Source organism: Papaver somniferum, unplaced genomic scaffold, assembly GCF_003573695.1.
Source record: "Papaver somniferum cultivar HN1 unplaced genomic scaffold, ASM357369v1 unplaced-scaffold_114, whole genome shotgun sequence".
Lineage (NCBI taxonomy): Eukaryota > Viridiplantae > Streptophyta > Magnoliopsida > Ranunculales > Papaveraceae > Papaver > Papaver somniferum.
The window spans coordinates 621,960-694,048 of record NW_020620381.1 but is presented as its reverse complement, the minus strand read 5'-3'; the positions used below and the strand labels follow the sequence as shown (position 1 = coordinate 694,048).

Genomic DNA, 72,089 nt, shown 5'->3' with positions numbered 1-72,089 from the left:
GTTTTAGTATTTAGTGTTATATTTAGCGTTTGATATATTTAGTATGAATTGATGTACAAGTATTAGTCTTGCATACCAAGTTATGGTGTCGCTATATATACCTTATGAGTTCTCAATGTAAATCATCTCACTCAATAATACAATTCTCTTTTATCATAATATCTAGTAGTTCTGTCTTGGTATCAGAAGGTTCGATCAGGACCTGTTGCCCACCTCGTTTTCTTTTCTAACCGGCGGCGGTAGCCTTCAATGCTATCGTCCGCTGGATCTTTCCTCCGCTGCAATATGATTAGTTTTTCTTATTAGGTTTTTATTTATTAGGTTTATCATCTACAAAACCTTTCTTTCATGTGTTCTCTCGAAGTTCTCCTCACCGACACCATCTTCATCCATTCTCCCTGTTCTCTTGAGCTGTCTATCTCTATCTGATCACGATAATTCCCTATAAACTCGAATTCCATGACTGCAGCTCCATTCTCGTTGACCATCATTACCGCCGTCTTAACTTCTTCTTGTTTCACTAATATATTTCCACCATCTTCTTGTCTTACTCCATCGCCTTCCATGTCTTCTCTAGCTTCTCAGCCAACTAAGTCAGATCGCAACAGCCATATTCTGGCTTTGCCAATCTCCATAATTCATCTTTATTGTCAATGACCGAGCAAAACCTTCCATGGACACTTCTCCGTCCGTGAGTTTTCAAACTCCCTGAACTTTCACTTTTCTCTTCATCATCTCACGTATACCAGGCCCTCCGTGAGAATTACTTTCTTCTTTTTCTCCTTTCCTAACTCAAACTCCATTACTGCCATCACAAGCCACGGCAAATACCGAGTTCAACTCCATCATTCTTCATTACTGATGAGCATAGGCATCATCAGTTCACCAACCATTACAGACTCGATCTCAATCTCAACAACCAAGCTCGAACTGTCCATCTCATATCCTGTTATTCCTCGTTCTCAGTTGATCATCTAGCTCAGTTCTCTATAGTTCCTCCCTTCTTGAAGTGGCATCATCTATCTTCTCTATAACTACAGCTAACCTCGACTCCGTATGCAGCAACCTGTTCTCTCCATTCTTGAGCTCGTCAGTCAATGGCAACAAACCATCACTATCTCATCACCGAGCATCATTGCCATCTTCCATCGCCAGCCAACAACAACTAACCATCATCGGGTCTTAAGCATCTTACCCACTCCACAGCCAACTTTCATCTCCACTGATCTTCCAATCACCGTCAAAAACCATTCCTCCTTTCTTTCCATCGACTACCAACAACACCCATTATTTCCTGTCGATTTCTAGTTCTCCATATCTCACTGCACTCCTTCATTCTCTGTTCTGAATAATCAGCATCACCACCAGCTCAAACATGGACTGTTCATCTTCCGCAGTTCCATGTTTTCTAGTTAACATATCTCCGTTTGCTCCACAGGCAGTAACCATCTCAATCCCTATCAATGGCAATCACCCAGAATCTTCACCATAGCCTCCTCCATCATTCTCGCCGGTATAGTTTGCAACATCTTCTCCCTCGTAATCGTCTATCAACCACAGTCGTTAAAAGCACATCTTTTCTTTCTTCATCTAATCTTTCCGACCACCACATTATACCGTCCACTCCATCTTAAACGTCAAAACCCCACTTTCCAAGCCCCCGAGCCCGACACCCACTTAGGCCTAACCAACACCCATCATATCCATTCTTTGTCAACTTTTCTTCTAGATTCTCTTATCGATGGTTCTTATATGCTCCATCAACGGTTATGTTATTTTCACTTGGCGGTTCTCCGAATCGGTATTCTTTTTAATGGTGACGCACTTCTTCTTATACTTCTCGGGCGTTTATTGGCACCGCACCTTATCAACAATTTTCATGACCAATCTCATGCGGTTTTTCCAATCCCCATGAGATTGAGGGAGGGTGTTAGAGTATACAAATATTATATGGAAAGTTTTAGTATTTAGAGTTATATTTAGCATTTGATATATTTAGTATGAATTGATTTACAAATATTAGTCTTGCATACCAAGTTATGGTGTCGCTATATATACCTTATGAGTTCTCAATGTAAATCATCTCACTCAATAATACAATTCTCTTTTATCTCACATGATTCTTTGTGCATGGCCCCTGCACATATAATTTTTGGTTTTTTTTGTTTGATATTGAGTATCATTCAAGACTAGGACCATGCATGTTTTGGGAAAGGGAAATAGACTAGTGAGCGAACACGCTCATGGCTAAGCTAGGATTAATGTGAATAATAATAATAAGGATACTCCCATCTTGCATGATTTATTAGCTAGGATTAGTTGGTGGAACTACTCCATTAAAGATTGTGGAGCCTTAGCCGGTTGTCAGCTGCTTTGATTTAGTTTGGAAATGCTGCAACAAATGTTTTGGAGCATTTTTTTTTTGGGGAAATTTACTGATTTGATTATTATTCTCTGGACTATACATTTCATTTTTTAGATGTAATCCAATTATTTCTAATTAAATGGGAATCAGTGCACTTGTAGAAATTTCACTTTAATATATAAATTTGCTTTTGTAAACTTTAATACTCCCTCCCTAATTAGATAACCTATACCATAAATAAGTGGAGTAATAGATTAGTATTATTGTAAGAACTTGATAGCCATATTTATATTCATTAGATAGTTGTTTTAAAATATTTTTCAATGATATAAATTTTATGAAAATCCGTTGTATAGTTTGAGAGATAAATCATTTCTAAATTTACTAGTAAATTATTTTTTGATCGACAATTTACTAGTAAATTTAACCAGATCATCTAATTAAGGATGGAGGTAGTATATAAACTTGCTTTTGTAGGAAAAAGCTAACCCCACCGCACATAATAACATTAATTCATGCACTCGAATACCATATTATAGATGACCAGTAGGAGTAACACAAACATTTTTTTTCTTTCTTTTCGATCCTTAAAGAATTTTGTGTTGGCGAGCTTCGGAGAAATATCATTGTATCCGAGTGACTTTACCACCGTGACAACTGCAAACTACAAACATGTTACAGGGCTTCCTTTATTAACAATATAAACAAAATTCTCTGTAAAAACAATTTTAAGGTCTGTTTTATTACAAAGCGTAACTGCATACAAACTAGATTAATAGAAGCAGATGAATCAAATCACTAAAAAAAAAAAAAATGAAGATAATCAACTCAATGTATCAGTCCGCCTGAAACGAAGGATAAACATGGCAGGATTATCTCTATATGAGCAAACCCCTGCCGTGCTTATTAAGAGTTAGAAAGCAAAAAGACAGATGACCAGAGATACAGAGACCGAGGTATACATGCAGAGGGTACCTTGTAGGCAACACTTGATTCTGCTTTTAGAGTTACAAGACATCCCCCATCACTTTTGCTGCAAAATAATGAAAGAGAAAACAGATAATTTGCACCAAGGAATATCAATTCAGTAAACACCAACGGAGAGTCCACACTTTGATGAAAACAAAAGCGTTTACAGGACATGAGGATTGTTTAACCATATACAAAGTAAGAATGGCGTTCATAGATGCTTCATCACTCATTCTTTTTTTTCTTCGCTCAATCATGGTAATTTTTATAAAGTGTTGAACAAGACTAGGATTATGTATCAGGTACCGGCAACTGTTGCTCACTAAACCGCTGGAGCGGACCAGATTACGCGGAAGCAACTAATTCGATCAGCGCCATGATTTTCTGGTATACTATAGGATTCTACGAGTGGAACAGAAACCTGCCAGATAATTTTGCATAATAAGCAGTTTCACATCTTGACTACTGAGAGATAATTTTGCCTCCGAAATATGGAAGACCCTGTATACCACCGAAAAGAGTTTCAGAAAGACAGCTGCGGCGACAAAGTCCATGCAAAACAGTTATGGTTAAATATACCAAGCATCCAATCGACATACCTCCATAGTAAGTCCACCATAAAATTAGCTTAGTTTACCTGCTTCAACTGTAAGAACATTTGTAATCATCCCTGCATTTTATTCTAATAGTAGTTTACCATGCAAAAAGTAAAAATTCAGCCCGAGTTCGCGTTTACACCTTTGAAGCCTGCTGCCATGACAGTAGCAAAAACACCACCATCATTAGTCTCATGCCGACAAACTCCAGTTACCCACCTTTGATTCCCAAGCGACGATGCACTACCTCGATGGATTAGTTGTCCTTAGAGATAGAAACACTTATTTTCCCGCACACACCAGAAAGAGAAGCGTCACCAACTTGGAAAGAGAAACTCAGAAATGAATGCGTTTAAAATTCCATAAACGAATTAGCCTAGCTAAATATTCTAATTATAGCATTCACCAATCTTTAAAATAGTATCATATATTCAACAACAGGAACAATGGTAACCTTTAAGGGCTAGGCTAGAGAAAATTCAGTATACCAGCTGTCTAATAGGAACTTCACTAATAAATTGGATTACTGGTGTGGTGAGATCTCAGATGACACTGGATTTTCGTATGCATTTTGCATTTAGTTGCTGAAAGGGTGAGGTTAAATCCAAGCCTCATTTATCAACAGCATTAAAATAGTTGCTTTCAAAAAAAAATTTAAAAGGGAGAACTGCATATAATGGAAGACATCTTATTCACTAATGGAAGAACAAAGAACGCTATCTAACATCGTGCAGGAAGTGGGATTTAATTTTCGCTAACATTTACAAAAAATAATATCACTTACTTATCTACCACACAAACAGAAACTCTATTTTGAAAGTCGGAATCTTACTAAGGGCAAGCCTTAGGTTTTAAGCTCTGCCTTATCAGCCTTGATGGCTGGTAAACTACTAAGTACGAACAAGATAAGGTACCTTCAATTTACATAGAAAACTCACCTTACTTTCATGCCAAAGTAGTCTTCACCCTTCCCTTGCTGAACTTTCTCATCAACCTGGTTCACATGTGTATCTATCTCTTACTCGCAACAATGTCCTGATTGTGTTTCTAAGGAAGTTTGGTTTGTGATGACACTAGCTTTATAGTTTCGATAATGATAATATATGTAAACAAAAAAGAATTATAATTCCATAGTTGTATTTAGGGAAAACAAAAAGAATTCCATAGTCTCTTTGAAGCATTTATACAAATAACTTAAACTCTTCCTGCATAACAAATATTTATGGAGAAAGAAACCTCTATCCATTTTAACATAAACCGTAATTTCACTCAAACAAATCAACTAGATTTAACTTGAGATTAAAGCATGTAACATAATTCCTCTCTTCGCAAATCAACTAGATTTAACTTGAGATTAAAGCATGTAACATAATTACTTTTTATATTCTCCAATTAATCATTTTTTTCTTTAGCTATCGATTTTACGGAGAGAATATTTAATGTTGATTTCTCTTTTAAAAAGTTTTAGTACTAAATTTTTGACATTTATCTCCTATAACGAGTTAGATAGGATATTTTTTATTTTGATAACATCATATCATAAATTTTGTTTTTGATGTGGAGAGAACAAAATAGTAATGTTTACATGCATGACCGGAAAATTAGTGATAATTATAATTCTTAATAATGCTAGGAAAGTTAATAGCGCTAGGTCTTTTATTAAAAAGATAAAAAGATTTTAGAAAGTAATGTCTAGATCTAATGATAATTATAATTCTTAATGGATCAAGGAAATTTTATCGTTTTGGATTTCCGGTTTAATAAAATACCACCCTTCTTTTTCAAAATATATAAAGTGCCATAACAGTTATAAATAGTGTTAAGGCCCACTGAATTAGTCAATTTCATTGGAAAGATTAAGATGAGATTCAATTACATCTTCTCCTACTAATGAGGAAACCGAAAAAGCATGTTTGTAACTCACAGTGAAATTGGGATTTAAATAGTGGAATTGATCGAATTTTGTTGTTGTTGGATTTTATGAATGAATTGCCTGATTGAAGTGTATTTAAACTCCTGATACAGTTAGAATAAATGGGTTATCTTTAAATTCGAATTTACAGGTGAGGAAAGTTATAGAACGTGTTGATTTCTGAATGCAACAACTGAAATGCACCTCTTGATCATCTCTTAATTTCTTGCACATCAGATGTTTGTGAAAACTCCGTAACCTATTTATTTTGCAGTATCAGGTCTCGGGCTTGTCATTTCGAAACACCATCTTCCATGTAAGTTCTCTAATATTGTTCATTTTCTTGTTACATCGTTGCTTGCTATTCTAGAAGCTAAGTTTCATTTTGTTTTATTGGTGCCTTGATACGTTATAGCCACATAAGAGCATTTAGCTGCATATAGAAATCCATGCACATTAAGAACCCATTAGGCATTAGCAGTGAAAGATTTGTAAAATGATGAATATGTTAGCATCAATTTCAGTATTTTTAGTCCATTACTCTAATGTATTAGTGTTTTGTTATTAGCATATTGCATGTAATGTTTTAGTTTCTTTATTAAGCATATATTAATATTAATTAGTAATATATTTTCATCCTCTCAACTCTATAAATAGAGTGTAATTGTAATTGTAATTCTATCCCAGAATGATCACACTCTGGGGATCGATATAATTTCACGCTCCGTGGACGTAGGCCGAATTGACCGAACCACGTATATCGTTTGTCTCCTATTTCATTTTGGTATGTAGATTAACTTATTTATTTATTTTATCATTGATTAATATATTTGTTGTTTGTCAAATCAATGATATTCGTGTTAGTTTTGATCTACATATCAAAATCTAACATGGTATCAGAGCAGAAATGCTCTCGATCCAATCTCTTCCGCAATTTAATTTATTTCATCATTCAAATTTCATTGAAATAATCGATCATTTGTTCCTATTTTTGTTTCGATATCAGTAAACTCAAATATCTCTCTTTATGGATCCTTATCTATAATTTTTTTCATCTTGCTCGTATATTTACGTGTGAATATATTTTTCAAAATGATCAGATTTTCGCGAACGTCCTTATCATCCATCAAGGATTTTTCATTTTACATCTATCTTTTGTTCTTGTTATCAAGAATAATCTCAATTACGAGAAAATACGGTGTTTTCAAATGCTCTATCAATTACGGTAGGCATCAATTTTTCGGCATCATTTTCTGAAAAAGGGAAGCATTTTCCATATCTCAGAAATCATATATTCGTCCCAAATATAAATTTTTTCACGAAAATGTGCTATTTTATTGCATGTGTCATTAATTTTGTCTTGATGAGAATCTACTGTCAATTACGGTAATCCAAATAGTCTATGGTTATTTTCTAAAAACCATCTATGACATATTTGTTTGTTTGCGAAATTTTCTCGCAACATTAAGTACTTTCTAGTCTATAGTTATTTTATTTCCGAAAATACCTACTGCCTTTGTTATTATATCTACAAGTGATAGACGCATTTATGTGTCTAATATAGCTCATTTGTATATATTGTTAGTACTCGATATCGTACTTATTTGGTTATTTTATTTATTTGTAGGTGTTTTTGGAAGAATAAGGCTTTGTGGTGAAATTGGCTAAAAATGCGGCATTTGGACCTCCGTTGCTAACGTGCCGGAAGCGCCCCAGAATTGTACCGGAAGTACCCCAGGAATACCCCGGAGGAACCACGAAAAAGTGCGGAAAACATCCCAGAAGAATTGCTAAAGGCACCCCTAAGTTGGATAAGGGACACCCACTTCAGGGCATGTACTAAAGGGACTCTCGAACTGGATAAGGGGGAGGTCATCTTCATTATTCAAATCTGAAAAAAAGGCTGGAAAACTTGGTTTCACGCTGTTGATTTTGGAAGCAAATTGTTTGAGCTGTTCAGGGAGATTCAATGCTGCAAATCGATTGGGATGAACTTCCCAGACAATAACAAGCCCAGTACAATCGATTGGACCCATCCAATTGGGCTGGAATGGCCGAGAGAGGGTTTCAAAGTCCCAACAGAGAGACGTGTTCTGTTTCGAGTTTAGAAGATTTTTGAGAGATTTCTGGAGGACTTTGACGCTGGATTAACATGTACATGGTCCTATTCAAGTCTAGGGAAGAGTTTGGTAGCTATTATATAGCTAACAGCACGTGGAAAAAAAGAAAACAGAACTGATTATCGTTTCAACCTCAGAGAAGAAAAAGAGGAGATTTCATCGGGATTTGATGACCCTGTTGAGTTATAAAAAGGTTGGGTCGAGTCATAAGAAGGGTTAGAAAAGTTTAGAGAGAAATATGTGAGAGTTCAGAGCCGAAACGAGGAAGATACCATTGATTGTTGCTGCTGCTGCTGTTCGAGGAGGAAGAAGAAGAGGAAGAACAGACCTGCTAAGGCAGTCGTTCTTCATCAGTCTTAAACCAGAAACGAGTGTCGTTGTTTTACAGCAACAGAAACGTATCGTTTAATTTTCAGTACTTACCCCTTTGTAACAGTGAAGCTGTAACACTTCTGCAGCGTTGCTAATTCCTGTTTCATCTTATATACATCAATAAAAACACCTATTTTAGCCATGAATTTATCTTGTGAGTGGGATGAGGAGCTAAACCCATTAGCCAAGGCGATGGAGGAAGCCATTGTTCCACATTAATTGGTATAATTCTAATTTTACTATTTATTTGCAATATTTTTATTTGATTATTTGCATGGAATTGAAATTGAAATATTAGTTTTTATTGAATAGTTGTGAATTAATTTGATGAAGCATGCTGGGTTTTAATAACTTTTGATGTTTTATACTTTTTGATTACAATTATTACTTCAAAAACATATTTGAGGCAAATATTTGAATTGATTTTAAAGATAGAATTGCATAAAAACTATTTAGAGTTTACTATTTATTTGGTCAATGGTGGAATCCAGAGTCTTGGTGTTTTTCTCTATAACTTTAAACAACTTTATTTAATTGTCTAGTTTAATTTAAATCTAAAAATTGCTTTCTTCACAAGTCTGAAAAGACCCCTTTTAATACTATCTCTACAACCATTTGAAAACCATCAAATTTTTGGCGCCGCCGACGCGGACCTGTGTTTAGTTAGCATTTTTTTTTTAGATTTATTTATTTTTATTTATTTGTTCTTCTTTACGTTTATGGTTTTTTGTCTTTTTCTTTCAGATTCTTGGAGTTGGAGCGAAAGAAATTTTTGCCAAAGTTTTTGGTGGACATTTAAAGACTTGGAGTAAAAGGCAAAGCAAAAGGAGCAAAAGAAGAAGAATTTTATTTATTTTTTTTGATAAAAAGAGAGAAAAAGAAAAAAAAGAGACATTTTTATTTTTGTAATTTTTTTTTAGACTTTCTTTTCTTTTGTATTTTTTTTTATGGACTTTGGACATTAATTTTGGGACATTAATTTTTTTTTTACCCTACGGAAGGGTACCCTTAAATATAAATTGTGTGCAGGGAAGGACGGTGATTACAATATCACCTCGGCCCCTCGTGTTCGCACACGACATAGGAGTCGTGGCCCGAGTCGACGACAACGGTTCATCGCCCGTCTGGTACGGGAGGTAAGTCCAATCGAAACACTCGTGAATTTCCTGCAAGCGGGTTACTGTATTCCTTAAGGTGATAATTGTTTGAGGACGAACCGGACTGTTTTTATATTCCTAGTAAAGGGAAAGGCCTGGCCTAAACAAGATAAGGGTTCAGATTTCATCACCGCTCTCTTCTTGCCCGCCTTAGGAAAACGAAATCTAAAGCGAACCTAAGCCTAAAATTTGTACTAGAAAGAGACCTATAGGGAATCGAGCTTAACAGGACAATCATTCGAAAAATATTGGTTACTCTTTTAAGCACACCTTGAAGTTCTTGACGGTTTCTGCGAGTTGAATGCGTGACCGCGCCGCATTGGATCGGTGAGGTTTTGGGTATCAAAGCTCCACTGAGCTTCCCTCGCCTCGATTCAACTTACTTTAACTCGGATTGATTCCAGAGGGGTTTGCTTAAATTGTAACGAATTCCCTTTCGAAGGATTAGAAGATGGTCTAGAAACAATCTAAGTGGAGCCATCATGCTTGTTGTTTGCTAGAAATATTTAGGTTTGTTGTGGTAAAGTCGAGTCAGCCTGCTGTGTGATTGCTAGAACCTTCCTGTTAGGATTTTTATTTCTTTTTGAATTCTTTTTAGTGTATGCCCGATTTTGTTAGGGCTTGGAAAAGAGATACGCTAGGTCGATTGATTAGCGAAAAACCTAGTAGTTCTTCTGAATTAAGCAGGGAGCTCGAAGATTCTTCTTTTGAGAGCCCTGTTTTTGGAAACTTCAGTTTTGAGAACATATCTCTTCGTGAGGAAAGTACCCCTAGTACTTCTGTTGTGTCAGCGATGGCAACTTTGAAAGATTACATGTTTCCAACTAGGTCCAACCGAGCTTCATGCATTAAATTGCCAGCCACTACGGCTAATTTTGAGATAAAACCTAGTATTCTTCAGATGATCCCTATATTCTTAAGAAAATATGATGAGAACCCTTATTTCCATATTAGGGACTTTGAGGAAATCTGTGGGACAATTAGGATAAAAGACCTTACTGATGAAGTCTTGAAACTTAAAATGTTTCCCTTTTCCTTGAGAGATAAAGCCAAGACCTGGCTGAACAACCTACCATCTGAATCCATTGAAACATGGCAGGAACTTATTGCTGCTTTCTATATGAAATTCTACCCTAAGCATAAAACTGCAGCTGTTAGACAGAAAATTAGTGCTAGTGTGCAACAAGACGGAGAGTCTCTTTATAGGTTTTTAGAGCGATTCAATGATCTCCTATCTCAGTGTCCTCACCATGGATTTGATAATATGAAACTTGTACAGATTATTTATGATAGTTTAGACTATTCTACCAAAGCCATGGTTGAGTCTATGTGCGCTGGTGAGTTCACTAGTAAAAATGATGATGATGCTTTTACCTTCTTAGGAGCTATCGCTGAAAAATCCCAACAGTGGGAATCTTGTGTTGAACCCCCTAAAAGACTCTTGGTCAATAGAAGTAGCACAAATGTGCTAGATACAAGTTTTGGTTCAGATGCTAAGTTTGCTGCTTTATCTAGAAGGTTAGAAGCTTTGGAATTGAATCAGCCTAATAATAGGTCCCTTGTTGAACCTAATAGAGCCGCCCAAGTCTCTAGTTGTGGAATAGAGCCCGATAACTCATTCTGGGAAGGTCAGGTTAGTGAAGAGCAAGCCCATGCTGTCTATAACAATGCTAGGTTTGAGAACCGTCAAAAGTTTGACCCATACTCAGAAACCTACAACCCTGGTTGGAGAAACCATCTTAATTTCTCTTGGTCTAAGGGCCAGAGTCAAGGCCAGTCTAGCAATTCTCAGCCTCCCCCAGGTTTTGGTTTTAAGAACTCTTCAGGTCAAACCCAGTTTCAGAAAAAGATCTCTATCTTAGAGGATACTCTCACTATGTTAGCAAATAACCATGAAATGCTAACAAAGAACCACATGAGCATTCAACAAGAAACTAGGCAAGAATTAAAGAATAATTCCCAGTGTCTTGCCAAATTAGAACTTCAAGTAGGACAAATAGCTAAGTTCATAAGTGAGAGAGAAGATGGAAGGTTCCCTAGTCGTACTGATCCCAACCCAAAAGGAGAGAAATCATACAATCATGTGAATGCTGTCACAACCCTTAGGAGTGGAAAGATAGTTGACAACAAGGTTGACATGCATGATAGTGAACATGCTGTAGTTCACCCTGCTGAGCCAGAAAATGAGGAGACTGATAGAGTCTCCAAAGAGACCAATGAGGGTCCTGTTGAGCCCGGCTTTGTTCCCAGAGCCCCATTCCCACAGCTGCTAGTTCCGACTAAGAGGGAGTCCAACTTTAATGATATATTGGAGGTTTTTAAGCAGGTTAATATCAACCTTCCATTATTAGATGCAATTAGGCAGATTCCCTCTTATGCCAAGTTCCTTAAGGACTTGTGTACGCGAAAGCGTAAGCTCACTGTCCAGAAGAAAGCCTTCATACCTAGTCATGTGAGTTCTATTATTCAGAATACCACTACTCCTAAGTATAAAGACCCAGGGTCCCCTACCATTGCTTGTACAATAGGTAAGTACCGTGTTGAGAAAGTTTTGCTTGACTTAGGAGCCAGTGTAAATTTACTTCCATATCATGTGTACCTTAAGCTAGGACTTGGTGAGATGAAACCTACCCATATGACACTTCAGCTAGCTGATAGGTCCGTTAAAATTCCTCGTGGTGTGATCGAGGATGTTCTCATAGAGGTTGACAAGTTTATTTATCCAGTGGATTTTATTATCCTAGATACCCAACCTATGCCTGACCCAGAGAACCAAATACCAGTGATTTTAGGTCGCCCATTTTTAGCCACGTCTAATGCGATCATAAACTGTCGAAATGGTATTATGAATCTATCTTTTGGTAATATGACTATTGAGTTGAATATTTTTAATGTCAATAAGCTGCATTCTGAGCTAGATGACACGTGCATTGAAGAGGTCAACATGATAGGAACCTTAGTTCCGAAGTCTGTACCAAACACCGAATCGGAAGATCCATTAGAGAGTTGTCTAGCCCGTTTTAGCATGGATTTTGACGATGATAGCAACATTGAACAAGTAAATGCTCTGTTGGATTCTATTCCTATGTTAGATACCGATAGATGGAAATATAGGTTTGAACCATTACTAGCTACCGAATCTACCTTAAGCCCTTATTTCGAAGAGCCTAAAGATCCTCCTAAGTTGGACCCCAATTATGCATTTGTAGGTGATGAGTGCCAAATATTGTATATATTTATCCCTTTTTGTTGGCATTTAACTCATCTTTTGTGCATTAATTCTACATTTTATCCCATATTCTGTATTTTCATTGTTTTCAAGAATAAATATTTTTCTTAATTAATTTTGCATTTTTAGGTACTAAATAAAGCATGGTTATCTCACGGAGCGAAAAGAGCAAAGGAACGGCAAAGACTCTCGCTAGGAGGAAGCAAAGAATGATGTTTGCAAGAGCCGGATCAACTAGGAGTGGGCTTGAAGAGGAAGAGTTGTTCTTAAAGAAGATATGGGCTTGGCATACCCAAGGCCCAAAACCCTTACCCAAATCCATTTCCATTATCCATACACATTTCCATGAGAGCCGTCAGATTGGATCCATCTTGTCATCCAACGGTCGCCTCATCATTGTGCATCAAAATCCGAAGCTCCTGTCAAACACCATAGTACCTAACTCCATCTGAAGCCGTCAATTTTGTTGTATCTCATAATCCAACGGTCGCTACATACCTCTCCATCGTAGCCGTTCGATTCAATCTATATGGGATCATCCAACGCTCTTTACTTGCTGTTCATCAAAGTTCGCTACACCCGCTCAACACCCTAGCAACCGAACCCTTATACCCCAAAACAAACAGCCCCTAACCCATTCTTCTCTCGAGCTCTTCTTCCCCTTCTTCCCAAAAATTTGCAGAGCTCTGCAACTCCATCACCTCCACCAGCTACACCTTCTTCTCGAACCACACCACCACCACAACCACCCGACAACACCTCAAACCCATCTCCCTAGCCTAGTTATTTTCCCCATCTCACAACCACTGAAACCCTAGGTTTTGGGGTGAGTAAAATAACTCGAACTAGGGAACAATTAGAGCAGCAGAGGCGTCAATTGAAGCATGAGAGAGGAGCAGGAAGGTCAGAAGAAGCATGGGTCGATTCTATTTGCATCATAGGGTGAGTTAATTTTAGTTATTCTCGAAACCCTAATCTTGCTGATTTGGGGATTTTCAAATTAGGGTTTATAGAAATTTAGGGTTTTGTTGTAAACTATAAATAGGAACTGATGTAGGATGTTAAAGGGTGTTCTTGGTTAGCCGAGATACCCCCAAATTTGGGTTAATCACTGTTTAATTTTAGTTTTAATTTTCTGTTCATGTTTGTTCATGTTTTGACACCCTTTAGGAAAAATTTCTGTTCATGTTTGTTCTTTGCTGATTTCACTGTTAATTTTCAAGGTTGTTCTTTTGCAATTTTCATTCACTGTTTAGTAGTTTAAATGATCATGTTTAGTTCCATTGTAGTGTTAATTATGTTCTGAGTTCACTGTTGAGGCTCAGATGAAACCTTAGTGCACTAATGAATGATGAATTGCTAGGAAGGCCTGTTTTGCTTGAGTAATGGGAAGTAGTTGGTGCTCTGATATGCCTGTGGGGGCAAATCAGTGAGCAAGCTGATTTTCTTCCCATTCTAGTTGGATGCTTAAGTTTTTAAATCTAGAATTGCATTGTTTAGCTAGGACACAAGGTGGATTCTAAGCCTTAGCTTAGCCACAGCTGCAAACTCCTCCCTGCCCTTGGCTAACAGCCTTGGTTTATTTGGTTTTGTTTCCTGTTAACTGCCACTGTTACCATTTGTTTCATTGCTCCTCCCTTGCCTTAGGCTAACTGCCTTTGTGCCTCATTGCCACTGATTTTTGCTTCTTTCCCATGATCATTGTTAGTTTGTTTCACTACCATCTTCATTGTCATTGTAAATGCCATCCTTGGCCCTGTGTGATTTTGTTTCCTGTCTGCCTAGAGCCTGCTTTACCTTGTCTGCCTGCACAGCTCCTGCTCTCCCTTTCCCTGCTGAGCATCTGCCTTTGCTTCTGCTGCCTTGTTCTCCCCCAGCTGCTACTACTTGCTACTGCTTTTGCTGTTGCTGTGCACTGCTTCTGCTGCTGCTGCTGCTGAAGCCACCACTGCTGCTGCTGCTTCCTCTCCAGTCCAGCCTTGTCTGCTGCTGCTCCAAACAGCTAGCTTAGAACCAAAGACTAAAAGCCCAGGTTCATAGCTAAAAAGTCTAGCTCCAGCTAAGGCCCAAATCATACCAAAAGCCCAGGTTAAGGCCTAAGGCTCAGTTCACTACACTAAGCCCAAGCCCAAATTCAAAACCAAAGCCTAGTGCACTACAAAACCAACTGAGCCCAAGCTCAGTTCATTTCATTAAGACAACACCCCAATTCATTCCAAGAGTATTCAAAGGCCCAAAGCACAATCATAACCCATTGGTTACCAAAATCCATTGGTACCCAAAGCCCAACAATAGCAATTTTAGAGCCCAAAATAGCTAGAAACTCCAAACACACCCAGTCTCTGTGGATCGACCCGTACTTGCACGAGCTACAACTGACGACCGTGCACTTGCGGTATTACTGTAGGCCCGTTTCATTTCACTTCAATTTTATACGCTTTCCCGGGCCCACCAGTAGGCCCATCTGAGATTTTGCCTATAACTTCCGATTTGGATAGTTATCATGAGATTAGGCCAGTAACTGTGATTCAACGCAATAAGGAAACTCTAGGGATGACCATAGAGGATATGAAACATATAAGTCCTATAGCTAGTATACCTCAAAAGAATTTAGAGGATGAACCACCTGATTATAACTCAGAGAAAGCAATTGACCTTTTTCAGGAACCGGATGGTCTAGAAATTAGGAATATTGTGACTAGTTTATCTAGAGACACCCAAAACTCTAAGTTTGGGGGTAGTGAACTAGAAGAAGCTCTAGAGTATTTTAAATACTCTCCGGATACGGAAATTCAAGCCATAGTTAAAGGTCTTACGGAGAATAGTGATTACCCTAAATTTGGGGGTAGAGATTGTCAATTATCCCCAGTAGAAGTCCCTAACTTGGGACTCAAGCCTAGTGCATCTGAGGTATCGCTTGAGTCTATTCAGACTCCACAACCTGATCCTCCTGATACTGTCCAGGAGAAAATCCATATGTTAGAGACCCGTTTTTCGGATGAATCTGTTTTCCGAGACACTCATATGAAGCCCAAGTGGGCACCTCAGATAAATCCAGTTGTCTTGCGAGAAACTTTAGATCAGGTTGTGCTCTATCTGCTCATTTTTATGATCTTGATCATTTGTCTCCTATTCGTGGCAGTTCTATTTGGTCTTATGGACCCACAATTGTTTCGACTATTGGTATACGAATTTGGAAGGTGACAATTCTTTTAGAGGTATTTGATGTCTAGCTAATGACTATAAATTTAGCATTTACTGGGAGGCTCCCGCGTTCATGTGATACGGTAATATCCTTCCTTATTTCTTTTCCCCCTAGTGGTAATAGTTTCTCCTTGTTCATGCTTTTAATTTCATCTTTAGAACATTGAGGACAATGTTAGATTTAAGTTTGGGGGTATGGGAGAAACTTTGTGTTGCACTTTTGAAACTTCTAGCGTCACATGGTATCCGGTTAGCTAAGTTTACATATTGTTTCTCACCGAAAAGATAGAAATTTGAATGCTACAGATAACAACTTATTGAAACATTAGAGAAAAAGACATTGAGATCCTTGAAATTCAGGAGAGAACTTGTTTTTTTAGAGGGTAATGATGGTTTTCAAATAGTGATTGTAGTTGTAGTGGTAAACAGGGTTCTTTAGGACTTGTGAAGAAAACAATTTTTCTAGATTTAAATTAAACATGCAAATAAATAAAATAGTTCAAACTTTTGGAGATAAATACCAAGACTAGGATTCCACCATTGATCCATTAATTGATAAACTCTAAATAAAAATCATGCAATTCTATCTTTAAAAATAATTCTAATATTTGCCTCAAATATATTCTTGAAGTAATAGTTGTAATCAACGAGTATAAAACATCAAAAGTATTTAAAACCCAGCATGCTTCATCAAATTAATTCACAACTATTCAATAAGAACTAATATTTCAATTCAATCCCATGCAAATAATCAAATAATAATAATATTGCAAATAAATAGTAAAATTAGAATTATACCAATTAATGTGGAACAATGGCTTCCTCCGTCGCCTTGGCTAATGGGGTTTAGCTCCTCATCCCAAAAACATGATCATAAGATGTATCCATGGCTTAATAATGTGTTTTTATTGATGAAAATGGTGTAAAAAGAAGTTTGCAACGCTGTATAAATGTTACAGCGTCACTGTTACAAAGTGAAAGGGTCTTAAAAACAACGATAGTAGCACTAACTGCTGTAAAACAACGACAGTTGCTATGACTATTGAAAAACGACGGTTCATAAGCGTCTGTTCTTCGTCTTCTTCAACTGTGCAGCAGCAGAAAATATTTTCTCTGAAAGTTTTTCTCACGCCTCTCCTGGTCTTTCTTTTGCTCCCCAATCTCTCCTGATGGTTTCTAACCCCTCTAAGACTCTAAGCAATGCTTTATATAGCCAACAGAACCAAAATTCTCGTGCAAATCCGAGAGTATTTCTCTTTTTTTCTTCTCGAGCAGTTGAGAGAATAATCTCTTTTCTGTTTCTTTGTACGCGTCCTCTGGCCATTTATTACGCTCCAAACTTCCCTTAATACTTGAACAAGACTAGGTGCATAGTTATCTAGCGTAAAAGTCTTCCACAAATCTCTCACAAATATTTGAAAGTGAACAGCACGGTACTGTCCTGTTTGGACTTTGATCCATTCTCCCGGTCATTCCAGCCCAATTGGTTGGGTCCAATCGATCGTAACAGACTTGTTTACTCAATTAAAGCCCATTAGTATCAAATACAGCAATTGAATCTCCAAAAATCACGTCCAAAATTCGATCACCAAATCTGCCAGTGCTGTAACAAGTCTTCCCGCCAAAAACCCATTTTTGAATTTTGAGAAGGAATGCCCCCTATCCTCTGATGGGGTGAGAATAGCAAGTGGGGTTGAAATAAAATTCTTGGGGTGGAAATAACTAAATCTTGGGTGCCTTTAGTAATTTTTCTTGGATGTTTTCCGGACTTTTCCGGGGTTCCTCTGGGGTATTTCTGGGATACTTCCGGTACACTTCTGAGGCGCTTCCGGTACGTTATCAACGGAGGTCCAAATGCCACATTTTTAGCCAAATTCGCCGCAAGTGATTATTTTCCAAAAACACCTACAAATACATAAAATAATCAAATAAGTACAATATCGAGTACTAACAATATATACAAATGAGCTATATTAGACACATAAATGCGTCTATCAAATGCCCCCAAACTTATTATTTGCTAGTCCCGAGCAAATCAAAACTACAAAATAAAATCCTAACTCACTGTCGCAGGCATCGTCGATTGCATTTAGCGTATGCAATAAGCCTTTAAACCCCTAGGTGGCCCTAGTGGCCGAGTTATAGTCTCGGGTGGGCTTACAAGAGGTATACCCACAAAACCTGTACTCCAGACCTTAGCTATCTACGCAGAACCTTGGAAGGCACTAAAGAATCTTCTTGGTTGGCATACTTATTGACTACAGGAAGAAGTACCCTGATGCGAAATTCCAATTGCTGTACACGAGTTTGCACTCAAGCATACTAAAATTCATATAAAGTGACAGAGCTCTACTCAGATAGTTGCACTATGGACATCATATTCGGAGTCAAAACTAATCACATGGATAGATCAAGAAGATGGATATAGAAAACATAGATGGTTTTGATGTTTACTAAGTGAACGACGTTTCCCATATCTGTCTGAAGGCCTCCGCCAAAATGAACCTATCCTAATGGATTGAGATACTAGTCTGACTAATATCAACACATGGCATATACAAGGGTACCAGTGGTCGATAACCTAACTCTAGGTCAACACAACTGGCATATACAAGGGTACCAGTGGTCGACTTTATTGAATTTATTCCTTTTGGTCAAATGGTCTGGTCTCAATTTCTTTTTCTTCTTTCTTTTTTTTTTTTTTTTTTTTAACTACCATTTTTTTTTTTCATCTTTTTTTCTTTTTCAACTTTTTTTTTTTTTTTTTTCATGGTATCTCAATCACTCTAATTCACCCTAGCATTGGTAACAACTTGAATCGTGGGCCCCACCTATCACTTAGAGAAACATAGTTTAAAAACAAAATAAAATAAAAATAGAAGTGAAAAGGACTCAACGAGATATGGTGAAACTATCATGTTATTTCTAACACCTGAGCTCTGTGCTTTTATGAATAGACTCTTTAGATGTTTCCATCTAATCAGATTGGTTCCTCAAACTCCTACAATCAAAATGCTTCCATCCACTTAGATTAGTTAGTGCAATCCTCAATAGGCATAAATTTCTAGGCTCTGGAGTTTATTTATTGCAAAAAGGTACACAAAAGTGTTTCTTCCCCACCCCCAAACTTAAATCTTACATTGTCCTCAATGTTCTAAGATGAAATAAAAGCATGAACAAGGAGAAACTATTACCACTGGAGGGAAAAGAAATAAGGAAGGATATTACCGTATCACATGAACGCGGGAGCCTCCCAGTAAATGCTAAATTTATAGTCATTAGCTAGACATCAAATACCTCAAAAAGAATTTTCACCTTCCAAAGTCGTATACCAATAGTCGAAAATTGTGGGTCCATAAGACCAAATAGAACTGCCACAATAGGAGACAAATGCTCAAGATCAGAAAAATGAGCAGATAGAGCACAACCTGATCTAAAGTTTCTCGCAAGACAACTGGATTTATCTGAGGTGCCCACTTGGGCTTCATATGAGTGTCTCGGCAAACAGATTCATCCGAAAAACGGGTCTCTAACATATGGATTTTCTCCTGGACATTATCAGGCGGATCAGGTTGTGGAGTCTGAATACACTCAAGCGATACCTCAGATGCACTAGGCTTGAGTCCCAAGTTAGGGACTTCTATTGGGGATAATTGACAATCTCTACCCCCAAACTTAGAATTTTGGGTGCCTCTACAATGACTAGTCACAATGTTCCTAATTTCTAGACCATCGGGTTCTTGAAAAAGGTCAATTGCTTTCTCTAAGTCATAATCAGGTGGTTCATCCTCAGCTTGCTTCATATCTTCTATGGTCCACTCTAAGGCTTCCTTATTTTCTTGAAGCACGGTCTCTGGACTACTTTCCTGATCACTATCCAAATCGGAGGCTATAATCACAGGGAAAGACTCGGGTGGGCCTAAAAATGTATAATTAGACTCCAACTCAGGAGGCTCTTTTAAATAAGGTATTAAGATAGACTCAGAAGCTAGTAATGGTTCGAACCTATCTTTCCATATATCAATATCTAACATAGGAACAGAATCCAACAGAGCATTTACTTGTTCAATGTTACTATCATCGTCGAAATCCAGGCTAAAATGGGATAAACAACTCTCCAATGTATTTTCCGGTACGATGTTTGGTAATGACTCCTGAACTAAGGTTCCTATCATGTTCACCTCTTCAATACATGTGCTATCTAGCTCAGAATGTAGCTTGTTTACATTAAAAATATTCAGCTCAATAGTCATATTACCAAAAGATAGATTCATAATACCATTTCGACAGTTTATGATCGCATTAGACGTAGCTAAGAATGGGCGACCTAAAATCACAGGTATTTGGTTCTCTGGGTCGGGGACAGGTTGGGTATCTAGGACCACGAAATCCACTGGATAAATAAACTTGTCGACCTCAATAAGAACATCCTCGATCACACCACGAGGGATTTTAACGGACCTATCAGCTAACTGGAGTGTTATCTGGGTAGGTTTCATCTCACCAAGTCCTAGCTTAAGGTACACATGGTATGGCAGTAAGTTCACACTGGCTCCTAAGTCAAGCAACGCTTTCTCAACACGGTACTTACCTATTGTACAAGAAATGGTAGGGGACCCTGGGTCTTTATACTTAGGAGTAGTGGTATTCTGAATAATAGAACTCACATGACTAGCTATGAAGGCTTTCTTCTGGACACTGAGCTTACGCTTTCGCGTACACAAGTCCTTAAGGAACTTGGCATAAGAGGGAATCTGCCTAATTGCATCTAATAATGGAAGGTTGATATTAACCTGCTTAAAAACCTCCAATATATCATTAAAGTTGGACTCCCTCTTAGTCGGAACTAGCAGCTGTGGGGAAACGGGGCTCTGGGAACAAAGCCGGGCTCAACAGGACCCTCATTGGTCTCTTTGGAGACTCTATCAGTCTCCTCATTTTCTGGCTCAGCAGGGTGAACTACAGCATGTTCACTATCAGGCATGGCGACCTTGTTGTCAACTTTCTTTCCACTCTAGGGTTGTGACAGCATTCACATGATTGTACGATTTCTCTCCTTTGGGTTGGATCAGTATGACTAGGGAACCTTCCATCTCTCTCTCACTTATGAACTTAGCTATTTGTCCTACTTGAAGTTCTAATTTGGCAAGACTCTGGGAATTATTCTTCAATTCTTGCCTAGTTTCTTGTTGAAAGCTCATGTGGTTCTTTGTTAGCATTTCATGGTTATTTGCTAACATAGTGAGAGTATCCTCTAAGGTAGAGATCTTTTTCTCGGAAGTGTTCTGAAACTGGGTTTGACCTGAAGAGTTCTTAAAACCAAAACCTGGGGGAGGCTGAGAATTGCTAGACTGGCCTTGACTCTGGCCCTTAGACCAAGAGAAATTAGGATGGTTTCTCCAACCAGGGTTGTAGGTTTCTGAGTATGGGTCAAACTTCTGACGGTTCTCAAACCTAGAGTTGTTATAGACAGCATGGGCTTGCTCTTCACTAACCTGACCTTCCCAAAATGAATTATCGGGCTATTCCACAACTAGAGACTTGAGAGGCTCTATAGGTCAACAAGGGACCTATTTTTAGACTGACCCATTTCTAAAGCTTCTAACCTTCTGGACAAAGCAGCAAACTTAGCATCTGACGCAAAACTCGTATCTACCATATTGGTGCTACTTCTATTGACCAAGAGTCTTTTAGGGGGTTCAACACAAGATTCCCACTGTTGGGATTTTTCAGCGATAGCTCCTAAGAAGGTAAAAGCATCATCAGCATTTTTACTAGTGAACTCACCAGCGCACATAGACTCAACCATGGCTTTGGTCGAATAGTCTAAACCATCATAAATAATCTGTACAAGTTTCATATTATCAAATCCATGGTGAGGACACTGAGATAGGAGATCATTGAATCGCTCTAAAAACCTATAAAGAGACTCTCCCTCTTGTTGCACACTAGCACTAATTTTCTGCCTAACAGCTGCAGTTTTATGCTTAGGGTAGAATTTCATATAGAAGGCAGCGATAAGTTCCTGCCATGTTTCTATGGATTCAGACGGTAGGTTGTTAAGCCAGGTCTTGGCTTTGTCTCTCAAGAAAAGGGAAACATCTTAAGTTTCAAGACTTCATCGTAAGGTCCTTTATCCTAATTGTCCCACAGATTTCCTCAAAGTCCCTAATATGAAAATAAGGGTTCTCATCATCTTTTCCTAAGAATATAGGGATCATCTGAAGAATACTAGGTTTTATCTCGAAATTAGCCGTAGTGGCTGGCAATTTAATGCATGAAGCTCGGTTGGTCCTAGTTGGGAACATGTAATCTTTCAAAGTTGCCATCGTTGGCACAACTGAGTACTAGGGGTACTTTTGTCACTCAGAGATAAATTCTCAAAACTGAAGTTTCCAAAAACAGGGCTCTCCAAAGAAGAGTCTTCGAGCTCCCTGCTTAAATCAGAAGAACTACTAGGTTTTTCGCTAATCAATCGACCTAGAGTATCTCTTTTCCAAGCCCTAACAAAATCGGGCATACACTAAAAAGAATTCAAAAAGAAATAAAAATCCTAACAGGAAGGTTCTAGCAATCACACAGCAGGCTGACTCGACTTTACCACAGCAAACCTAAAGATTTCTAGCAAACAACAAGCATGATGGCTCCACTTAGATTGTTTCTAGACCAGCTTCTAATCCTTCGAAAGGGAATTCGTTACAATTTGAGCAAACCCCTCTGGAATCAATCCGAGTTAAAGCAAGTTGAATCGAGGCGAGGGAAGCTCAGTGGAGCTTTGATACCCAAAACCTCACCGATCCAATGCGGCGCAGTCACGCATTCAACTCGCAGAAACCGTCAAGAACTTCGAGGTGTGCTTAAAAGAGTAACCAATATTTTTCGAATGATTGTCCTGTTAAGCTCGATACCCTATAGGTCTCTTTCTAGTCCAAATTTTAGGCTTAGGTTCGCTTTAGGTTTCGTTTTCCTAAGGCGGGCAAGAAGGGAGCGGTGATGAAATCCGAACCCTTATCTTATATGGTCCAGTCCTTGCCCTTTACTAGGAATTTAAAAACAGTCCATATTCAAGTCCTCAATATATTCACCTTAAGGAGTCCAGTAACCCGCTTGCAGGAGATTCGCGGGTGTTTAGAATTTTACCTCCCGTACCAGACGGGCGAAGAACCGCTGAAGTCGACTCGGGCCACGACTCCTATGCCGTGTGCGAACCCGAGGGGCCGAGACGATATCGTAATCGTCGTCCTTCCCTGCAAACAGTTTATATTTAAGGGTACCCTTCCGTAGGGTTTAAAAATAAAAATAAAAATGTCCCAAAATTAATGTCCAAAGTCCATAAAAAAAAATACAAAAATAAAAATGTCTCTCTTTTTTTTTCTCTCTTTTACAAAATAAAGAAAATCTTCTTCTTTCGCTCCTTTAGCTTTGCTTTTCGCTCCCAAACTTTAAGTAAATCACCACAAGCTTTGGCAAATTGTCTTCTCTCGCTCCAACTTCAAAAATCTGCAAGGAAACAAAAAAAAACCAAAAACGTAAAGAAGAACAAAAATAATAAAAAAAAATCTAAAAAAAATGCTAACTAAACACACCGCGTCGGCGGCGCCAAAAATTTGATGGTTTTCAAATAGTGATTGTAGTTGTAGTGGTAAAAACGGGTCTTTAGACTTGTGAAGAAAACAATTTTTAGATTTAAATTAAACATGCAAATAAATAAAATAGTTCAAACTTTTGGAGAAAATACCAAGACTAGGATTCCACCATTGATCCATTAATTGATAAACTCTAAATAAATCATGCAATTCTATCTTTAAAAATAATTCTAATATTTGCCTCAAATATTCTTGAAGTAATAGTTGTAATCAACGAGTATAAAACATCAAAAGTATTTAAAACCCAGCATGCTTCATCAAATTAATTCACAACTATTCAATAAGAACTAATATTTCAATTCAATCCCATGCAAATAATCAAATAATAATAATATTGCAAATAAATAGTAAAATTAGAATTATACCAATTAATGTGGAACAATGGCTTCCTCCGTCGCCTTGGCTAATGGGGTTTAGCTCCTCATCCCAAAAACATGATCATAAGATGTATCCATGGCTTAATAATGTGTTTTTATTGATGAAAATGGTGTAAAAAAGTTTGCAACGCTGTATAAATGTTACAGCGTCACTGTTACAAAGTGGAAGGGTCTTAAAAACAACGATAGTAGCACTAACTGCTGTAAAACAACGACAGTTGCTATGACTATTGAAAAACGACGGTTCAGAAGCGTCTGTTCTTCGTCTTCTTCAACTGTGCAGCAGCAGAAAATATTTTCTCTGAAAGTTTTTCTCACGCCTCTCCTGGTCTTTCTTTTGCTCCCCAATCTCTCCTGATGGTTTCTAACCCCTCTAAGACTCTAAGCAAGCTGCTTTATATAGCCAACAGAACCAAAATTCTCGTGCAAATCCGAGAGTATTTCTCTTTTTTTCTTCTCGAGCAGTTGAGAGAATAATCTCTTTTCTGTTTCTTTGTACGCGTCCTCTGGCCATTTATTACGCTCCAAACTTCCCTTAATACTTGAACAAGACTAGGTGCATAGTTATCTAGCGTAAAAGTCTTCCACAAATCTCTCACAAATATTTGAAAGTGAACAGCACGGTACTGTCCTGTTTGGACTTTGATCCATTCTCCCGGTCATTCCAGCCCAATTGGTTGGGTCCAATCGATCGTAACAGACTTGTTTACTCAATTAAAGCCCATTAGTATCAAATACAGCAATTGAATCTCCAAAAATCACGTCCAAAATTCGATCACCAAATCTGCCAGTGCTGTAACAAGTCTTCCCGCCAAAAACCCATTTTTGAATTTTGAGAAGGAATGCCCCCTATCCTCTGATGGGGTGCGAATAGCAAGTGGGGTTGAAATAAAATTCTTGGGGTGGAAATAACTAAATCTTGGGTGCCTTTAGTAATTTTTCTTGGATGTTTTCCGGACTTTTCCGGGGTTCCTCTGGGGTATTTCTGGGATACTTCCGGTACACTTCTGAGGCGCTTCCGGTACGTTATCAACGGAGGTCCAAATGCCACATTTTTAGCCAAATTCGCCGCAAGTGATTATTTTCCAAAAACACCTACAAATACATAAAATAATCAAATAAGTACAATATCGAGTACTAACAATATATACAAATGAGCTATATTAGACACATAAATGCGTCTATCAGGTAACCGTGATGGACCTAACCATACATGATGGAAAGGCAAGTAGGTCAGGAAATGCCAGAAAGACAAAGCAACCTCACAATGTAGTCTTAGTTACTGGATTGCGACTCTCTCTCAGTAGAAACTTATCATCATCAACAAGCGGAGTGACATCAAAATCTATGAAGAAAGTGAAGACGTTTTAGGTTTAGAAGCAACAATAGAAGAGAATAATTCAAAAATCAAAGTTGAAGTCATAAGAGAAAATGATATAAGTTGTTAGAATCCATGATACCAAGACATCACAAGTTGCGAAGATCCAAGTTTGAAAATCCTTCTCTCATGGCCATGTAAATTTTTGTCTTGTAATTTTTTCTATATTAAAAAAAAAATGAAAAAAGAAATAATAATGAAACATCATTACGTTCTTTTTGTTCAATAAGGCCATAGGAAAGAAGAAATTTATAAGTCAAGAAATAAATCTAAGAGAAGAGTTAATTGTCAAGTTTCTATGAGGTTCGAGATTTTATCATCAACAGTTGAATACCAAAGAAGGCGTTGTTTCTACTGGGCACTGTGAGAGAGTCGAAGAAAGATACATTTGGTTGCTTTGTTAGTCCGCTTTCAATCTGCCACAAGATCTTTCTAGCACTGGTTTAACTCATCACACGTAATTAGTCCAGCTGTGTAGCAGATGTCCCTCTCATTTTTATCTCTCTCCTAATCTTATCCAGCTGTAAAGCAGCAGACGCATCTTACAATGTTTATCTAGCTGCATAGCGGATATCTCTTTATCTAGCAGTCATGCAGATGTGTCTCCCCTTTTCTTCAGTCAGCTTTAGAGCTGACACCTTTAATTTCTCTGGCATTCTACTTACTTGGAGATAGGTTGAGAATATGTATGTCCTCATAGCTCTTTGGATACTTGTGACCAATTAGGAGTACAGGTTTTGTGGGTATATCTCTGGTAAGCCCTCCCGAGACTATAACTCGGCCACTAGGGCCACATAGGGGTTTAAAGGCTTATTGCATACGCTAAATGCAATCGACGATGCCTGCGACAGCGAGTTAGGATTTTATTTTGTAGTTTTGATTTGCTCGAGGACTAGCAAATAATAAGTTTGGGGGTATTTGATAGACGCATTTATGTTTCTAATATAGCTCATTTGTATATATTGTTAGTGCTCGATATCGTACTTATTTGGTTATTTTATTTAATTGTAGGTGTTTTTGGAAGAATAAGGCTTTGTGGCGAAATTGGCTAAAAATGCGGCATTTGGACCTCCGTTGATAACGTGCCGGAAGCGCCCCAGAATTGTACCGGAAGTACCCAAGGAATGCCCCGGAGGAACCCCGAAAAAGTGCGGAAAACATCCCAGAAGAATTGCTAAAGGCACCCCTAAGTTGGATAAGGGGCACCCACTTCAGGGCATGTACTAAAGGGACTCTCGAACTGGATAAGGGGGAGGTCATCTAAATAATTCAAATCTGAAAAAAAAAAAGGCTGGAAAACTTGGTTTCACGCTGTTGATTTTGGAAGCAAATTGTTTGAGCTGTTCAGGGAGATTCAATGCTGCAAATCGATTGGGATGAACTTCCCAGACAATAACAAGCCCAGTACAATCGATTGGACCCATCCAATTGGGCTGGAATGGCCGAGAGAGGGTTTCAAAGTCCCAACAGAGAGACGTGTTCTGTTTCGAGTTTAGAAGATTTTTGAGAGATTTCTGGAGGACTTTGACGCTGGATTAACATGTACATGGTCCTATTCAAGTCTAGGGAAGAGTTTGGCAGCTATTATATAGCTAACAGCACGTGGAAAAAAAGAAAACAGAACTGATTATCGTTTCAACCTCAGAGAAGAAAAAGAGGAGATTTCATCGGGATTTGATGACCATGTTGAGTTATAAAAAGGTTGGGTCGAGTCATAAGAAGGGTTAGAAAAGTTTAGAGAGAAATAGGAGAGAGTTCAGAGCCGAAACGAGGAAGATACCATTGATTGTTGCTGCTGCTGCTGTTCGAGGAGGAAGAACAGACCTGCTAAGGCAGTCGTTCTTCATCAGTCTTAAACCAGAAACGAGTGTCGTTGTTTTACAGCAACAGAAACGTATCGTTTAATTTTCAGCACTTACCCCTTTGTAACAGTGACGCTGTAACACTTCTGCAGCGTTGCTAATTCTTGTTTCATCTTATATACATCAATAAAAACACCTATTTTAGCCATGAATTTATCTTGTGAGTGTGTTTTTGGGATGAGGAGCTAAACCCATTAGCCAAGGCGACGCAGGAAGCCATTGTTCCACATTAATTGGTATAATTCTAATTTTACTATTTATTTGCAATATTTTTATTTGATTATTTGCATGGAATTGAAATTGAAATATTAGTTTTTATTGAATAGTTGTGAATTAATTTGATGAAGCATGCTGGGTTTTAATAACTTTTGATGTTTTATACTTTTTGATTACAATTATTACTTCAAAAACATATTTGAGGCAAATATTTGAATTGATTTTAAAGATAGAATTGCATAAAAACTATTTAGAGTTTATTATTTATTTGGTCAATGGTGGAATCCAGAGTCTTGGTGTTTTTCTCTATAACTTTCAACAACTATATTTAATTATCTAGTTTAATTTAAATCTAAAAATTGCTTTCTTCACAAGTCTGAAAAGACCCCTTTTAATACTATCTCTACAACCATTTGAAAACCATCAACAAGGGTCACTTGTTTCACATCAAGATGAGTTAGCTAGTCTAGCCAATTTTTTATTTTAATACCGCCAAAATCAATTGGCTCTGTTTACACCGTTGACTACGTTGTCATTTTTGAACCCCAATATATCCTCGGATCTGTGAAGGGGTGCATCAAATGTTAACAACTTGTGGGCATGAAGTCCATTTATTACGTTTGCTATTCTACATGGAAATCTTACCTCTAGAGCATCATTCAAACCGATTCCATCCATATATGTCATCTCTTTTTAATATACATGTTATCTTCGTATTCCATTCATGGATTTTATCTTTACGAAACAAATAATCATAAATAATTATCTCACTGTCAAATCCGGAAATATCACCTATTTCTTTAATGTTAAAATCATTTTCAAGATTTTTAATAATCATCAATTATTTTCCAACTTTATCTTGGATGATTATTTTTATATCAATTCAAGATATATTCAATCTTTATGGTATATTTTACTAATAAAACCCCATGGACACGTTTTATACATAATCCATTTTGTAATCAATTCTCATCCATATTCCAATTTTGGAATATTTTCCATTCAAGTAAAGAAAAGCAAAAGGTTAAGATTCAAGTCTTGCAGTGATTATTCTGTAAGTGAACCAAAGATATCCCATGTAAAAGAAAAAGCCGGATGAAGTTTAAACAAGTTCAAGCCAAAGCATACCTACGTACTACGAGTATACTTGAATTCTAAGTTTGTGGTAAATGGTGATTCATGGTACAAGGTTCTCTTAGTTCAAGTTGCACACTCAAATTTTCTCTGTGTCCAACTTGAGGGGGCTACTAGAATATAACACGGATGCTACAAGTCAAGGTGACCACGAAGAGAAACTCATCTAAATGTACGTGCAGTGTACGTGAAGAGAATAACAATTAAAGATTGCAGGATAAGAATATTGCATGAATTGTTTTAGTTTCCTTAATAAGCATATATTAGTATTAATTAGTAATATATTTTCATCCACTCAACTCTATAAATAGAGTGTAATTTTAATTCTATCCCAGAATGATCACACTCTGGAGATCAATCTAATCTCATCCTTAACATTTCACAGATTGAATAGGTAAAATGCAGAGCAATATTGCAAAAACCCACTACTTAATCAAATTGAATCCAAGAATCCAAGATTATCACAATCAATCTTTCTCGAAGACAGAAACATCTCATTCATCAAACCCACTACTTAAACTGTTCACTCCTTTGGGATTGAGTTTTCCAAATAAAAGCACCAGGAAATACAATAGGAGCGTTACCAGAAATTTGATGTGAATACGAAGTATGACGAAATTTGTGTTTAGTCTATGCGTCAATCCAATATATTATGTAAGTAGCTTCATGCCTCTTTAATCAAAATATAACATGTTTGTCTGAACTTTGCTAGAGGAAAGTGCAAGTTACTGATGACTGTCTCAGCATCCTATTAACTTATCAACTACGCATGTTCTTTTTTGGCCTAAAGTATTCTGCTCAGCACCAAGTGATTGCAAATTCTTCTACTTCCCCTAACATTTTGATTTGGGGATTCTTGAATTACTCGAACTGAACATGCATACAATCATGTTTAGAAGAAAAGGTCAATGTAACTTCAAATGACGCACTAGCGCACACCATGGAGGTGAGGATTAAAGCCAAAGATATTTAAGAAAAATATATTATCCTCGTGTCAAAGATATTTAAATTCATTGCTGAATCTATTTAAGAAAAATAAAATAAAAATAAAATATATTATATTATAAATTAGCTTGAAAATATTGAAGAAAAATAATATTAAAAGAATATACTCCATATGTTATAAATTAGCTTGAAATTGTTGAAAAAATAGACAAAAAAAGTAGTTGAATAATAATCCAGCAATAAGTTCGTTTGGAAGACATGTAGCTATCATTCAACTAATATATGGAGCCAGCAATTCATTGTCAAACACCAGAATGTAGATATTATTTAGATATGGCTAGCTACTGCCTGCTATTACCATATCTCTATTCCAACTAATCATTCAATATATTGGGTAGACTACATGAAATGTATCTTAGAGCATATCCTATGGGTAGTATTTGAAAGAGTGCACTACCAATTTGACCAAATTAGAAGCTTCTATGGGCAGTGTTTAGCCCCCTTTTCCCTCAAACCTGTTCATGCACTCGTTCATTTGAACGAGTGGCTGGGACTTGGAAGTGTAACACTAGATGGGGGACAGTCCGCCGTCAAAAATATTTGCAACTTTTTGAAGTAGACGGGGGGGACTACTATTTTTTTTTCTTTTTTGGACGGAGGACTATCCCGTCAAAGTAGTAATTTTTGCTCCTTTTTTTTTTCTGGACGAGGACTATCCCCGTCAAAGTAGTATTTCTAGTGTTTTATTTTGGACGGGGGACTATCCCCGTCTAAGTAGTTTTTTTTTGTTTTTTTTTCTTTGGACGGGGACTGTCCCCCGTCTATTTCGAAATCTTTTTATAAACGGGAGAAAGTCTTCCGTGTAATGTCTATTTCTTATTTGCCCATAGTGACTTCACTCGTTCATCTGGACGAGTAGTCTTTCATATCAGGCTTCAAAATGGTAACAGAGACAGTTTTTGACTATCCTGAATCCCTGATAATGAGTATAAACCCATAACCAGACAAAGGTTGCACTCATACAACATTCGTAGTTTTCCCCTAGTAACTGCCAACATAAAGTCAGCTCTTCAAAAAAAATAGGCAATCGAAAAATACATATAAGTCATATTTTAAGGATAATGCAGTATTATATATCTAGCAATACAATAGAAGCCAACGTGAATGCAAGTCATTATTAGTCTTGTACACTGCAATCCAAACCCAAACGATATCAGAAAAAGCATAACTTTGTGATCTCAGTTGAAACATTCAGTTACTGCCATGAATTCATTCAATAAGAGAAGTCTCTTACCAATTCAGTATTTTTATACTTGTCTGTTTTTGTTCTTTCTCTTTACTCAAATCCTACTAATCTCTCATGGATGTCTCGACAGTGAAAGAATTGCTTTGTTGAACTTCAAATCTTCTGTAACTGACTCTTCGGATCGTCTGTCAACATGGCAAGTAGGCCGTCACCAGAACTGCTGCGACTGGTATGGGATTCAATGTTCTATGGGCTCGTTACATGTCACTTCAGTTGATCTTCGAAATGTAGCGCTTGAAATTAGCCTACGGATTTCTGATTCTTTGACTCCAAATACTTCACTTTCAGGTACAATCTCTGCCACCCTCTTGTCTCTCACTCACCTTGAGTATCTTGATCTTGGTTTCAATGATCTCGACTACTCAAAAATCGAATTTCAGCTATCAAAATTCAAAAATCTCCTTCATCTTGATGTCTCCTACTCGTTTTCCGGTTCTATTACTACTCAGTTCGCTAATCTATCTTCTCTAAGATACCTGGATGTGTCTAGTCATGTGCAAGACAATGATCCTACCTCTTTAGGTTATAGCTCTTCCCCCCTTGCTTCCATAGAATCTCCATCCATAGACTGGGTTAGAGAGTTAGTCAATCTAAGGGTACTGAGATTAAGTGGTGTTGATCTGTCCGAGGCATCTCTGACGAAGAATTGGGCTAAACCAATATCATTTCTTACTGATCTCAGAGAACTTCATATATCTGCTTGTAGTATTTCTAGTCCGCTTTTTCCATTCCAGGAGTTCCATAATCTTTCGCGTCTATCAACTCTGAAAATGAATTTCAATGACAACCTCGATTCTTCAATACCAGCTCAGATTGTTAATCTTACTTCCCTTTCAGTTCTTGAACTAGCTGGTTGCTTTAATTTGCAAGGCTCGATTCCTTACCTTCCTCAGATTAAACGGCTGGATGTAAGAGCCAATGAATATCTCCAAGTAAATCTTTCAAAAATGTTTCAACGTCAATGGCCAAGACTTCAAGAACTTTGGATTTCTAGTACTAGTGTAGATGGACCGATTCCAATTTCCATATCAAATGCTCCGGTGTTGGCTAGTCTGGTTGCATCAGATTGCTCAGTTAATGGATCCTTACCTACAAAAATTTCTGCTCTTTCAGAATTGGAGTTTCTTGATCTCTCTGACAATGACATAACTGGTTATATTCCTTCTTTGGGATCCAATATGAAAAGGTTACAATACCTGTCATTGTCAGTAAACAGTTTGCAAGGATCCATACCCGAGTCAATCTGCATGGTTAGTTCTCTTCAACAACTCTATTTTGACCGTAACGGATTAACCGGACTGATTCCAAGTTGCATCACCATGCTTCCAAGTCTCGGAGTGTTTGATATTAGTGATAACGCGGTTGAGGGCATCATTTCTTTGAACTCGTGGATCAATAAGTTAAACCTGACTGAGCTAAACCTTAACAATAACAGCATAACTGTAGAAATTTCTCCGCAACCATTCCCATCTCAATACCATATGGAGAGTTTAAAGCTCCAGTCATGCAACATTACAGGAGACATCCCGGCTTTCTTCTGCGAATTCACTAATCTTGATACACTGGAATTGTCTGGTAACAATCTTACAGGAGCTATCCCATCTTGTCTGTTTAAACACAAATATCTTCGCAATTTAGATCTCTCGAGAAACAAGCTCCAAGGAACCTTACCACATGCATTTCATTTTGATGATACTCAATTCATGACCATTAAACTGGCTAGCAACTTTCTAGGAGGTTCACTTCCTGTTCCCTCTCAAATGAATATGGTTTTCGATCTGTCACAAAATCAATTCACTGGTGAAATCCCATTTGAAGTTGGAGAAAGGCTTTCCAATGCTCGCTATGCTTCATTATCTAGTAATCAACTATCAGGTCCAATTCCTCACTCATTTTGTTTGAACAAAGCCTTGGAGACGAGAATTAGCCTTCAAACTCTTGATCTCTCCAATAACACCTTGACTGGAAGTATACCTTCCAGCTTGGGAAATTGCAGCTCTCTGTCTTTTCTACACCTAGGCTTAAACAATCTCGCTGGATACGTTCCAAATGAGCTTGCACAGACACAAATGATGTATCTCCTTCTGCACCATAACCTTCTCAAAGGTACTTTCCCAAACTTCATTCAAAAACTTGAGAGACTGACATATCTTACTTTAGGAGATAACAAATTTGAAGGAAACATACCGACTTTCATTGGCTCATTTCAAGATCTTCAGATTCTCTCTTTAAGGTCAAACGCTTTCAATGGATCTATTCCCAAAAGTATTATCAATTTGAATCAACTACAGATCTTAGACTTATCATTTAACAATCTATCTGGTTCAATTGAAGGCAAGCTTGGAAATCTGACAAAGCTAACAAGTAGGCCTAATGACACAAATGCACTTTTTAGTGGCGGTTGGTCTGTTACAGATCTTCAACTGCTAATAGGGATCAAAGGGGTCTCACGATACATTCAACGGTTACATGGTTACAGTTCAGGAATCGATCTATCAAGCAACATTCTTGAAGCAAACATCCCAGAAGAAATAGGTCTACTTCAAGGGCTTTCAATGCTTAACTTATCAAATAATAATTTCCATGGGAAAATACCGGCGAGTGTTGGCAACATGACCGGTTTAGAGTCATTGGATCTCAGCTTCAATAAGCTGTCTGGACAAATCCCTAGGGAATTGGTATCATTAAGCTATCTTGGGTATTTAAACCTCTCTTACAATAATTTGAGTGGCAGAATACCTACAGATGTTCACTTCCAAACCTTGGGAGCGGACGGTTCAACTTTCATTGGAAACGAATATTTGTGTGGTGCCCCTACGAAGAAGCACTGCGACGGTGACCCTATTGCACCTACAGTAAGTAATACTGATGATGATAATATAAAGCTCAATGCAGAAGATGAAGATGGTACAACGGACAACCTGTTCTTGTTTGGTTCTGTCATTTTGGGATTTGCAGTAGGGTTTTGGGCTCTATTCTTGGTTTTACTTTGTAGAAAAGAAAAATGGTGGTGTGTGTACTGGAGAGTCGTCGATAATGTTGTTGATAAAATAACAAGCTGTACCTGGACAAAGAGATAATTGAATGTCTTATGGTCATTTGCACTATTCTGAGTTTGAAATGTCATTTATGCAGTAAGGACATTTTCTTCTATGCGCACGAAGACCATTACTGACCTAAGCTAACTCAAAGAGGCAATACCATGACTAGCTGTTTACAATATGAAGAGTCATTCAAAATGGAAAGGCCAACAAGTACGTAAGTCTACAACTACATAAAAAACATACAGTATTACAGAGCAAATGGTATGTAGCTTACACACTTGAAGCACAACAAGGCATGATTAACAATAATCACAAACAGAATCCATTTTCCTCGCAAATGGTATGTAGCTTACACCCTAACCAAAATATACACAAACATTTCCCACGCACTAATTATACAGTAAAGTAGCTAAGTTCCCAAACTAATGATAAAAATACCATGAAGGTATTCCGAGGAGCGGAATGAAGAGAAAATTAAAAAAGTAACACCGTTCATGCAATGAATGATAGAAACTTTCGCAAACTACATATAACTGTGACGACGTAAAGAGTAGTAGACCACCCACTTCAGGCGAGATGACTTAAAAATGAAACTTCCAGACATTTTTCTAATCCAAAGAAGATTTTTTTATCAATAATTCACTAAATGATCAATCCATAACACTTATGGACTTCTGTTCCATGTTCTAACATAACGGCATACACAGTAAAGTGGAACACTACAAGTAAGTAGTCACCATAGAGAGTAAGTATGTATGAAGTGATCTATTCATATAAAAGTATCCATAGTCACTGATGAAGATAGCTACCTTCTTAATTATTAAATGATACATAAATTTTGTGTATACACAGACTAATATTTATGTCCAATAATAACTATTCTGCAAATGAAACTAGTCATCCAAGAATGCATTTCCAAAACGACCACATGAACCAGAACTACAAGTGCAATTCAAAGCTTAGCATTACAAAGAGCTAGCATAACTAATTTCACAAATTTAAATCCTTTCCACACAGAACTTATTTATACAAGTACAAGCAAAGAATTCGAAATATGATTTACCTGTATATATTACCTCCACTCAATTGACTTTCTTTGCACCAATTTTATCACCTTTTCTGCGTCCATTTCTACTTTCGGAATTTCGACCGGATCATCTATTAAACTTTATTCTCTTTTTGAATCCCCACGACGAGGAAGAAGAGTTGTTCTTGTTAGGAAAAGAAAATGAACCAAATCTCAGTTCGTTCATACCAAAGAAGTTCTTCCTTTTTCTTTTCTTGTTTTATTCATTTTTCCACATGAAAAATAACAACCATCCTCAAACTGTTAAAAGGCACATAGCTTCCGCATTTAAGCAGCCAACAATTTAATAAATGCACCCTTCTAGTACCTATAAGTGCAACAAAGAGGTAATAACTTGCACCATGTTTGTTTGCATCTTACTCGCGATCTAGATCTAAATCAATCTCTGACTCGGCGCGAGTCCGTTTCTATTTAATCCTTGATTTACTGAATCCTCACGTATTTTTGAGTCAGTTGTGTCAGATCTGACTCAAAAAACAAACATATCGAAAATTGGAAGCGCATTTGTTGTCGAGGTGGGAACTTGCTAACATTTCCAAGTAAACCTTGAAGGAGAAAGATAAGATCGAGAACTCCTTAGTATCGCCTATTTATAGCAGCCTTGGAGGATCATCTCTCAAGAAATTAAACTCTTGAGCAAACGGTATTGATTTTTCCTACATAAAACTGCTTCGCACTTGATAGGATAGGAGTCTACATTTCTTATAATCTTAAGAAGAAGGCTATTATTGGGGTATCACACTTCATTAGAGGGGATTCACTTGGATTCTTAGTGCCCAAAAAAGAGGTTATAGGATATCCTAACACATAAATAAAATGTCTAGATTACCCTTGAACTAAAATAAAAGTTTAAAAACTTAATTTTTTCTATTCTAATTCACAAAAAAAAACTGCTCCTCTTCCTTCTCAGTAATTTCAATTCAATTCAACTTCAATTCACTTCATCGTTGCGATTACGTCTAGATTCGTCAACCGTAATTTCAGTTTTTGAAGAACTTACGTCCAGGTTTGGATGAATTCAAACCGTAGAATTAGCTTGCATGTTGGTTTACGTCCAGTTTTCTCTTCATTCCAACCGTAGAAATTAAAATCACGTCCAGATTCCTTTTAATTCCAACCGTAGAAAATGAATTTAAGTCCAGGTTTATCTTATAGTAACCTAGACGTAATTCTTCCTGGATGTTTTAGAAGAAGCTTCAAATTGGATTACGTCTATGTTCGTGATGTAATTTTTCCAGGCGTAATCTTCTACGTCTAGGTTAGCGAAGTAAACTTTCCAGACGTAATCTTCTACGTCTAGGTTCGTGAAATTTTTTTCCAGACGTATTCTCCCACGTCTGGGTTTTTGAAGTGTTTGGCATGACATATTACCAACCGTAATTCAATTTTGTCCTATTGGAAACCAGTTACGGTTTGGAGTTCTTCCAAAACCTAGACGTAAACCTAAATTACGGTTGGCAACGAAGCTAAACTCAACCGTAATTTTCCATGAAAGTCTAAAAATTTCAAATTTTTTGCGTACTTAAGCTAGTCTTGAGCGAAATTGAACCCATGGGGATAGTTTAGAGGTGTACCTGTTGATTTTCAACCATTGGTTCTTCACTTTGTTGATTTATTTCTTCAATTGGTTGAGATTCATCATCACTTTGTGTTAAACCCTCTCTACCATCTAACAAATCATCCATCTCTTGGTCTCCAGCATGAGGAATGTAAAACTTGTTTTTTCTATCATACAAAGATTCACCCACCTCGAATTGATTACTTGTTTCATCCATTTTTGTTGAGTGAATCAAAAAATCTAGGTTTTGAAAGAAATCTTCAATTTTTTTCTTTTTCCTCCTCTAGTTTTTTTTCCACAAAAACTTTGTCCCAGAATTCACAAATATATAACAAAATTCATCTTCTTAATTTAATTAGATAATAATTAAATTAAATTAAAATTAACCACATAAGGGTTGTTTGGGCATTACAACATTATTTGAGATAAGGGATTTTTGATATTACTTATGGGTGACCCGTTTTTGTCCTATTAGGTGACGCCCCTCTAATGAAGCGTGACGTCCCAATAATAGCCTTCCTTAAGAAATGGGAACTCCCAAAGTGCGGCCTAAAACTGTTAAGGCAAGACTCGGGCATTACCTTGATACTCGTGCCTTCAATGTCGAGGCACCTGAGAAGTTTCAGTTTCCCAATATCTCTAGGTAATGCTTCTAAGTTCTTGCAGAAATTGAACTTCAGCGTTGATAAATATTTGTAACTTGCAATACCGTCAGGTAACTCTTTGACCTTCGTACCTGAGACGTCAATGCACCTAATATATTCCCACGCTTCAATACCTCTAGGGAACGCTTGAAATTCAGTGCACTGAGAGAGGTCCAGAGTCTGCAAGTTACAGAGGCTAATGATAGAATCAGGTAATGCTGTTATCATCGTATAAGATATATTAAGATGCCTCATATTTTTCAAAGATCCAATATTTCTAGGAAGCTCTAGAAACTTACTACCACATAATACTAGTGTCTGTAAATTGTAAAGACTACTGAGATCATTTATGACATTACCTAGTTCGCAATGTGAGAGGTTTAGGTATCTTATATGTCTCAACTTGCTTATCGAAGAAGCTGGTAACTTCATGTTTCTGAAAGCACTCATGTCTAATACACGCAAGTTCTTACTAGCCGTAAAGAAACCACCAATATTGAAATCTTTACCTGGCGCATACATTGTAACAACTGTTCGCAATTTCTTTCCTTCGCTCAAAGTCTTTGAAAATATTTTTAATGTACTTTCATCAGAAGCATACGATAACCTGCAAACTTTCAGAACATCTATAGTCTCATTGGCCTTCACTGTTGAGCATTCATATTTCCCAGCAACAATTTGCGCAAGATCATGTATAAGACCGTGCATTTTGCATGTTTGAACTTCATTAAAACCATCCGTCTCTATGTCTTGGAAAAAGGAATTTGACAACAGAATGTTGAAATATTCATTTCCAATATCTTCGATTGATTTATCTGTTAGTTCATAAGGTGATTGCAGAAACCCCTCGGCCATCCATAATCTAATCAAAGCTTCTTTTTCAATCTTCCAGTCCTTCGGAAATATTGAGCAGTAAGAGAAACACTGCTTCAGATGAACAGGTAAATGATCATAACTCAATTTAAGTATCTGCAAGATTTTGTTTCTACTTTCTGGAATATCCCAAACCTCATTTTTACTGATAGATAACCAATCTTTTTCATCTTTTTTTGAGTGCATCAGAGTCCCAATAGATCTTGCCGCACGTGACAAACCGCAACACTTTCTAGCTATCTCTTTTCCTATTTCTGTCATTCCAGGAGTCTCTAAAGCCCCACCAGGGGCAAATGCTTCTTCTTTAATAATAGACCAGCATTCTTCGGTGGATATCTGCTGTAATATGTATGGAGGAATCGTCCCTTGAACAATCGATGCAACTTGGTTTATACGAGTAGTGACTAAAACTTTACTTCCCATAGCACCAACCGCCAACCATCTCTTCAGTGTAAACCATTCATCCACATTCTCATTCCATAAATCATCTAGTACTAGCAAATATTTTCTTCCAGTCAGTCTTTCTTGAACAAGGTTTACCAGCGTATCCAAAGTAATGGATGAATCACACTTGGTTCTAGTAATTGATTCCATTATGCCTCCTAATATCTCATTGAAATCAAAATGATTCGACACGCAGACCCAGATTCTTGTTTCGAAGTGTTTCACTATTGAAGCATCTTTGTAAACCAACTGAGCCAGTGAAGTCTTTCCAATGCCCCCCATACCCACTATAGGTACCACAGAAATTTTTTCATTTTCATTCTTATCGCCTAGTGCCATTGAGCTGATCAGCAACTCCACTATCTTTGACTTGTCATTTTCCCGTCCAACAATTTCTGAATCCTCCCCAAAAGCTACAGTTTCTCGGTTTTTATGCCCACTACTGCGAACAGAAGTACTACTACTAACCATCTGCAGCTGAAATCTATCCTTTTCTTTACAAATTTCATCAAAAATTTTATTGATATGTTTGACTTTACGAGCCATCTTTAACCGAAATGCAAGTGGGTTAGAAGATGAAACAAGATGGCATACCTTGAATTTCAATCTGCCCATTTCCCGCCGCCGCATAACTTCATATGAGAACTCATCCAACACATCATCAGCGTCATAAGCTGCATCCTTAAGCCGTTCCAGCCAAAGTCTCACTGAGCTATCGCTTAATTGCTTCTTCTCAGCGTCATCTGTTACCGCTGCAATCATCTGCAAGGTGCTTTGAAGCTTTTTAAGGTCATCCTCGACACCCCAAGCCAAACCAATCTCTTGGGCAATAACATAACCCAACTTCTTCAAGATTTCAGTTGCACCAGTAACAAGAATCATCTCAGCCGCCATGAGAACTCCTAACTGAAGGTAGCACCTCAGAAAGTCAAACAAACTTGGATGAACAGCTTAGCAAGAAACTGAGAAACCAAGAAATGTTTATTAGTTCAATAACAGTATGGTGCAATGGTGAATGATAAGAAGATAACAAGTCAACTTGGTTAGTATTAAAAGATTCTGTTCAAAGTCAATAATAGACAACCACCTACCCCAACTTGGTTTATAATGGCCATGTTTTGATGGGGGTAGATTTGCAGACAGTCTTGATTACTTGACTGCTTGCAGGGCTTATAATCATTCATGGTTCATATAATGATAGTAGGTTGAACCCTTTCTCCCATTTTACCTTAACAAAATGCGGGGCTTCATCGTTTTGAGGCACATAGAAAGGGCTCTTAAAAGCCGTTCCCTGAACATTAAGAGACCTTAATCAAAAGAATATAGAACACCTGCAGCAGACAAATGAGACTACAAACAAACTTTTGAGAGGATATATATTTACTGACCAAACTTGGAACACAATACAGCTCACATTCGATGTTTTACATTAGATACATGTAAATGGGAACAAACCCAGATCTGATTGAATTTTCAAGCTGCTATATTTGACTACATTTTTAACCCCCACAACACTGACCTACTTTTGATTCCAACAACAAATTAAAATTATAAAAAAGAAAACAAAAACGAAAATGATGAATTAAACATTGTACATTGCTTTCCGAGGAAATTTGACACTCACTGATTATGTTCTGTGTTACAGTTTACAAAGTGTAAATAATGAAACAACACGAGCAGGGGTGATGGCGTACTTGTTCTTGAATTCCCGCCTAACTCTAGGGTATGCCAAGTGGTAACTGTTCATTCTGCATTCCCTGTGTTCCTGAATTGAGACACAGATGAAAAACATTAGAGATCAATAATTTCACCCATATGTTGAATACGACGCGAGACTTAAACTAAAAAACTCACGTTGGACAACAAATTACAGAGGAAGCTTCTATGGCATAAAGCTGATAACACTTCTTAAGTAGGACCAAAATGTCGTAAAAGAAAATTTGGCTTTAAGTTATGGATGACAGAACTTGCTAAGCAAAACATTACACAAACAGTTTTAAATACTGCATATATCTCCTTCACAATTAACTTTTTTTTGGCAACTTTCGGGCAAAAGACTGAAGCAGAGGAAATTTAAAATCCATGCCTTGTCAACGCTGTAATGGTAAGCTTTCTAGTTGCCAGGATTTCAAATTATGGCTTTGCAGCAATCTGTAAATGGCAATGGTAGTGCTGTAATTTCTTAAGCAGATTATTCGAATAGCTAACGGAGTGATAGCCATAAAAATGATTATCACATAATCACAGAGTTTCAATAAGCATTACAGAGAATAGAATGGTTGCCTACCCATCAAGAAGAGCATTGACCTCCCAAAAAGAAGTTGGCACCAATGTCTAGCCTTCTAAAGCGTATGTTGGGACCTACAAAACAACACAAACAGATAAATTTACTAATCTGCAAAACTTGTAGTACCAAAGTACTTTATAAATCAATTTCTCTAGCTTCTCAATTTTTCGGTCAATATAGTTAGGCAGATTTTGTGATTGCAGCATTTTCGGGAAGTGAAAAATGGAAGGCAGAAATTTTTCAAGCGCAAGCAAAATGTCTGCATTTTCAAGAGTGAATTTGTGAGGTTATAAAAAACTACCAATTTTACATCCAGATTTAGATGGTACTAAAATCTACTCCTTAAATACTATAACAGTACCAGAATGTAACAAACAATTTCCACTCTACCTCAAGCATGTTCTCTTCGAGAAGAAAATTCGGTCTTGTAGAATTTGTACCCGAAGGACCATCATATTGAAGGATCCTAAGTTTCCCCTCCTGCATTGTACAACCACCATTTCACCAATTCAAACATCAGTTTATTAAAGTAAACCCAAATATAAATGATGCCTTGGATTTCCTAAAATCTTCACCTTTGTTCCGTAAACAAGACCTCCTCCCACCAAAGGATGAAAGCATGCTACATTAACTTCATCTTCTGCACTGGGAAGCACTCTAACAAGCTCCATATCCGATACTCTATATACCTATTTAATGAAAGATAATAGTGAGTAAGCCTAACAGTCTCTGAAAAGAGCGACCAATCAATGTAGTTTCAAAATTGAGAAAACTAAAAATGGTTTTCAAGAGTTATTTACCATCGCCTGCAGAACTATAAAGGCAATTTTTCCCAAGGGACTACAAAGTCTTCAAACCAGCAAAATATATAAAGTAAATAAAACAGGAGAATTAAGAATGTTCACCTCTAAAATTGTATAAATAGGCATCGTTGTCTCTGCATCAATGACAAGACTTCTAAGGAGTGAACTATGCCGTCTACCATATGCCAATAATATGTGTTCTGATGTCGGGGAGAACTGCAACCACAAATTGTTTAAGTGATAAGTGTGAAGTAGTATTATGTATGGAAGAGTCTCAGTCCACGACACTGAATAAGATACTTGAACATAATGTGAATAAATTGGTCAATTTTATCAATTACAGTACTATAGCAGCATACTAAACTTATGATAAACAGCGCAATGAGGATTTCTACTCACTGCTCAGGCCCTTGAGGGAAAAACCAATCAAACAACTAAGATTTTTGAGTGATGGACAAGGTTTTACTTCTAATTTGTTCAGCAAAAATCAATCGAACAACAGGTATATATTTCGGAACTTCCATGAAAAAACTTTTTAAGGTCTTTGTTTCCTCTTGCAAAAGTTACTGCTTTCAGACTGATGCAAAATTTGTTAGTCTTGCGAAGTATAGTTGATCAGGCAGAGCCCTCGTTTTGGATCTCCACAAGAGTTGCCTGATAGTATTCATCAGCCAAACAAGGATGGTTCTGTACCTCCTCCTTTCTGGTTGGGCTTTTTTGAACAAAATATTCCCACTTAGCAATACGTATAATAATCTTAACATAAAAACACCATTCTTTTTGTTTAGTTACTTCATTTTTCTGTGGACCCATACAAGACTGGCCAATATACTACTTTCTACTAAAGCTGGGCACATGGCAGCAAATATATTACTACATAAGACGAACGTGTAGATAGCTGATAACTATATAATTGCTTGTGTAGGTCTTTGGAAAGAACCAAACCTGTATAGAAGTCAAACAATGAGCTGCTCTTATTGCCCGTGATGCAAGCACAAGACCAAAGCTGTACACCGAAGAACAACAGCAAATGGTTAGGGAGACAAGGAGTGGTTTCTACAATTGACAACAAACTGTGAAGATCAATCGTAAGAGAGCATAGAAGAGGATTACGTTGCTTCCTCGAGGGAATATATGCGAAGCTCGTACATAACTTGATGAGCTGAAATTGGGTGACGCGTAGGGGACGTTGAGGCGCCGGTTTCATGGTTCACGTGCGATTGCAATCCAGGGTCAGCTTCCATGTGAGGAAGCGTACATGCAACACATGCTGCTAAGAACCTCCCACAAGGTGAAAAGTGGGCACCCATTTCACTGTCACCGTAGATACAAAGATGTCAACATGCAGCTAAATATAGACTGAGACCCTACCTAAACATAACAAAAAGGAAATAGAAACAGTACAGGCCTTCGGATTTGATAAGCAAACAAACACCAAATGTAAGTTTTCCAAACAAAATAGAAACTAGGTTTTTATTTCTTCCAAAAGTAAAAAGCTAAAAAAGAAAAGTAAATGGCGTAATTATGAAATCCGTGACTCATTTTTAATTAGGAGCTCAGTCCTAAGTGTCCTGTTTTAACTGGGCCCTGGTCGAGATGATCTAAAAGATCTATTAACCTAACCAGCAACTGTCCCAACTGGACTAACTAGCTTTGGAACTTACTTGACATAACCAGCAACTGCTCTGAGTGCTTAGAAACAGGGCATGGGCTTCCTGATTCTAACAAGTTCTGTGCCTGTATTCCTAGTTATAGCAGGGGATCTAGCAATATCTCTCCCTAACATTTCGATAATTCACAATAGGTTTATCTATGCCAGAAACTTAAGTTGATTCAAACTATTGATACTTGAATAATCAGTAGTCTCATGGAAATAAAATGACAAGTTCACACAATCACGGTTAAGAAAAAACCAGTAAAGAATACAACATACCTACAAAGGACAGCATGTGGGATACTTAAGCGACATTTCCCTGCATCAAGCAGCGCACAAGGATCTTTGATATCATGTGGCCAAATTCTAAGTTTTACAGTGCAAGGTAACTCGGCAGCAGCAGCGGCGGCAGCCAGTGATGTCGCAAGTTCAGTCTCAGTCCGACCAACCACTGGATGAGGTTCATTTCCGTTACTTCTAATATTAATAAAAGTGGTACCTTCTCCAGATGCAGATAACGCCGCAGCACGAGAACGCGACGAACGATGACGTAGACCCGATCGTCCACCAATTCGGGGATGACTCACACCAGTCAATACTGATGGATCCACGTTACGAGTAGCCAAATTAGGTGCAAAGTTGTCAGACGCAATAGTACGAAGAAATCCAGCTGAGTTTTCATGGAGGGCACCATTTAAAGAAAGCATTGGATGTAAACCAGCTTGGCTTTGGCCCAATAACCACCCTTGCAGAAAAGGTAACTCCCAAAACATGGGGTCACCAAACGGAAAGAACTGATGCATTTGACCAATTTCACCATTCCGTAAAAGCATCTGTAGGCCAGCATTACCAGATAGGTTTGAAAGATAGATTCCAGGTGTGACTTCGATGTTTTCCCTAGATTGTGTAGCCGATGTTTGGCCAATGTTTCTACCGTGTGACGAACCTATGACGGGAGAATTATTTTGATGATTGCCACCAATAGGCTGCCCTTCGGTTGTCTCCATAACGTCCATCGCAGAGTCAGGCACTGCATTTTCCATCTCGCTTGATATATTATTGCTTAACGAATCTTCCGGTGCATTATATGAGCTTGAAGGTATCATCGGAGATACATCCATCGGAGATACCAAATAGTCATCCTGAGTCTCTATATTTACATCTACTTGAGGCTGCAAAGAAGCAGAAGAGTCAACCATTTGCTGCAAATTAATAGAACCAACAGATCTATTCCCGTGCTGCAAAGATGTTCTTCCTTCCTCTGTAGCAATTGTGGGCCAGAACATGAACGGAATAGGTAAAGAAGATGTATTAGTTTCTGTGTGTGCACGGGCCCCAGAATGAACGTTTGCAACAAATACAGCAGGAGGAGGATAGTGCAAGTAACCCGGAGATGTTGCCAGTGTCATTGGAGAATCTGGAGAGTCGAGATCATTAACCTGCCAATTTTCCACCAACTTGCGTTAAAACACAGATAGCAACGTTAACTAGTTAATGAAACGCCAATTCAAGTTGGTTACCTCGGCAGTCAAAAGAAATGGAGCAGCATGTGGGTGAAAATGCACAGCCCGGAGCGACCGCCTTGTCTTCAATACAACAATTGGTTGCGATCCCTCCCGTCTTTTATTGTAGTGCCATATGTACAGCTTTAACAGAAATTCAAATGTCAAATGTACAGAAACACAGAGAATTGTAGAAGTTGAATTGAATATACTATAAAATGAGGTGCAGAAAATGACCAATCTATATAAACATCTTACCTTGTGACCAGAAGCAACAGCCAGAAGCTCCCCTTGAGCATGGAAAGCTACAGAAGCAATAGGACGCACTGCATGGGGTTAACAGTTAGATAAATCATACACACTAAGATTTTCGACATAAGATATTCCACGATATAATTTACATTATTCACAGAGAGGGATTGACGAAAATTACAAAAATCACGTGATCCTAAACATTCTGCCGTATTTGCGTCCCACAAGCGGACCTCGTGGTCTAAGCTTCCACTTGCAAGTATCTCTGGGTACACTGGATGGAACCTAACCTGAAAACATACATTACAACATGAGCTAAGAAAACAAAAGTTCAACAAGTTTAAAATGACCATGGAATGTTGCCCAATGTTATTCATCATAAGGTAATTTTAGACATGCAATTTGAGAATTTTGGTCTTATATAACTTGATGAGAATGGTACTTACCACCCATGGCGTTCTTCGATGACCACTCAACACCTTCAAACAGTTCCCAGTCTGACAATCAATTATCTTGACTGTGTGGTCACCACTGTGACAACAATAATAGCACAATGTTTAGCCAAGGAAGAAGACAATAGAGTCGTAAAAATACACCATCAGCTGAATACATAAAGTAGAATATAAAATTCTTAACTTACTGCGTAGAAGCAAGCGTTCTTCCATCAGGACTAAAAGCTGCTGCTATGGTCGACCTTGGAGGAGGTACCAAAGGACAATATTTGGCAGATATATGTTTCAAAGATTCTGCCTCTACCCTGAAACAACAATTCCCTACTCTTTAAGTTTAAATGATTTCCTAGACCGGATTTATTAACCAATATTTTGAATTTGTAATCCTTGAAAGCAGTTTTACAGGAATTGGCAGACTGACAACTCATTTGAGACTAAAATCATATTAACTGCTAACTGCCCTTACACGAATTCATTTCTACGACAGAAAAAAAAAAAAGATAAATGCTTTAATAAATTTGTTCTACTTCAAAAGAATTTCACAATTCAGTCCACAGGTTCACAATAAAATCCAAATTCAGAACATAATATGTTTATAACAACACAAAGCCATCAAATTTGATAAAGGAATATTGCAAAATTCATTTACCATAAAATTAAACCATGTTTAGCATCCATAACTTTGCAATTTAACCCATTTAGATCCCCATGAGCATCTCCCCACAGCCTTTTCGAAGTATGCTTCGATCGAGGACAAATCTCCCTTCTCGCTAACAATTCAAACACATTCTTACCACTACACAAACAAACAACATCACCAAATAAGCTGCCTTCCAAGGATCCAAAAAGTAAATTGCCCAAAAACACAAAATCCAATCAAAAGAGACAGAAATCACAAACCTTCGCCTCGAGGACGAACGAGGAATTTTCGCAGGAATTTCAACAGGTTCTTTTGAAGAGGTTGAAGGAACATTTTCATCATCTATTGATGAAGATCTCATCATTTCATTCCTCCCAAAAAATTCCATAATTTCACACCCTCTCTTCAAAAAGAACTTACGAATCCAAATTACAAATCAATCACCCTGAAATTCATAGAATCACATACAAACTCATAATTCAATCAATAATTCATTAAATCAGCACACACAAAAAATCAAAAAAAAAAATCCAGAAAAAATTACCTTTTAGATATTCATAGAGAGATCTGAAATCAATGAATCATGAAATTCAATTCATCATACATTTCCCATCATCATCTTCATCAGGAACCCTAATTTCTCCTTGGTGTGCCCTAATTTTTTTTAAAACTCTGTGGCTCCTGCTTTTCTCTTCTTCTTCTTCTTTTTTCTTCTCTCTCTTTTTTAGTTTTTTGAGGCGAAATTTCTTTTGTTTTCCACTAAATTATATTGTTATTACACCCTGACCGTTGGATTTTTGTGATTACCGCTAAACAGAACGTTAGTTTAGTTTAATTTTGATTTGATTAATCAGGTTTAGCTTAATTGGGGTTATGATCGACGGTGTTAAATGAATCTGTGTTTGTTTTGGGGTCCCTAAACTTTCTAGGGTTATGTTACTGTTCTACTGTGCCAAGGTTTTGTTTTTATTTGGTCCATACCCAATTTTTATTTTGGAAATAGTGCATCTAGTTGTCCCATAATGGAAATCCGCAGTGCTATTTTGCTCCCTAATCTCCACCTCCTTATTCTCTCCCTATAATCTAAACCACATATTAGGAGAATGGTGAACCCCACCTAAACCTGAATGCGGATCTCGATATCGATGTGAGGCTTAGATTATAAGGAAGTGAATAGGGAGGTGGAAAATAGGGAACCAAATAGCATTTCCGAATGGAAATGGTTCGTTAAATGTGTGCCTAACTTTGAAACATGTACTATGAACATTAGTCTCTAATAAAAGTGGGAGATGTACATGGCATGCCAGAAAGAGTCACAGAGTCTTTATCGAGTAGTAGAGTCTCGCTCGGTAGAAACTGCACCGAACTATCAAGTTTTTGTTACACCGAGCTATAGTAAAAACTCCATATGTTAATAGTCGTGAGACTTCACAAAATTATTAATATGTGGAGCTTTTTAATGTAGGGAGGTATATCAGAGAAAAATATTTTCTTTTTGCTAATTCAAAGTATATAAATGATAATGGACACGGATGTCTTTTTTAATCATCCAAATGAGCAACAAGTTGTATGTGCTTCAATCGAAGAACCATGAAATAAGACATGAAGAGGAGAGGAGATATTGATAATGGATCGTATAAAGATAGCAAATGTTTCATGCCAAGAAGCTTTAAACATGCTCGACAAGTCATAAATATTTTGGCTTTAATAAAAGGCTTGATTTTCAAAGGGATGATGGTGTCCCAATACATTACAGAATACGTTCATTTTCGGTTAGAATACAAAACTTTATAAGAAGAATATATCATCAAACAATTAGTTTCAAATTCATCTCTGTTTGGATTTTATAAGAAAAATGACGTCGAAATGTCATGATAATGTCATTCTAACTATACCATTAAATCTTTTCCCCTTTATAATACTTAAAATCTTATAAATGCTTCATCACACACAAATAATAAAAATTTTATTTATAAGGAAAACACAACTAAATATGTTGGTTTATTTGGATTTGCCAATTTTATCACCGAGGAAAAACACATTCAAATTGAAAATTTTACCTTTTAAAGTATGAATCGGCGTTAGTCCGGATGATGTTTAAAAATTATTCTGAAATTAGAAGCAGAAACCAATCTCAAAAGTATTAAACAAATGCAATTTAGCATGGACCCAATTTAGTACGTATAATGGAATTAGTGGGTTGAAATTAGTATCCGCTCAAATGACATTTTGAGCAATGTTTTCAAATAGCATTCCCCAAGGGATAAGAAAGTGTAAGGTGTTACCGGATAGAAGACGGAAAAATTGGAAAAGAAGTTGAAGAGCATTTTTTATTGCCGCAAACATTTACTTTGAGAATGGCGTATCACCATTAAAGAACCAAATAAGATTAAGAGATTAAAACCCCCACAGTACACTTAAGATAAACGAACTGCGTCATCGTGATGAAATTTCACTAATTTACTAGTTTTTCGAATGAATTGATTTTCAGTTCAACGGACAACAGTGACTGAAGAAATGGTTTTCAGTCTCATTTGTATTCTTATGCAACGTGTGAAACTTAGGCTCGCCACATCATCAAGCTTTCGAATTTTAGTTTATTCGGATATCCGCATGGGAAAATTAGGCGCATGCCAAAAAATATAATATTCTCATTGTCATGCCCACAATTAATTTTAGATACCGTGACACCCATAATTATTTCCGTGACACCCATAATTATATTAAATTATTAAAAATGTCTGCATGACGAATTATGCATCCGCATGACGGATTATGCATCAGGGGTATAATTGGCAACGCAGCTTAAATATAACATATCTAAAAATCCGCGCCTTGGAATTTTACAAATTTTATATCGTTGGAAATCTTTTTAAGAGAGCTACGCAACGAGTACAAACAAGAATATCAAATTTTTGTTTTTCATGAAAAAATCGGAGGTGATCATCATTTTAGGCAAAATTTTCGAAAACTTGATACATAACTATTATGCAGCCACCAAAAAAGATGCATAGCACATTCTGCAGACGCATAACGAATTATGCAACCATTTTCTCCACTGCATAACAAATTATGCATTTGGATAATAAAGTTATGCATCTATAATAAGTTATGTAACCATTGTTTTGGTTGATTTTAGTGCGTACATAAAAAAAAATTGATGCATAATGCACTACGCATCCATATTTACAGATGCATATCATGTTATGCATCTATTTTCTCGATGCATAAAAGGTTGTGCAACAATTTTCTCGATGCATAATGCATTACGCAGTCATATTGTCGGATGCATAACAGGTTATGCATCCATTTTCACGACTGCATAACATGTTATGTAGATATTATTGTAGGTGCATGACAAGTTATGCAACCTTTTTTTTTGTTGGTTTCAATACTAACAAAAAAGTAGCTGCATAAGGTGTTATGCAACCATTCTCTGAACTACATAACAAGTTCTGCACCTATTACTTTAGGTGCATGACAAGTTATGCAGCCTTTTTTTTTGTTAGTTTCAATACCAACAAAAATGTTGGTGCATAACAAGTTATGCAACAAATTTTGTAGATACATAACAGGTTATGCAACTGTTTTCATAGCTGCATAACAGATTATTCAACCATTATGAACAACACCAACACCAATACATCTGCATAGCAGATTATGCAGCAACTAAAAAAAAACTTACAAAAATTCTTCAATTACAAAGAATGATAGGTCTTACAATTACAATATGAAGAGTATATTACTCAGTCGTACAATATGAAGAGTATAATTAATTTGTCGTCGACAGCATAACGGTAAAATCAAATGAAATAAAAGAAGGAAAAAACATATTTGCTATTCCTAGACAGCTTATTACAGATGGTTTTTGTACAACTATTGAACCCCAAAAGATGAAGAATAAGCTCTCACAGTAATGGTGACTCTTATACATAAAACAGACAAGAGTATATTGACCAACTTAACCCATGAATCTGAAATGAACCGAGATATTTGAATGTGTGCTGCTAAAACTCTTAAATTTAATGATGATCGCATGTCCAATACCTCAATTAACATTTCCATGGCACACAAGAATTAGGTGTTTACTGCCTTTTCTACTTTCTTAACTTGTCTACAGGGGAACCCTTCAAACATCATTAAATGTAGAAAAACTAATAACAAACTGAACATAAGAAAAACCCTAAATGTATTCCATCCATACACGGAAGAAGTCTACAATAATATAAAACAGGATCAAGTTGTGCGTAAACAAATGCAAGACTCCTTTGTATCCCTGGTGTTATTAACAATGGTGAACTGAGACATTGCCTAGTTTTCTTAGTACTTAGTTTGATATTCTCTCTCTCTCTTTTTTTTAACTTTAAGATGGATGTGCTTAATTACCAGTAGCAAAATTATATGAATAATAACAAGTACAGCAGCTTAAACTCAAAATAGCTTTAACTTGTTTTATGTACCTGATTTAAACGATTAAGGTAGATGTGTGGATATTAATTGTCATCCGCATGGGTGAAATCCATAATACTTGCACCACAATTGCTTTGAATTAAAACCCTGAAATACTCTGTGCCCATTACTAATCAGCACATGAATACTAATATACTCCATCGACTGCAAGATGTATAAAAAAGGTAGAAGTAAGTACCTATCGTCGTAGCAACAAGAGACTGATTAACAACATTATGATCGACCACAAGCACAGATTCCCCTTCATGAGAAAGAATTTTATGATATCCCAACAATTTATAGCACGAACCCACAATTCTCTTATAGGGTAATGACCATCAATCTCAAGATAAGGTGCATCCTTTTTCCATTGCCTGATTTCTACACCATATTTTTCTATCCCTTCATTTTTCAAAAGTCCCTAAATGTTCCATGATTTTAAAGCATATTCACTTAGACCAAGTCTCAAACACTTAAATTACAGTGCTAACCTGGAAAAAATAAAGATTGATTTCCCGTAAATCAAATTCGGGAATCATTGCCCCTTTACTAGCATCCCACATAAGATTTGACATCCTCTTCGATCGATGCACAAATTAAGAATTTATATGTTTAAGAAACCGTGGATCTTTAAATCATACACAAATTAAGATACCAAAACCATATTCTAAGACAAACCTAAAATTCTATCCAATATTTGTGAATTAACATACTCGAATAACCCAAAGAATAGAAGTTCACAAAATCGTACCTTCCAATCTTAACTTCAATTGCTTTAAAGCAAACCCAACCTCCATAATACCACATGGACTTTGAAATCAGTTTGAATTTTGTTCAAAATTCTTCTCAATTGACGGCAACAACATGATCATCCTCGACTTATTTTTCCTTGTTCTCTGGGAAAGAAGAAGAAAAACATAAAAAATGAAAGAAAAAAAAAGAGAAGACGAAGTCGGAAGAAACGAAAAGCTAATTTAAAAAAATATGGGTTTCCGAGAAATTTTTACGCAGAAAATGGGTGGCCCCATGAAGTTTTTCGTCTGCGGGTTTTACAGTGAAAAAACTGAAAAAGCGGTTTGACAGTAGTTTTCACTATCCGCATATACCCATTCAACTCAAAAGGGATATTTTGATTATTTTAATCAAAGACTGACATCAAGATTATTTTACTGTAAACAGTATGAATACTGTGATAAAATATATGGGCTACACTACACTTAAAGAATGTAAAGTACCGCGTTGTGCCAAGTCCACATGACACATTACAACAGTAAAATAATTTAATATAGTAGGATCTGTCATTTTTGAGGAGTTCTTTTTTGTTAACAAATTCCTTTTTTTGATAGGTAAAACGACGAGGTTCAAAATCAAAACACTGACATCATCACTTAATAACTTTACCACTATGTTACAGTGGCATAGATGTCATTTTTGAAAGATATAAATTATGATTTGATTCATTTGAATCAAACATACTAATTAATCAATATAAAAACTTTATCATCTAGCTTTGATAGGACTTTCTTTCGGAAAGATACTTGGATATTTGGCCAACCACTTTGTTTGAGTTTTCCACTTCTTTTTTACTTAGGCTGCACTTGGCACCGCTGGAAATAAATATTCTAGGTAGTTCCAAGTATCTAGAATTTTAATTTCAGGTGGTTTCTGCTATCTCGCGATCGTTTCTTGAGACATTTCCAAAGTCGCCCTCTCATTATTTCTGATATCCCTTATTACTTCCTTGATAGAAGCTTTTTATGCTTTTGTCGTCTCTTTCGTGAGCCTTTTCAATTCATGTAGTCGTCGAACATGGGCGTCTAACTCCTTATGTATGCCTTATAGGGTCAGTCTAGAAAGAGGTGCATACAACGCCTTGGATTCGTTCTTTCAGTAACTTAGTATTCTTAAATCAGGAGAAATCCCAGGTCGCCCGAGATAGTCTTACTAATTACGCTCCTTTGTTTTCTGCTTCGCCAGGAAGGTGGTTGCCACTTCTTTATTCTAGCAGTTGTCGGGAAGAGAGGGACCGAGAATTCTAGATTCTTTGTAGTGTCTATTGTAGTAAACCACTTAAGTTCCATGAGCTATATAGTTTCCATAAATTGCATAATGGTTTCCATCTTCTGTAATATCTAATGATTCCACTACGGAGCCACAAATTTGCAAGCTGATCCTAAGTAATCGCTCTTGCTCTTTTGATTCCACACCAAAACCCTGACAATGATAGGAAGATGTGCATATACCAACCAAGCTAAAGAAGATTCCCCAAGGCATACTTTCTTCTGAAGAGAAGCGTTTCTAGCTCTATTTTTGGATGAGCTTATCCCAATTATGTACAGTAATAGAATAGAACGGCTTGCTTGTTCCACCCGTTTTATCCTGCCTTTATTATTATATCTTATTCCTAAAGTATGAAGTGACTCATGTTTTTTACATGTGAGATAGAGAAGAAAACACTTTTAGTATCCTTTATCGGTTGTACATATTTGTTAGCAGAAACGTCTAGAATGCAATTTTTAACTTAATAAAACGCGAGACCACCGGATGTCGAGGAACTAGTTAACCCATGAACATCAATAGGATCCCATTTTGACGTAGTCTCGCTAACTAACTCTGTTATGTCAAGACCAGCATCTTATGCTCAATCCCAGAACCCTCTCTCTTTAAACCAAGACCATTTGCGCCCAGAGATGGTGGTCCAAGACATTCCCTAAGCTATGTAAAATTCGTAGCTTATCTTTCTTTGAAGAAAAAATTGCGATTAGCTGTACCTGTACCTGTACCACCAACACTAGCAAAAGTGTCGTGAGTGAATATCTTAGCACTTAGCAAGGCCTCTACTAAAAGGTATTAGATAAAGATGTATTTTTTTCCACAAGGAATCGTTATGTGTTTCTATGGGATCGCGAGTCTGTTCATTAGCTCCTATTTATGATGCACAATTTCGTGGAATGTAGGTAGTGGTTATGACCGATTCGATCGAAAAGAAGGAATTGTGTGTATTTTGCGTTGGGGATTTCCTGGAATAAATCGTCGTATCTTCCTTCGATTCCTTATGTCTAGTCGATTATAATCGAAATTAATGAGGGACTTTTTCCGCTCCTCTATAATATCTCCTGCTTGAATTACCTCTAAAAGATCCCATGTAAGTATTTGCCATAAAAGCTTTGACATCCATTTCATTATTAGTAGTTTTGAGTCTATCACTAACAATTGCTTCTTCACTCAGTAGATTATTAGTAATTCAATATCGGTGATTAGAGGATTTCTATGCCTCATATAAGTAGCAAATGGTGTGTACTCAGAATTAAGAACTTTAAGAGTGATAACAATAATTTCTCCATCTTACACAATTTCACCTGCAACTGCTAATTGATCTGATAATAGTTTTATTTCATTGATAAGAGTAGGAATTGATTTATCAGCTTGAGCTAGAGAGAGAATCTTCGTACGTAGTTGAATTGAATGTATTGATGAAGCATTGGCAAATCTGTCCTCAATGCTCTTCCATAAATGATGAGAATAAGTAGATCTAGAAAAGTATGATATAACAGTGTAAGAGATTGTAGAATCTATCCACATAATGATGGTTGATTCTTCATCGAGCCAATTTGAGCAATTAGGATTTTCAATGCCATTAGCTTCGTTTCTTAGAGAAGTATATTGTGGAGGTCATGGATAAGAACCATCCAAGAAACGCCTAAGTTTATATTTTTGAATCATAGGACTCATGAGATTTCTCCATGTGAAATAGTTATCTTCTTTGAGTTTCAAATGCACAAAATTTGTTATCTGATTGAGAGGAACATTAGAAAACGAAGTAACTGTTGGATTTTTCATTGATGAAGTAGAATGAAAATCTTGAATCATAAAACAGATCTAAGATTCAAGAATTGAAATTGAAAACCCCAAAAATTGTGCAAAGAACAGTGAAGAGAATCACAACAACAAAGAATTGAAAAGATATTGTTGAACAACAAACAGATCAAACCAGGTTTGAATGAGAGATTCTTCAAATAAGCAATCAAGAAATGAGTAATCTTTCGAATAAAATCACCAAGAACACATCGATAAATCTTCAATTTTACTGAAGAACATAGAACACAACATATTGCAATAGTTTCACTCGAGCTTAACAAGATCGAAAAAGACTAGATGAACAAACCCTAACCTATCTGATACCATAAAAACATATTGTTAATGATGATTTATCATCAATCTTGATTAAAGGAAGAAACCATTTTCATTATAGAATAAAGTTGTAAGAAGAGATATTAATACATGACTCAACCAACACTAACAAACAAAAATAAATGATCTCACACGTGACAATAACCCGTGACAGAAACAGAAATATGACAGCTCGTGATAGCCTGTTATCCTACACTGTAGAATAGCTTTATCCTGCACTCCTACATTCTTCACCAATGACTCTATATTTAGATCACAAGCCAATTTTTCAAAACAAAGTTCTGTCCATCGGCCCTCAAGTTTCAAAGGTTCTAGGTTCATGGGTTAGCTTGAAAGATTACTTTTCTTTCTTTCTTTGAGTTCAATTAGACACCGATAAAAGATCATCCATGAATCTAACAAATTAAAATTGGAACTTGAGACAAAAAAGAAGCTTCACATCGTTAAGATAACTATCGTTAACGATGAGTTAGGTGACGTCACATCTATGGTATTCGATGGTGGCGAATCTGCTAGTTCAAAAACGTTGTAGCCCTGCCAGAGCAAAATATTTTCCATAATTAAGTAAAAGCTTATGAACTTTTGAGAAGAAAACCAGGGACGAACCCGGAAATCATCCTAAATGTTCCGGGTAGCTCTTAAACATTAATTGTTCTCTTTGAACTGTCAGTCTCCAAACCCCCGCCACACGCGATACACTGTACACAAGACTCTTTTTAAAAGGTGTTTCAAATAAGGACAGCGTAGAGTTGACAACTTGACGGCCACCTAATTATTCTCTGTCTAATCTGGATTCCTAATTCAACGGACTTGGTATAATTTCTTTTAATTCGATCCAAATTTTTAATGCTCCGTGCAAGGAGTAAATCAAGTATGAATCAATTATCAACAACCATCAACAATTTTGTATTCATTCAATCGAATCAAATGTCGCTTCCTCCTCACAATTCATCAATCAATGGCGACTAATAATTGAATTATTAGAGAATTAACCAATGGGTCATCAAAAATTAGACCATTAAAAAATTTAAGGAAGAAAAATCATGGAACAAAATTGAACAGGTCAAATAATCATAAAATCAAGAAGAAGAAATATTCAGATTTTCTATAATTATAACCAGTAAGAAACAGTAACGATGATATGGGCAGCATCAATCAAAAATTAGAAATGATAAACAGGGGATGGACTATTTTTTTTTGTTTCCTTTTTTTGTTTTGATTTATGTACAAGGGGTTAGTCCTCGAGTGATTTATGAGGAGTTGAGTGTATTTTAAATCTCAGAAATTTTGAGAGAGTTTGAGAAAGTGTAGGGAGTTTGAGAAAGTTTGGTGTTTTTGAGTTCAGGGAGTTTGGGGAAGTGTAGGGAGTTTGAGAGAGTTTATTAGAGGGAGTTTGAGAGAGTTCACTCTTAACTCATTCTCTTTTAAGAAACAATAAACCCTCATTTGCAAATAACATTGATCTTTAATCAAAAGACAAAAAATAAATGAAAATGATCATATCTCTGTATCAATAGTATGTTATCTTGTGCAACGAGATAATTTTTTTCCCCTTCAATTTAACGGTCTCCATACAATTCTAACTCCCTTTATTTATTTCTGAAATTAGGGTTCTTATTTGGGGTGGTTAAGGGAGTAGTGGTTGGTTATAGGTGGTGATGGTAGTTGTGAGAAAATAGTTTTGATGGTGGTTGCAGAAGTGGTAATGTAATTCAACTCAGGAAAGCGCTAATTGTGAAGACTTCTACATTTTTTTTTGCTGGTGCATCTTACGGGATATGTAGATCTAAACAAATCTATATATCCACACGTTTTCATGGACTCTAGATCACTATCCTAATATTTTCATAGAAATGTTTCACCGTATCATAATGGCCATCATCTGATAATCATTTCATCATGTTGGAAACAACATTTTTGTTGCTGAGATTTGAGAAATCCGTTCGATTTGAAAAGAAAGATTTTAAACCAAATTTGGTTGTGAGACCAAAATACACTAAAATCTCTACTCTTTTGAGAGATTTGTTGTGAGACCAAAATACACTAAAAATTCCTTCAAACTCCCCAAAGAAACCAACTCCCTAATATTGTAGGGTTTTATGACTAACAGGGAGTTCAAGAGCTTTTTTTAAACTCCCCAGCGACTAACAGGTGTTTTCTAGGGAGTTTAGGAGACTCCTCTAAACTCCCCCACGACTAACGGGGATTTGGAGAGACTCCCTCAAACTCCCTCAGGACTAACAGGAGAAAACCCAAATATATTAAAATCTCTCGAACTCTCCCACGACTAACCCCTGGTAGAGTATGTTGTTCTGGTTGTTGTTTAGACAGCAGAATGAAGGATGATAAATTCAGTAGTATCAACACCACCACCAAACGCTTTGACTCCACAACCACTGCTGTTAGAACTACTAGTAGCTCCTGCCATGGTAGATGATGATGATGATGTTTCAGCTATGGCTTCTTTCTGGTGGTGCTGTTGTAGATCAACATGATGATTAGGAGGATGATAATACATCCTGGCAGTATGAGGACAGTGAGAATGGAATCTCGCTGCAATTCTTACTCCTAAATCTAACCTCTCAACATACTTCCCCATCTCTGAAATCTATCAGTCTGTCTCTTCAACAATAATAATAATCTCAAAATCTCTCAAAAAGATAAAGTAAAACCCAAAGAGATTAAGAGACCAAAATTGGAGAAGATTAAGAAACCAAGAAATCTTTTTTAAAGGAATGAATTGAATTTGTTAGAATACATCCCAGAGATGCGAGCCCATGTAAATGGTATGAATGAATGAATGAATGAATATGGAAGTCCCAATTTGCTGTTGTATTTACTTCCGTGTGAGTGAAAAGAGAAAGAATATGCCAGGAATTGAAGGTTTTCTTATGCCAAATGTACGATGTTAGATTATGACAGTTGGTGAAAGATCTTTTAGAATTTTCTGGGCACGTCTCATGGATCGTCTGTCTGGTTGGTTGGTGTCCAGAATCTTTATTTTGATGGGGATAATTCAATTGGCGTATGTCAAATGTGATTTTAATGGCATAGATTAGATTTTATGTTTTGTTTCTGTGCATCCACCAAAGTTTTCTTTGCTTGTTCCTTGTGTGTAGATCCATGCTACGTGTGTATTTGGTGACAGATCCAGCAGAGGCGGAACTAGAAAGTGAATGTTAGTTAACACCAATAACAGATCCAGTGCACAAAATGGCAGCTTCCCAAAAGTTTAAAGCACGGACTTAAGCAGCTAACTGCAAATATGAAAGTCGAATTCAAAAACATATATCCATGCATTATCCCGAAAGCCCAACACGGTGAAATGAATTTAAGGTAACCAACGTAGATCTCAAAGTGTTTATTTCTTAGGTTTTTTCTATCCGTAAAGAATTTAGTGTCGACAAGTTTGAACTCTGTTTGCCTACAATATTACAACGACTAGTTTTTCACCCGTACGATGCACGGGTCTGTTTCTCGCATATGAAATGTTGGATGTATATTTTAATCTTCATTTCATTAAGAATAATATTGTTAAAAAACTAATAGGATCCAATAAGATGGTTACCCTAAATATTGTTGGAGAATTTGTGACTACTATTTATAAAAAGTAAGCTTTTATTGACTTGAAACCTTTGAAAAATAGATATGGTTGTGATATGTTTCTTTCAAGCTTCAATTCTGCAACAATGATTTCTACTTGAGCCAATGTAATGATCCCGTTTTATATTCATCCCTGTCTGGTTTATAGATATCATAACGTCGTATAACTCTTTGGACACTGAATGTCATATTATTATAACTGTCTTGGCCTAAACGTGTGCTTATTCTAACCCGTGGTTATTAACTTATTATCTAAAGCCCATATCAACTGGCCATAAACTCCCATTATAGCGGGTTGTCCTTCACTTAAACATCCACTTTAGAACCTGAAATAAAATTAAAGAGGGAAGGTTAAAATGAGACAGTTAACACAAATACATCTGGAAAACAATGCGAGAAACAAAAATCAACCTCCCAATCTCTCATCTCATTCTAGGAATTTGGTTCATGGGGATTTTAGTGAATGTTTTATCCTCGCATGATGACAAACTTAAGTAATTATTAAGTCACATTCAACGCTCCCTAATTCATATTTTATGCATGTGATCTTTAATTATTTTTGTGACCATTTTTTAATAAAGTCTTACCTTTTGCTTCATATAATATAAAATAATCAGTGAAAATTCAGAACTCGGCTTATAGATGTTTATCTTTTTTTAGTAAGAGCCTCTGCGACCATAAAAGTGAAAAAAGATGAAAATTCTATGTTAAATATTGTTTTTAGGTTTAGCTTTTTGGCGAAACCCATAATGGGAATTGGGAAAGGTCCATAACTACACTCGAGCCGTGCGGAGTTATAATCTTTGCCCGGAGTATATATTGGCGTATTGCTTGTTCATTTTAGTGGTACAGTTACTTAATGCTGCGTTCCTATGGGTTTGTAGTATGTATTTATTTTTCATTAAAAAAACTTTTGTTAGCAAGCAGAACTTTAACATTTTAGTTTTACAATTAATTCTCCCCGGAGTAAGTGTTCTTAAAGCCAAAAATGTACCAATAAAAAGTTTTTTTACGTAGGTTCACACGCATTTATTTATTTTTTGAAGCAGGTTCACAAATATGTATATATTTTCTAGCAATGATTATACATGGTTAGTTTTATATATGGTTTATTGATTGGTAGCTAAAGAAGAAAACCAAAACCAAGAAATTTAAACTCATAGATTCCTATGAATGTATTGTGTATGCGTATTATTGAATTTCTATGTACCTCAAAGAGTTCTGTAATTCAGAAAACAAATAAATTAGGATTCAAATTAAGCAACTGTAAAGTGTATGTATATGTGTGCATCTGGGAACGAACCATGAGATTCAATCCTAAATGAAAGGAAGAGCCTTTGAATCATATACGTACTAAGAGAATGAAAGGGTTCCGGTAAAATTGTTTTCGTGCCCTTCTTGACTATAAAATTAGTCAACTGGTAAAATGATCCGAAATGATTTACCCCGATAGAAAATTAAACTTGAGTTCTCATGGAAATTTAAATTGGCTATAACCACAGAATCTGGTTTTTAGAGCCAATGAGAAGGAAATGAAAAAAAGCAGAATTGTCCAATTTGCGAAGAAATGCTTAATACCTCTAATTTAACGCTAGTTCCCCCGTCTGCTGTTCCATTATTCGTTATTGTCTAAGAAAAGACTAATCAATGAGAAAGAAATAAAAACACTCAGCAATATTTAATTTGCAAGTAAATGCTTAAGAAATGGAGAAAGATTCAATGATGAATGCAAATCTTTGATTAGTGGAGGACATACAAATGGGATTAAGTTTTAATGATTTTGAAAAAGTTCTAGCTAGCTGATCTACTAAAGGCTACCAACAAAGTGACAATATAACTCAAAAACTTAGTAATCGATCATCATCATTGCTCACGATCACTTGATATGAAGATAAGGAGTGGATGGGATTACGGGCCGGTGGTACTTAAAAATAACAAAACTGATTTAGATTCATGTCGTTTGAACTGATAAGATTCTAATTAAGTGTACCTATACAACATTGATATTCTTCCCCATAAGATTCAAGCGTATCATAGGAAATAGGATGCCCAAACCACTACACTCAATTGCATTGTACGGGGAACTGGAGCCAGACTAAAGACGGTACCATTTTACATGCAAGTAAATTTAATCCCTACATCAACAACAAACAAAGTCCTCTAGATAAACCATGCATAGATAACAAAGAGGCATGTGATCGACGTACTTGGTGCAGTCATGCTCAGACCACTCTTGACCATCAGTTGCTTGCAATTGCTTGAAAAGCACATCCACGAGTATCGCTAGGATTAACTATGGCAATATATCACCTCACTCCCAAGTCCCAAGCATGCGATCTTAACATTTGTTATAAGATCACCCGTTTTACTGAGGAGAGACTTGCTCAAGATAAGTTGAGAGCCTCTTAACATTTATTAAAGTTCTAGCTAGCTGATCTTGGCAATTACCATGCCTCATAAATTTGCATCTTCAGATGTCTAAGGTACCATCTTTGTTTCATTAAGAGATAAGATGAAAAAGAAAATATATTACATCGAACTTTTATCGTTTGGTTGCAGTTAGGGTTTTATGCTGTAATTTTATTAGTAAAACTTCATTCACAGATTTTTTTTCCAAGACACTGAATATCTAGACAACATCTTTTTTTTTGATCGGTAAATATCTAGACAACTTCTTAACAACATTATTTAAAAAAGAAAGTTCAAAAAATACAATATATTGTAGAGCCACCAAAATGTAATGTCGTTGCACTTTATGTTCGTCATCCACATGATCTTGTTGTATGAAGTAAGAAATCCATCTCACCCAAGATTGTAACCATATGAGAAGTTCTTTGTGTCAATACCTACAATACGAAGGAACAAAAAAATACAGTAGATTACCATCTTTGCCTAGAGAAACAAGAGTTGTGATATTGGTACTGATAAGGACTTGAACCAAGATGAATAGCTCTCGGAACTGAACTTGTTTACAACAACACCTTGTGTGTTGACCTGCTAGAAAATGAAGAAACACATCCTGTTATATGAGCGCATGGAATCTTGAGCATAAAAAGCAATACCAATAAGTGAGAAAACCATAGTTCTACATATAAAAATAGCCAGGAATTGCAAGAAAAGAACAGCTCTCAAATACTTGAAAAAATTTCAAGCAGGACACGGCAATTGAATCTACTCCACCGTATGAGGATACCTACAAAACAAACGATAAAAAAAAAAAAAAAAAAAAAAAAAAAAAAAACACTACCGATCAACTAAATGTACCTGCAGAACAAACTACAAACACATTTTGGGTTAAGTGGCAAAATGCCCCAAAATAGATCCCAAGGTTGTGAAAATGCCCCGGACGTTAGGTAAAAGATGAAAATGTCCCAAAATGTTATCAAAATGCCCCAATCTGTTAGTTTAGCCGTTAAAGAGAGTTAAATGGTCAAATTCGCCACACATGTAACTCTCACGTGTGAAACATTTACATTTCTAACCTTTAGAATTGGGTTGAACCAGTGCACGCCACGTGGTATTTGATCCAACGGTTATCCAATGAAATTTGAGTCAAATGACTCTCACGTGAGAGTGTATTTTATTGACTCTAGCAGTCTTTTTCGGAAATTCCCATCGTGTCCTAAATGGTTAGATTGAGACGCGTGGCATGTGATTAAAAATGGACGGCCACATATCCAAGCCATTTACATTCCATTTTTCAATGGACATAATGCTAGCAATTTAGAAATTTTAAATGAATTTAGAACGAGATAACAAACCACTGCATTCTTACCCAAAAAAACAAAAGAAAAAAACACTGCATAATTTAAATTGCTAAACTGTTTGCACTTACATAAGCAATGATAGTTAAAAACACCATCAGTACTGCAAACATATAGTGATTAAGATGTCCGCCATTACGAACAAAAGCATAAAAAAGAAGAACCCATTGTTAACTGTCATTAAGTGAAAGCATTTAAATCTACTGATATTTTGAATTAGCTTTCTAACCCTTTTAGATGATGGTTCAGTAATATTGATGGTTTGGCTAGAGATATTCATTGTGCCATTGTATTTCCGGTTAAAACAAGCAGTAGAAGGCGCAGAAGAAGTAGATGGATGTGTCACCTTCTTTTTAGCACCAACATCAGCTGCAGTAGAGGAGGATGGTGTAGTTGTCTTACCCTTTTTCTGGGAACCAGCTGAAGAAGAAGATGGCATAGTAGCAGCTGCTTTGCCCTTTGACAATGGTGGTATATCACCAAATTTCTTTGATGCAGATGTTGTTGCAGTAGTTGGTGCAGACAAGACCTTCACTGGTACCAGCTTTACAACCAATACAATACGAGTCCCTAAACCGGCCACCTATGTCAGTTATCCAGAAATTCGTATCCTCACTACCTATTCTGAAACATTTAACAAAAAAGAAACAAATCAATAAAAAATGTAACAAGTCCATATACAAAGTTCATATACATTATGTGATAAGTATTATTTTCATGATAAATTCATATACATTATTTGTATATACAAAGTCATATATATACAAATAATGGCTTCATCACATCACGAGTAGCCGAGCACGAGCTGATGGGATTGAAAATTAGAAGCATAAAAAATCCAATAAAGAAAAGAAGAGAAAAAAAGTTCAGAGTTCAATTTGCAAGGTATATACATACATCAAGCCATCATGGATTCTTTCAGGGTGTACATATGTATATGGCTAAGCCAATATCACATGCAAACTGTATTTTATAGATTAGTGAAGGCCCATCAACATTTATACATTTAAGTTAAGTCACAGCCACAACCACTAGACAACACTGATCAGCATCACTACCACTCAACTCAACAATACGGGGATCATATAAGAAGACTGGAGAAAGAAAAGAGCTATACAAGCAGATGTGAATACTTGAACTACAACTAATAGTTTGAAGATTGCAGTACTTGGCCATATAATTTCACTAAGATATGGCTTCAAATACCAATTATAGAGTCCCAAATATCATTTATAACAGTTCATCATATCAAACCCACTATGCCCACTAATTAAAATTCTGAAATATATTGTCCCTACTATGAACACTCAAATCCTTACTCATTCAATTGCAGTAATGTGCGACCAATTGAACAGAAGTCTACTATGAACAATCAATTACATACAAAATTGAAAAATACCCAAATTATATCCCTAAATTCGTTTATATGAAACCCTATTTTGTTTCTCAGAAACCCTAATTTCAATTCTATAATCGTTCAATTACAACGGCGAATCAAAAACAACGACCCTTCAATTAAAAATCAGAAACAGCAAAGCAAAAGAAGAATCCCTAATTTCGTTTTTCTGAAACCCTAATTCTGTTTCTCAAAAACCCTAATTTCAATTCCATAATCGTTCAATTACAAGGGCGAATAAAAAAAAACAACCCTTCAATCACAAATCAAAACAGTAAAGCAAAAGAAGATTAGGGTTTCAAGAAATTCCATGTTCTTCCCTCTATTCAACACCTACCAACCTCGCGGGTTTCAGAACTTAGCCTCGACGACGGTCTCTTGATCAGTTCTCATCTACATCTTCCCTTCTCGATCTAAGTTATCTCTCTTATCTTTATCAATGTCTCGATATATTTTTGTCTCTCGATCTCTCTTGTCTCTCTGTCTGTCGATATTTGCTAAAGAAAATTTGGTGAAGAAAACAAATCAAAAAAAATTTTGGTTGAAACTCGACTATGGTTGAAGATAAGATTGGAGGTGCACGTGTTAATCACATGTGTGGTTAGGTGGAAGTCACTTTCCACGTGTCGACAATCTAGGTTGTCCACGTTACTACCATATGATTTGCACACGTGTCTTTTTAATCTATCTAACCGTCCATTTTTACCGAGATCCGTAGTATCTGAGATTTGAACACGTGTCAACAAATTATATTTACACCTTTTATTTTTTGCTAAAGGGTACGTTGGACATTTCCACAGGCATTGACTAGTCAAAAGGCCCCATTTTGACCATTTTACTACAAAGTAATGGATTGGGGAATTTTCATCTTTTGCCTAACGTCGGGGCATTTTCACAACCTTGAGGTCTATTTTAGGGCATTTTGTCACTTATGCCTCGATCTATGGTATTTTGGTTTTAAATTTTAGCTATTTATTTAAATTTGATCAATGACATTTTTTATTTCATCCGAATTGTAATTTTCTGTGATTAGTTTGATTTATTAGTAGTTTGGACACTGTAATCAGGATAGCTTAATCAGAAGAATTGTAATTGGACATTGGAAATTTTTTATGATTATTGATTTACATGATCGTTTCAATTTTGCGCTGCAATCGTGATGAACGTTACATATTGATGTGATGTGATTTTATTTTAATTTTATTTGTGAATTATAATTTTAGAATCAAATATATTATATACGATATTTTTGATATATCTTTTTTTGGCATATTAGTTGATTTTAGGTAAAAAAATAATATTTTGGTAATCCAGATGTTATAAGATTTAGTTTTTTTTGGGTTAATTTTTTGTTACATGTGATTGGCTAAAAAAATATATTGTTTGGCAAGAAAATATTATCTTCCATATTTTTGGCCGCAATCTTGAAACATTACCAAAAGTTAAAAAGTGGTGGAACCAGAATCAACCAGAAGCAAGAATTAACGTGGAGCTTCAGTGAATGTGGAACTCCGATGAATAAAAACACTTTAAAAAACTCTGTTATTATATAGAGAATATCAGCCGAATCTTAGCATGTTGGCATGAATAGAATCGAATGTACACGGCTAGGAACACCAAGGTCACCCACTAGTTTCTTCCTCCTATTAATGAGAAGTGAAGCAATGGAATTGGTTTGGTTTTGGTAAATTCCTATAGTCTTGGTGTCCGGAAAGCTTGGGTTGTTTGTCATGTGGTGGCGGTGGTTGGTCTTAGTTCCACGTGCCCGGGCCGGGTCAGATGTATATTTTCTCTTCTTATCTGCATCTTTCTCATGACCTGGGGGACCTTTGGTTGGTACCACCAAGGAATCTTCGCCTCTCATAAGATATGTTTTCTTAGGTCGCATGATGTTCTTGTGGGACTTTCCTTCCGTACAAGCACCATTACTAAATGCTGATACCACCTCTATTAGGGACGAGCACCACTCCAGGATCCAACAATTGAGATTATTTTATCCTATATGGATTGGTACCCGCACCTAATAAAAACGGTATCAGCCTTTGGCAATCATGCTTAAAAGATGTTAATCTGTCTCTAAAAATGATTAATCATGGTTACTTCCATCTTCTCGGGACATCGAAAGTTTACGGGAGTTACCAAATCCTTATCCAAGGAAACAATCCTCACCACCAGATATACTGCATTGGTAACTTCCTATGGAATTTTATATTTTTGAATATTCGTGGTACACTTCGCACTCAAGTAGCTTATCATCTCTGCCTGGCTGCTTGTCAGCACTTCCAAAAGAAATCGAAGACTTCATTTATTGTGACTCTGCAACTGCCATGGATGTACGGCAGTGGAATTTAGGGCTTACTCTACTCTACATCTGAAGTCAAACGCCTTTCGGAAACCATTTTTGTTGACGTTAGTATTCGTCTCTGGAGTCAAACGTCCTTTGGGATCCAGTATTGGCCACAATATCCATTGCCGTGTTGGATAATCCTAATAAAATCCAAAGGTATCCGGACTTGTCATGTTGCATAAAATGGACTTTGTATTTTCTCGCCTTTGTGTATTCCTCTTCATGAGTGGAAATCCTATGGTCTTCTAATCTAGCATCTAGATTGGCAGCCAGGAAACCTCCCAAATCCTGTAGTAATGCTAATCTAATATCTCGATGCGCTGAATGGAACAACGAAAAGTAGACACGCTGAATGGAACATCGAAAAGTAGAATTAGGTTGCGCTGAATGGAACAATGCAGCCATCTCAGCCGTCAAATCAATAAATAAATCAATCTGCGCTGAAGCATTCCGTAAAAGGTAGAATTTTTCTGGTCAAATCATTCAGCGAAACTATCTCGCTACTAGTAGTGTTAAAAAATAAGCAACAGTTTTTCTAGCTAATCTAACAGCCAAATCTAGCCCATAAAAATTAGTCTTAAACACCAGTGGTCTCTCTAACCAGTCGGTGTCCATATCCCCACCAGACGCGGTAGTTGACGGCCACCTAATTATACTTTCTGTATTCTTAATTCAATGGACTTTGTACAATTTCTCCTTTGATGCTTTACCCCTCACAAGTCGGTGATATTGCTAATCCTTAAAGAAACTCCCGTATTCGAAGCTTGAGTGCAAGGACTGATTCATTAATCCACATTTTCTAATCACCCGATGGAATTTAATGTTGCTTCAATTGGCATCAATGATTAATTACAGAATCAGCCAATGGATCATCAAAAATCAGATCAGATTATGAGTTGAATTTCAGTCACCAGTTAATCAACCAATTTTTAATCAAATTCATAAACACCAAATAACTTAAAAAATTTGGAGAATAAGAATCATGGAACCAGACAACAAAATTGAACAGATGAAACAATCATAAAACGGAATTCTCAGATTTTCAAACAAAAACAAACAGTAACTGATATGATATATGTTGTTCTGGTTGTTGTTCAAACAATAGAATGAAGGATGATAAATTCAGTAGTATCAACACCACCAGCAAACGCTCTGACTCCACAACCACTGCTGTTAACTCCTCCTGCTCCTGCCATGGTAGATGATGATGATGCTTCAGCTATGGCTTCTTTCTGGTGTTGTTGAAGATCAACATGATGATTAGGAGGATGATAATACATCCTGGCAGTATGAGGACAGTGAGAATGGAATCTTGCTGCAATTCTTACTCCCAAATCTAACATCTCTACATACTTACCCATCTCTCTCTGATAGTAATCTCAAAATCTCTCAAAAAGATGAGCAAAACTAAAAGAGATTAAGAAATCAAAACTGGAGAAGGAGAAACCAAGAAAGAAAATTATAAGAATGAATTGAATTTTTTAGAATACATCCCAGAGGTGTGAGCCCATATAAATGGGTATGAATGAATGAATATGGAAATCCCAGTTTGTGGTTGTATTTATAGGAAGATCAGAGTTATTTTCTTTCTTTAATTTTGTCTCTTTTGTTTTAATTACTCTTTTGTTTGTGTAAGATTATGACAGTTGGTGAAAGATCTTCCTAAAATTTTCTGGGCACGTCTCATGGACCGTCTGTCTAGTTTGTTGGTGTCCAAAGTCAAAGAACAGGTAGGGGAAAATTAGGGGGAGTCCCAAAAAAAAAATTCTGTTAATTTTGGACACCGGGACACCCATAAATATTTCTGTGATACCCATAATTATCCGAGATTATTAAAACTTATCTGCATGACGGTTTATGCATCTGCATGACGTGTTATGCATACTGTTTTTCAGGGATAACTCGTTATGCATCCTAATTTTTTAGAGGTATAATTGGCAACGTAACTTGGATATAACATATTTAAAAATCCGCGCCTTGGAATTTTACAAATTTTATATCGTTGGAAATCTTTTAAAGAGAGCTACGGAACGAGTACAAACAACAATATCAAATTTTTGTTTTTCATGAAAAAATCGATGGTGATCATCGTTTTAGGAAAATTTTCGAAAACTGACTGCATATTCATTATGCAGCCTCCAAAAAAGATGCATAACGAATTATGCAGCCATTTTTTCGACTGCATAACAAGTTATGTATCTGCATAACAAAGTTATGCATCTATAACAAGTTATGTACCCACTATTTTCGTTGATTTTAGTTCGTACAGAAAAAATTGGTGCATAATGCGTTATGCAGCCATATTTAAATGATGCATATCAGGTTATGCATCCGTTTTCTCGATGCATATCAGGTTATGCAGTCATATTTAAATGATGCATATCAAGTTATGTAGCCATTGTTTTGGTTGATTTTCTCGAAGCTGAATACAGGACATTGGCACACAATGCAGCTGAAGTTGTTTGGATTTGCTATATCCTGCAGGATCTTCATGTCTCTTTACCTGGTATACCTAAATTAGGCGGTGACAACATCAGTTCCATAGCTTTAGTTTCTAATCCAGTTATGCATTCCACGATGAAGCATGTTCACTTGGATTATCACTTCATCAGGGAGTTGGTTCAATCTAAAGCACTTGATGTTTTCTATGTCATCACTCTTGACCAAATTGTAGATATCTTTACAAAAGGTTTGCCTGCACCCAGATTTACTATGCTCAGAGACGAGCTTCATGTGGTTGCACCAGCCATTTGCTTGAGGAGGGATAATAGCATAACCTGTAGTGGTGAAGGTTAAGGTTAAGGGGAAGAATGCAGTGTATGATAATGTTTAAATCTCTAATTCCCTCTTTCTGTCACACGTGTATGACAACTTTGTCTGCCATGTATCCTACACACACTTCTCACATCTGTGTTAGTTACACTTTACTCTTTCTTTATAAATGTCATGTAAGAGTCTCTCTTAGTCTGTAATGAATCTTATCTCTCAGTTGATGGATCCACTGCTACTATCTAGGTTGTCTAATAGTGGGTTAAGGTAGTATATCATAAGATGTTAATTTTTGGCTAAATTAAACTAAAAAACCCATAAGTTACTTTTTGTAAAATATATTTTTTGCCTCAAGAGAAGTACTTATGCTTCAAGAAGTTATTTTTTTGACTTCTAAAAGAACAAAAATAAGAAGTCAGTCTGGGTAAGAAATTCAAAACGACATCCTTTGTTTTTGGGTAAGAAAAATCATCACCATTTTATCATATACATCCTTAAAGATAAAGGTAACTACACTTTATGCTTTGTGACATTCTCCGTCAATCCAAAGGGTACTGGTCACCTATCACCTCTGGTTCCGGAAAAGCGGTGCTATCATTTTTTTTTCCAATTAGGAGTGGTTTGTAATTCCTAGATATGCCAACCACATGATTTGCTTGATTTTTTTTGGCAACTTCTTATGGTCTGATGTCAAGGGTGCTCCTTAATGAATTATTGGTTTGCGGAAAGCTTGGGTTGTCATACGGTGGTGGTTGTTGGGCTTACAAGAAGAAGATGCTGTAAGCTGACCAATAACACAACATCAACATGGGACTTGTATAAAAATAAACAAAAAATAAATTCTTTTTTTTTTGAAGGATTCCAAATCATTTCGACTACCGATACCGTGATATAACAGTAAAATTGTCATATATAAGAATGACCAAACTATCTGGGATTAGTCCAATTGGATAGAAGTCTGACTCTCAAATAGGAGGTCAGCGGTTCAAATCTCCGATCAAGTGTAATTTATACTATCTATCGTTCTCCTTGTCCCTTTCTTTTTCCGATGAATGATCGTGAAATGTGAATGAATGGCTATATAATATTGATGCTATATAGTCCTTGGAAAACGTGTTTTTTCTTTTTTTCCTTTTTCTTTTGTGTATAGAGATGACCGGCAGTCACCGTTACCCTTAAACATTAATTGTCAGTCAGGGTCCAGATCCCCACCAGCCACCACACGCGGTACACCAGCCTTTATGAGAAAAGGCAAGAAAAGAATAGATGGTTCAAAAAAGGACAGCATTGACGGCCACCTAATTCAATGGACTTGCTTCTTCCTCACAGTACACCAATTGGCATCGAAAATTAAATCAAGATTATGATGGTTTGATTTTCAGTCAATCACAATTAATAAACCTTTTTTTAATCAAAATTCATAAACACCAAATAATTAAAATTTTAAAGAAGAAGAATAATGAAACCAGAGATAAAATTGAACAGATAAAAATCCTAAAAACGAAGAAGCAATTCTCAGATTTTCAATAATTTGAACAAAACAAATAGTAAGATATGATATATGGGCAGGATCAAAAATTAAATGATAAACAGGGGATTATTCTCTTTTCTCTCTTTGTTTCTTTCTTAATTTTCTTTTAATTTGGAGAGTGTTGTTGTTCAAACAACAGAATGAAGGATGATAAATTCAGTAGTATCAACACCACCAGCAAACGCTCTGACTCCACAACCACTGCTGTTAGAACTACTAGTAGCTCCTGCCATGATAGGTGATGATGCTTCAGCTATGGCTTCTTTGTGGTGGTGCTGTTGTAGATCAACATGATGATTAATTCCTTGAACCGGCGAGGCGCTATTTGAAATTAATTTACCACAATCCACAATGAAACAAAATGACCATGCATGGTGCAGGTAACTCAGAATGTCATGCAACTCCTAGGGTTCTAGGCACTGGCTAGTATCTTAATTCCTTCACTTGATGTCAACAGTGGAGATCGATGAATTGTTTGGTCTCCGGAAAGCTTGGGTGGTCATGTGCGGTTGTTGAGGCTTACACTTCCGGGAAGAAGACGAGGGTTGCAATTTGCAAAACAAAGAGACAACATGGTACGTTTTTTTTTCTTTCTTGTTCTTTATTTTGAAGCATTCCAACGCGGTGTAATATTTAAATCTTGAGTTTGTTATCTGTATCTTCCTCATGACAAGGGGACCTCTGGTTCCACCAAGGAATCGTCAATAAGACGAATCCAATAGTCAAGAGTCACTTAAGGCAGCTTCCATTCGCCTCCTATTTCATTTTTATGACAAGACGTCGTATGTCCAACTTCCAATTTATAAGGTTCTGAATTGGTCAGACAACCCATGTCACCGTAATACAATACAACGATTAAGTAATCATGTGATTGTACCAATGACCTGAGTTCGAAACTCGTTGGACAAAAAAAAATCTAATTCAACCACAAAAACCAAATGTTCATTTCACACTTGTAGAAGTGTATACCGAATTAGAATGTGTTGTGTATTTACACCACAGAATTAAGCATGATAAACTCATTAACACCAGCACCACCAATTATTCGATAAGATATATTTTCACACCCATTGTCATTCTTGCTAATACTTCCTCCTCCAGCTCCTCCCATGGCTTCTTTTATTTGGCGATGTAGATCAGCATGAATACTAGGAGGATGGTAATACATCCTGGCAGTTCACATACTTCCAATGGGAATGAAATCTTGCCGCAATCCTAACTCCTAAGTCTATCATCTCTACATACTTCCTCATGATCACTTCACTCGAATAATATTCTCAAAACCTTCAAAATCGAATAAGAAGGAAGTGAACTGTGAATGCTATGAAGGAATTTGATTTCAGTTCCTTGTATTTATAGTCAAGTGTTACAAACTTCAGACTTTTTGGTGTCTCTCGTTCTTCTATTTTGTTTGTGTGACTGAAAATAAAAAGTACATGCATGTCTGGCGCTTGAGGCTTACTTGTGTTTATGATGTCGTAAACATGTGGTGCGATCTTTGTGGTTCATATTGATGGTTAGGCAGATGTTACTTGTTGGTACATATGGTAGTGGTTTAGATTCAATTTGGAGTTAATGGTTCACCCAATTTCCTTATGGTTAAATGTGATTTTAGAGTACTGTTATCTGGTATACTTGATTATCAAGGCGAAAAAAAAGAAATAAAGAAAACTATGTGGTAATGCCACGTTTTGTAGGAGCATATTACTATAATAGGTTGGTTCATGTAATTGCCCATATAAAAAACACACACTAACCAGCAACACATTAGTCTAAACAAAAGTTCTATATGGAATGGAATTTGGTTCACCACGATCCACTGGATTGGCAACTCCCTAAGGATTTGGTACCCTTGTGTGATTTCTTGTATTTTTTGCTTCAAGTTGGTTGAGAGTTGAAAGTTGAAAGTTGGAAGTATCTGCAGTGAATCTTGGATGCTCTTTGCCCGTAACCGAAGCTGCTACAGACCCCCCGCTTTACTCCCCCAAATCACTTCCCCACTATGTGGCAT

The 72,089-nt window shown here is 36.7% G+C and overlaps 3 protein-coding genes and 1 long non-coding RNA gene across 5 annotated transcripts; 1 reads left to right on the top strand and 3 right to left on the bottom strand.

Annotated features, from left to right (window-relative positions):
* Window positions 1-3,265: 3,265 nt before the first annotated feature.
* LOC113328829 lies at window positions 3,266-4,020 on the bottom strand. Its single transcript, XR_003349575.1, has 3 exons — window positions 3,934-4,020; window positions 3,641-3,835; window positions 3,266-3,398 (listed from the first exon to the last, which is right to left on the bottom strand). It is a non-coding gene; the product is annotated as an uncharacterized LOC113328829 (long non-coding RNA).
* Window positions 4,021-30,745: 26,725 nt separating this feature from the next.
* LOC113328700 (LRR receptor-like serine/threonine-protein kinase GSO1) lies at window positions 30,746-33,868 on the top strand. Its single transcript, XM_026575722.1, has one exon. The coding sequence runs from the start codon at window positions 30,746-30,748 to the stop codon at window positions 33,866-33,868; it is 3,123 nt and encodes a 1,040-aa protein (XP_026431507.1).
* A 3,019-nt stretch (window positions 33,869-36,887) lies between these two features.
* LOC113328763 (putative disease resistance protein RGA3) lies at window positions 36,888-39,599 on the bottom strand. Its single transcript, XM_026575774.1, has 2 exons — window positions 39,530-39,599; window positions 36,888-39,400 (listed from the first exon to the last, which is right to left on the bottom strand). The coding sequence occupies exon 2, from the start codon at window positions 39,330-39,332 to the stop codon at window positions 36,924-36,926; it is 2,409 nt and encodes an 802-aa protein (XP_026431559.1). The 5' UTR covers window positions 39,333-39,400; window positions 39,530-39,599; the 3' UTR covers window positions 36,888-36,923.
* A 187-nt stretch (window positions 39,600-39,786) lies between these two features.
* LOC113328762 lies at window positions 39,787-46,753 on the bottom strand. Of its 2 annotated transcripts, XR_003349545.1 has the most exons (17): window positions 46,573-46,753; window positions 46,289-46,473; window positions 46,038-46,184; window positions 45,577-45,693; window positions 45,383-45,467; window positions 45,118-45,226; window positions 44,943-45,010; window positions 44,703-44,828; window positions 43,462-44,621; window positions 42,642-42,842; window positions 42,474-42,534; window positions 41,631-41,744; window positions 41,301-41,414; window positions 41,116-41,205; window positions 40,726-40,799; window positions 40,525-40,589; window positions 39,787-40,203 (listed from the first exon to the last, which is right to left on the bottom strand). XR_003349545.1 is itself a non-coding variant. In XM_026575773.1 (16 exons), exons 2-15 carry the CDS (start codon window positions 46,414-46,416, stop codon window positions 40,773-40,775), a joined length of 2,547 nt encoding a protein of 848 aa, XP_026431558.1. In that variant the 5' UTR covers window positions 46,417-46,473; window positions 46,573-46,753; the 3' UTR covers window positions 39,787-40,203; window positions 40,726-40,772. The 2 variants fall into 2 exon arrangements, 1 of the variants encoding a protein (XP_026431558.1); XM_026575773.1 differs by lacking the exon at window positions 40,525-40,589.
* Window positions 46,754-72,089: the final 25,336 nt, after the last annotated feature.

Excerpts from the sequence above, each read along its gene's own strand:
- LOC113328762 (XM_026575773.1), bottom strand. The coding sequence starts at position 46,416 with ATGGAATTTTTTGGGAGGAATGAAATGATGAGATCTTCATCAATAGAT. Across the intron at positions 45,227-45,382 it reads ATCGAAGAACGCCATGGGTG|GTTAGGTTCCATCCAGTGTA; the intron begins GTAAGTACCATT and ends GTATGTTTTCAG. Across the intron at positions 41,745-42,473 it reads ATTGTTTGACTTCTATACAG|TTCTCCCCGACATCAGAACA; the intron begins GTTTGGTTCTTT and ends TTGTGGTTGCAG.
- LOC113328763 (XM_026575774.1), bottom strand. The coding sequence starts at position 39,332 with ATGGCGGCTGAGATGATTCTTGTTACTGGTGCAACTGAAATCTTGAAG.
- LOC113328700 (XM_026575722.1), top strand. The coding sequence starts at position 30,746 with ATGAATTCATTCAATAAGAGAAGTCTCTTACCAATTCAGTATTTTTAT.